Source organism: Pelecanus crispus, chromosome 14 (assembly GCF_030463565.1).
Source record: "Pelecanus crispus isolate bPelCri1 chromosome 14, bPelCri1.pri, whole genome shotgun sequence".
Taxonomy (NCBI): Eukaryota; Metazoa; Chordata; class Aves; order Pelecaniformes; family Pelecanidae; genus Pelecanus; species Pelecanus crispus.
The window spans coordinates 17,435,161-17,504,098 of record NC_134656.1 but is presented as its reverse complement, the minus strand read 5'-3'; the positions used below and the strand labels follow the sequence as shown (position 1 = coordinate 17,504,098).

General features: G+C 58.6%; 2 protein-coding genes across 2 annotated transcripts; both read right to left on the bottom strand.

Moving 5' to 3' along the window:
- Nucleotides 1-10,701: 10,701 nt before the first annotated feature.
- AAR2 (AAR2 splicing factor) lies at nucleotides 10,702-17,859 on the bottom strand. Its single transcript, XM_009493467.2, has 3 exons — nucleotides 17,091-17,859; nucleotides 15,019-15,248; nucleotides 10,702-11,925 (listed from the first exon to the last, which is right to left on the bottom strand). The coding sequence occupies exons 1-3, from the start codon at nucleotides 17,857-17,859 to the stop codon at nucleotides 11,758-11,760; spliced, it is 1,167 nt and encodes a 388-aa protein (XP_009491742.2). The 3' UTR covers nucleotides 10,702-11,757.
- A 4,241-nt stretch (nucleotides 17,860-22,100) lies between these two features.
- Nucleotides 22,101-52,550, bottom strand: EPB41L1 (erythrocyte membrane protein band 4.1 like 1). The gene is made up of 21 exons (XM_075721377.1): nucleotides 52,374-52,550; nucleotides 51,414-51,578; nucleotides 48,452-48,556; nucleotides 48,332-48,374; nucleotides 47,598-47,673; nucleotides 47,078-47,296; nucleotides 46,886-46,973; nucleotides 46,410-46,562; nucleotides 45,550-45,647; nucleotides 45,226-45,401; nucleotides 44,659-44,807; nucleotides 41,833-42,024; nucleotides 40,447-40,545; nucleotides 30,438-30,836; nucleotides 28,965-29,075; nucleotides 28,478-28,576; nucleotides 28,233-28,295; nucleotides 27,233-27,328; nucleotides 26,164-26,244; nucleotides 25,103-25,219; nucleotides 22,101-22,223 (listed from the first exon to the last, which is right to left on the bottom strand). The coding sequence occupies exons 1-21, from the start codon at nucleotides 52,548-52,550 to the stop codon at nucleotides 22,101-22,103; spliced, it is 2,829 nt and encodes a 942-aa protein (XP_075577492.1).
- Between the last annotated feature and the right edge of the window lie 16,388 nt (nucleotides 52,551-68,938).

Genomic DNA, 68,938 nt, shown 5'->3' with positions numbered 1-68,938 from the left:
CCTCCTTCCAGCTCTGCCAGGCCTCAGGGTGCTGGATGCCGCCTTGCCTGCTGCCAGCGTTCCGGGACAGATAAACACACGGACGTGTTGTGAAGGCACTTGCTGGAAAGGCTGTTGGAAGCGGTGCTCATCACAAGCTGTGCTGTCCTTTGGGAAGGGGACCAGGCTGAGGACAGCACCCAACTCACGCTGCGCCTTACACTGCACTGCGATATTAGAGCTGGCTTCGATCAGCATCACGACGAGAGTGCAGCTCTCCTCCAGTGAGCATCTTCAAGCCCTGACTGCTGCGAGAGAACAGAAAATCTGACAGATGTTGCCCAGGCAGGATCAGAAGGAAAGCAGAACTGTTCCAGGAAAGGTGACCTCAAGGAAAAGCTCCTCCTCTTGTCCTCCACACTAGCTCTCCTTGCTTGGAAGGACACAGGGAGAAGGATTATTTCCCGAAGCCTTTGTAGCACACGTCAGCTGCGTGGGGAACCGATGGGCAGAGCACGCCCGGGCACTTTGCTACCCAGCGGAAGGGCATAGGGAAGCATCCGTGCCCCCACATGCTAACAGGAGGTGCTCACCCCGTGAAGACTGCGCGCCTCAGACCCAGCACAGCCATCAGCCTGTAGGACAGACGGGGGGTTCTTGCTTTTGCACCGTCTCCTCCGCAGTATGCAGGGAGTTCAGGACAACACCGAGGTGCCCGGTGCTGCCCCTCGGGCAGGTCGCTCCTTACACACGTGTTACTCTCCAGCCAGGCAGCTCAGGAGCACACTGCAGGGGCTGGAGGAGGGATGTCCCTGCAGCTCTGCCCTAGCTCGGGGCAGGGCTGCGCACACAGCAGCACAGGTTCCCAGCCACCCCTCATCCTGCTGTCCTTCAGGGGGAAATCCTGCTACTCGAAGTCATCTTCCCACCAGCACATTTCCCACCCATGTCAAGTAGTGACTGCCAGATGCTGGCTGGGTCACTCGCCGTAGAACTGGGACCTGCTGTGAGCACCCACGCATCTGCATCCCTGCTGTGAGCTGCAGAGCCCTTCCCCTGGGTCTGGCCCCCGCTGAGGTCCCCCCAGGGACGTCCTGCTGCCGGGGCCCGGCCAGAGGCACCCGCGCTGCCAGCAGCCCCCAGCTGCCGGGGACGGTGCCCCTCGGAGGGGTCTGCTGCCATCCCGCCTGTCCTTCTCCCCCGCGAGCAGGCTGGCAGCCAAGGAGCGCTCGCAGCCCTGGGGTCAAAGTCTTCGCTGCTTGGACCCCTGGCCCAGCACGTCACAGGGAGGAAGAGCTGGTGGGGCAGGACAGAGGTTGTCTTCCTCCATCCCATCTCCCCAACCCTCCAGGTCTGTCAGATTTTGCTGTCCTTCATCATACCAGACACTGTCCCGCTTCCCCCAAATCACAGGGTTAGCTATCCATCCTACCTGCAGCACCCCACATCTTATTCAAATGTCTCCCAAAACCATGTTCCTAGTGTCCTCCTGCTGAACCCAAGCAAGTGTTCACATTTCCATCTCCTAAAACCCACTACCGACTCATCTCCTGATGACACAGGCCACCATCCACACAGGGGAAGGTCTTCAGAGCAAACCACTGCTCCCTAAATCTGCGGGGGTTCAACCAACACAGTGCTCTCGTGGAGACCCCACTGTGCGTTTTCTTGGATCCAGAAGATCCAAGATCCAGCAGATTCTTGGGCTGCTGGTGCCACACAGGGACTCCAAAGCTGGGAGGGAGCGGGATACTTCCAGCACTGTCTCAGCCCACCCATGGCCCCTCCGCTCCTCAGCCCCACACACCTCACCTGCTCAGCATCTCCACACCTTCTGCACACCTCCAGTGAGCCACGTCTTGCCAGACCTAATCGGTGCCCTCACCAGTAGTGAACCAGCTCAGGCACAGCCTCCGTTCCTGCCTTGCACCCTGCTGGGTCTTCACGGCAAAGAGCTCTTCCACCGTACACTGTGTCATTGCAGGACCAGCCCTGCCATCCTGGGCGCTTCGCTTGACGCATCCCATGCCCGGTCATACAGGACGGGTTCCTGTCGACTCCCGCGTTACAGGTCTGGACGGGCTCCATGTCGAGCGCGGCCAGCCCACAGCCAGAGGAAGGGCTGCCCTGCTGCTGGCGCAGGCAGCCGGTGGGGGGGGGGGGCAGGCGCCTCAGGCGCCCACCCACCCCCTCATCCCTGTTCTCTTTGGGAAGCAAGCAGGTTAGGGAGGCAGGAAAGGCATGCAGAGCTCTCCTCCACTGCGTTTTCCCATCGAGTCACAGTAGAATTGGGAGAGGCCAGGTGTCATGGTTCAGCCCCAGCCAGCAGCTCAGCACCACGCAGCCGCTCGCTCACTGCCCCTGCCCCGATGGCATGGGGGAGAGAATCGGAGGAGTGAGAGTGAGAAACACTCCTGGGCTGAGATAAGAACAGTTTAATAATTGAAAGAAAGTAAAATAATAATAATAACAATATAATAATAATAGTAATAATAATATCCAAAGCAAGTGATGCACAATGCAATTGCTCACCACCCGACGACCGATGCCCAGCCAGTTCCCGAGCAGCGATCGCTGCTCCCCGGCCAACCCCCCCAGTTTCTATACTGCCCATGACGCCGTATGGTATGGAATGGCCCTTGGGGCAGGTTGCATCAACTCTTCTGGCTGTGCCCCCTCCCAGCTTCTTGTGCCCCTGGCAGAGCATGGGAAGCTGAAAAGTCCTTGACTGGCATAAGCAGTACTCAGCAACAACTAAAAACATCAGCGTGTTATCAGTATTCTTCTCATCCTAAATCCAAAACACAGCACTGTGCCTGATACTGGGAAGAAACAGAACTCTATCCCAGCCGAAACCAGGACACCAGGATAAGTAGCAAAGGGGAAAACCAGTGGGGTGAGGAGGAGGAGAAACAGCTCTGAAGCATGGGGCACAAACACAAACTGTTGGTGAATAGGAGCTGTCAGGCAGCAGCTGAGCAGCAGATCCTCTTCCTCAGCTCTTCCCTCACCTCCACTAACCGCAGAACGAGCACAGATGCTGCTGGCTTAATTTCACGGACACAAGCCTTTGACAGGGGCACCAGTCAAGGCTGTACAGGTCCTGTTCCAGCAGCCCAGTTGGATGCAGCAACCCTCTGCTCACATGCCAAACCGATTGCCTTGCAACAGCGCTTTGATTACCAAGACATCCTCAGGACATCCCAGGCCTCGGTCTCACTTGCTCCTTACTCCGTGGAGCGCTTTACACCTGCTTTGCATGTTTGGCGTGCCTTCAGCGGACAGCGGGCTGGCTGCAGACTCGGAGCCCTGTCCTAGGCACGCGTCTCTTCAGCACCTCCCGTCCCGCACGGCGAGAGCGGAAACAACACGGGCTTGAGCCCCCCCATCACCCACCGAGTGACAAGAGGGAGAGAGGAAGTTTTGAGAGGCACTGGCAGAGCTGTTACTCGAGGGCTCAAGCCCACCCAGCCGCGCGATGCCCAAGCTCAGCTCCGCGGGCAGCCACGCGCCTACGACTTCACGTACGCAAGCTGGTCAGCCAGCTCTGAGGGACCCTACCTGGTGGTGCTGGTAAGGCCAGCCAAAAGATGCTTTTACAGAGTGGTGATCCGAGGGGAACATGGAAAAAAAGATTGGTTTACTGCTGGCACAAGACAACAACCGCCGTTTCCTTTCAGTACTGAAGCATGGGAAGGCTGATGGATTTAAGTCACGTTAGAATTGGACTAGGACCCCTGACACGACAAGAGAAGTTGTCTGGTCTTTTGAAGCAGCAAGAAAAGTTTTGTCACTGAAGAAGCAAAGGAAGAGGGAGAGAAAATTGTAAATCAAAGGTAACGTTTTCTTTGGGAGTTTAAAAGAATCTTTGCAGGGAACGGTGGATAATAAGGAAGGTGGAACATCTCAGTAATGCAGGAGAGCTCTTGACCTGCCTGCTTCTGCTGAGGAATGAAGTGAATGAGAGCCCCAGAAGGAACATTAGATCACACTGGTTATTGGTCTTGTTAAGAAAATAAGTCCATTAAATGAACACACTTGGGCAGTGTGAACTTCCAGCAACGATGAACACGCGCAGCCCTCCCCAGTGGACTCTTGGCTAATGAAATAAAGCCATTACCGGCCCCGAGCGACCACACCGCAGCTGGGTGATGGCTTTAACAGTCCCTGCTGGATCGCACACGGGAGGTCTCTCAGAATCGGCAGAGCGGCCGACTTCGGCTCAGGGTCCTCTCAGCACACACACGGGTTCGGGTCACCCGCCGTGTAACCTGTTTGAGCAGCTCACAGCAGCGTGAAGGGCACAAGAACCTACACAGAGAAGGAACAAGCAGCGTTGAGCGAATGCTTACTAATGTAGCTACATAAAATCCTCCAGCAAACCCTACTGAAAGAACAATTCGCCTTCCTGTTACTGGGAACAGTCGACCTCTGCTTGGAGGGAACAACCATCCCCGAAACGCAGGTTATTGCAGAACTACGCGGTGCAAAGCCTGTTTTGTTGCTCCATGGAGTAGGCAATACTGGGTGCTGGAGCAGCCAGCCCCTTTCCAGACCAACGCCGACTGCAGGGCCTCAGCACACGCGCGAAGCATCGCCGTCCCAGTCGGGACGTCCAGGATGGACTTGGGATATGTCACGAGCGCTCAGCGATGAGGCAGCGCTCCCGGGGATAACCGCCTGCTATACGCAGTTCCTTGGACTGACTGGAGTAGGACTGTCTCCAGCTAGCTGCATTAGCCAGGCATGAATATTCACTGCTGCCAAGTACTTAAAACATAAGGATGGAGCAGGAAAATAAAGTTGTTCATGTAGTACGCGTGCAGAAATTACAATATCCAATGCCAAACCTGTGCAGATGGAGCCACCCAGAGGTCCTTCTCCTTCTCTGAAAACCCCTTCTCCGCAAAGGAGCAGCCTTCCCGAGCCAAACAAATTTTAATGGCAAAGTTTGTTTTAAAACACACGATGAAGCCTGTGCTCCTGCCAGTGATGCTCTCCAGGAACCTCCACAGAAAAGGCAGAGCAAGCAGCCCCTCCCTCCCAGAACGCGAGTAAAGATAGATATTTTTTGGGGGAAGCTGTAAAAGTTCACATCATTAGCAGGACTGCTCCTAGAACGTTAACTCACAAGCTTCCCACCAGTTCAGCAAAGTTATGAGCAACTTTCACAGTAAGGGAAGAGTCCCACAGGTAACTTGTGCCACTGCTAACCTTCCAGCTACAGAATTAGCTTGGGGTACCCAACACAGGCTCCTGAAAAACAATTAATGGCAACTCCCACTGTTTAAACAAAGATAGCTTCATAAAAAAAAAAAAGAAAGAAGGAAACCCACAGGATGAAACAGGTTGGATTCTCAAGGAAATTCATGTCCCTTGGAGATCCCTTCCCAACAGACATGGCCACCTCTTTGATTGCTCAAGTGCAAGAATCATCCCAAATTCTGCCCAGTCAAACGAAACAGCTCGTTTCATGCAACATCCGATACCTCCAAAGCAAGGACAAAACCGTGCCTTACTTCAATGCCGAGCAGGAATGTCTTTTCCGAACCCAGCTTTTGCAATAACATCCTTGATGCCCCTCATTTCTGAACCCCAGCAGCCTCCTGGGAGACCACAGCTACCCCTGGGTTAAGCCTTCCTGGTTGCCTCCTGCTCTTCCTCACCCTTCCAGCTGCTCCCCAGCTCAGGGAGAAAGCAGGGATTTTTGAGTATAAAACAACAAAAATTTCCTTTTAATTTTTTTTTTTTTTTTTAGAAGTACCTTTAAACTTGAAACCCACCGTCTGTATTAGGGTTTACATTTGCTGCAATGTATAAAAATCATAGCAATTACCTTTATGCTGCCCTCTCATCCTAATGAATTTAGGCACAGCGATCAGAGCTGGGGAGGAGAAGCAACATTTGCTTTTAAAAATCGACTTCTTCCAAAATAAATCAAATGTGGCTAAACCTGCCTTTGGGGGGCGGGGGGGGAAGTGCTGAAACGTGCAGCAACAGGATAAAACGAACTCCCCTCCAGCCCAGCCCAGGGGCTTTGAGCAGCTCCAGCGGCCAGCGCAGCTGAGAGCCGCTCTCCCTCTGCTCCCTACCCGTCGCCTCACTGCCTGCATTTCTCACCACTCCTCCTTTACAAATAGCAGCCGATCTCCTGAACCATTTAATGACGACGGTGGGAAGAGACATACTTTTTACAGGCAAAGAGACAATAAGTACATGTTGTGGTTCAGCCCCAGGCAGCAGCTCAGCACCACGCAGCTGCTCACTCCCCCTGCCCCGATGGGATGGGGGAGAGAATCGGAGGAGTAAGAGTGAGAAACACTCCTGGGCTGAGATAAGAACAGTTTAATAATTGAAAGAAAGTAAAATAGTAATGATAATAGTAACAGTATAATAGTGATAATAATGATATACAAAGCAAGTGATGCCCAATGCAATTGCTCACCACCCGCCGACCGATACCCAGCCAGTTCCCAGCAGCGATCGCTGCTCCCCCGCCAACCCCCCCAGTTTCTATACTGCCCATGACGCCGTATGGTATGGAATGGCCCTTGGGGCAGTTTGGATCAACTATTCTGGCTGTGCCCTCTCCCAGTTTCTTGTGCCCCTGGCAGAGCATGGGAAGCTGAAAAGTCCTTGACTGGCATAGGCAGCACTGAGCAACAACTAAACCATCAGCGTGTTATCAGCATTCTTCTCCTACTAAATCCAAAACACAGCACTGTGCCTGCTACTAGGAAGAAAATTAACTCTATCCCAGCCGAAACCAGGACAGTACATTGCAAAGGGACACTGCAGGAGCACTGCGGGTTGCTGGCACCTTTCTCTTACCAGCTCAGCCTTGCATGGCACCTGTAAGGCAGAGACCGAGCTGCAAACTCCCTCACAGAGCGGGGAAAACTTTCAAGCGTTATGGCTTCATGGATTTGAAGTCTGGGGAACTTCTCTGCGCTCCAGCTAAGTGCCCCGTTTGATCCCGTGCAGGACGCGGGAGTTACCACCTGCCACAGCCCTCGCGGTGGCTGCGTGAGACGAGAAGCTGACCCTCTCGTCGTCTCCTTCTGCCTCTCACTTCTTGCCTGCCCAAAATTGGAACCTGGCAGGGGCTGCCTCAGCTCGCAACCATGCCGCAATGAGCACGAGCACAGCCTTTTTGTTTCACATCCGTGGAGCCCCTCACGCTGAGGCGGAGAAGTGCCGCCGGAGCACGAGCTCAGCTCTGCGGGAAGCGGGCAAGGTCCAGACCTGGCACCTCGCTGGCCATGCTGCAGCTGGGCGAGCCATCTCTGCTGCGCCCCAACCACGGCTCCTTCCTCCCAAAAACACAAAGCCCCCCCCGAGCAAGCTGCCGCACACCCGCCGGGGCAGCGAGTTGGACCAACACATCCAAAGCAGCGGCTCTGACAGTCTGTGTATATGGATTTTTCCTCCTATTGATTAACCCATTTGGAGTTTGTTTATTTGTAGTAAGGCTGCCTTGCAGCTCATTTACGCTCTCTTAATGAGGCCCCTGCAGACTCGATGCCTCCAGTGCATTAATTACAGGCGCCAGCGCAGCCCTTGCTTCACGCAGCATCCTCGCACCCACGCTCCAGCTCCGCTCTGTGTTCGTACAACGCTCGTCTCCATGGGACAGGCTCCTGCGCCGCCAAATCCCAGCCCCGGTCTGCCCAGCAGACTGCAGCCCCACCGCCCGCAGCGGGATGGGAGGTGCACGCTTTCGGAGGGGGAGCCGAAATAGCTCTGAAATAGCTGACCACATTGGGAAGGAACGACCATTCACAGCACATCCCTTTTATAGTAACGGGGCTGCAGAATAAGCCACCGCCGTAGCTTCGTTGGACAATGAACAGCAATATCAGGGGAAGATTATTTCCTTTTTCAGAGAAAGGGATCAAGATGTTCCATTTCATCTTTTCCCATATTCCAGGAGCTCAGTGCCAGCCGCTCCATCTGCAGCAGCTGGCACAGCCTATGCCCAGCTGTCAAAGCAGGCACAGAAACGAACGCTGCTCCAAACAAAGGTGGTGTACGTCCGAGAGACCCTGAAAAACCCCTCACTCCTGTTGCTCGTTAGAGGCACAAACGGCAAATGGCTATCTATCATTTGTTATTTCGGGATTAGAAAAATAAGGGTATAATACTAACACTAGAAAAGCCTAATAAAAAAAGAAAAAGGTTTGAACTGAAACAAGACGCACACAGAAAAGCTAGGGTTAGAGTAAGAAAACATGGAGTAAATGACCAAAAAAATTTCAACTTACCGTTAAGCACTAAAAGTGAAAGCACCAAGGAAGAGCTGCTGGTTCAAATAATAATTAACCCTGAGCTCCCTTCAGATTTAAAACCTAACAAGCTACACAGAGTCACTGATCGCTTTCTACACCTTCCCCACCTGCTCCCTTTCATCTTTGGTTTGCATTTAGAGGACCAGAGCTGTGGGACAAGAACACCTCTGCACATCTATGATCTGGGTAGCACCTCACGGTACAAAGTCGGTGCTGTTCAAGGTCTGCAAGCGTTGCTGTCACAGGAGTTAAAGCATTGCCGAGACAGCTGCCACACAAAACGAATTTGAGCTGCAAAACTACACTGTGGATGCTCATCAGTGACATGATGAAATCATCGGCAGCAATCCACCTGAAAAAAAAAAAAAAAAAAAGACAAAAACGGTCTGTCTGCTTTTTGGCAGCTAGGGAGGAGGTGGTGGAAAGCGCAAAGGAAGCCGCATGAACTGGCAGAGCAAGATGTGCCATTTCTCTTCCCAATAAAAAAAGGATGTGCTACCGCACTGGGATGGGACGGCAGCTTTCTACAGCCTCAGGCGGCACATTCCGCATCTTTGAATTTGCAGGGTTGATGAAACAAGAAGCAACTCTCTTCAGTGTGGTGCAGGACAAACGTGGAGGCCCCACACAGGATAAATATCACCGAGTCTCAAAACTCGGGTTCGGCTAACGTTACTGAGCCTATGGGGAAAGTGCAAAAAAAAAAAAAAAAAAAAAGGAATAGCAGTTCCTGGGGTTGAATACACTCACACTGGGCTTTGCATTGTAGATGCAGCGCATCTTTGGGGGTATCCAGTGGTCAGCTCATGCCACTGCCGATCCACAAGCCATCAGCCTCACCCAGGGCTAAGCAGGGCCCACGCCCCACCACAATTTGCAGTGACAGCACATGTCACAGGACAGGAGCGATGCCAGTTTGCCTCACTTGCGCAACTCTGGCAGCTGGACAACTCTCCACATAAGCAGGAGGCCAATGTACCTCATGCTTCAGCGCCACTTCACAACGCACCAAAAGCTGCTTGTCCTGACCCTAATTCATTGCTGAAGCAGTGTTGCAAACACATCACACATCACACTTCATTAGCTCGCAGTAATGCGTGTTTACACACACACACAATCGCTCTTTTGCTTTCAGATCAGTATATTCATCTTGGCTGGAAGGAGGGGCAGTGTTATAGCCATAGCTGGCCTAAGGCTATATAAGGGCAAGAAAATATTCCTTCTGTTACACGTTAGCACTTTCCTTTTATACCCTCCTTCCTGCTGACTTCAGCAGGAATAACAGCACTCTTTTCCCTCCCAAATTTATAACCCCCCTTGCAAACATCCAATCAACATATGTGGCTTCATATGTGCCAGCCTCCCTTTTCCCTCAATGTGTGCAATTGAGTCATAGAATGGAGTTGAATTCTGAACACCTCAACCTGCATTTAGCTGAAAGTTTGCTGCTTCTGTTTCGTACCGAACAAAGGGACTGTAGCCCCAAAGGCCTGTTTCTTCCCCACCTATTTTGTGGGTCTAGTAAGAGATATTACCTCTCCCTGTTACGACCTTGCAAAAAGAAAGGCACAATGGAAGTACAATTATATTCTCTTTTCTCGGTTGCTAAAAGTGCAGCTCATTATGGGAACCTGACTATTACACACTTTGGAAGTCAATTTGCAGTTATTGTTTTTGAGATTTAACAAAGGCACACTCAAATTGAGCTATCCATCAAAGAAGTGGGAGGATTGCCAGGACAGCCTGCAAAGCCTGGCCAGGCGGCTGTGCAGCCACAGAGCACCGCTCCTCTCTCCCTTCTGGACAGGTAGGTCCCCACGCTCCTTGCCACCTTCGCTACTTACATCAGCGATCAGCGTTCTGCTCCAAAGCCACAGAACCGGTCAACAAACCGAAGAGGATACCTTTCATCAAAGCTGGGACCATTCCTTACAAACGATTTGTCCAGCTGGCGGCTGCAAAGACAGCACTGCCTGTGGACACAAACAACGAGCAAGAAGACAAGAGGAGAGCACAGAGAAATTACGGTACAAAAGATCTCAAGGGTGTTAAGGACAAGAAAGCACGGAAAGAAAGATTTAAGAACCAAACACTTGCCAAATCAGAGTAACCTCCCCTAAGGGCCTGTGGTCAATACGGAGCGCATTTAAAACAGACAAACCAAGACACCAGAGTAATGGAGCGCAGAGCCCCTGAGGACAGGGAGGAAACGGCACCGAGCAGCAGACGAGGGCTTCTGACAGCCGATTCCTGTGGGAAGTTCCTGGTTATCTGGAAACACCTCATCACACACCTCCTTCCCAGAACACGGATGTCACAGATACCATCGTGATTTTACTTCTTGGGACGCTGGCCATCCCGATGAGAAAGAGAGGGCTGTGTCACTGTACCATAAGCTTTGGCTAAATAAAAAACTATTCGTACAGATGTTTTCTGTAGGCAAGGCTCTCAAGATTTATTTTGAACTCCAAAAGACTGACAAACAGCGTTATCTTGTTAGACATGCATACAGACAAATTCCTGAAGGAGTCTAACAGCCGAGAAAGTAACAAGTGAGTGTAGGACCAAGTCCCTGTGCAGCTCTGAACAAGCAGCACAAGTTTTCTTACAGCCTACCTGTGGGAAACAGGGAGAAAGAAGAGACTGTCACCAGTGAAAATATGTAAGATCACCAATTATAACAAAACAGAGGATCCAGTTCATGGGGAAGTCTGACCTTTTATCTCATGCTGGCTCTCTTCTTCAAGACCTGGGTGACTACTGTCCAATAACTCTATTTCTTGTTACCAAACTGTTAACCTTCTTTTACCTCAGGCTAAACAGAGTGTCAGCAGTAAATACAGAAGGCTTTAACAGAATGGGAGGAATAGGATACCTCAGTATTAGGGGTATGAAATGGGAGGAATTTTGCTGTGGCTTTGAGGAGCCTTCCACAACAGATCACTGCAATAAATCACAGTAAGCAGCATCAGCATCCAACACAGTTTTGAAACAGTTGTGGTTACATCCCCGTAACGCAAGCCTAGGAAGAGCAGAAATTCTCAGTTCACAGCCTGGGTTCAGGCTGTCAAAAGCTGCAATGACCAGTCACGTGGGCTTACACTCCTCGCTCCGGAGGCATCAAATCGGAGCAGCAAAGGCTTCAAGTGTAAGCCACAGATGCTCTCCAAACAGGGTGTCACCTCCAGCCCAGGAGGACGGCAGGGACCAGGATCCAGAGGTCAGCTGAATACAGAATGAGGAGATGCTGCAGAAGAGCTAGGGAAAAAAACCAAGGTGTCCAAAGTAGCCATGTGACAATACTCAAACTCCTCCAATAATTCTGGTCTCCTCGCAAAGTTAGGAATCCTCCTGGGTCTTCCTCACCTGCTTCTACAGCAGAAAGAGGAGTCGGCTTCAGAAACAGACTTTAGGAAGCTGGCAAGGTTGGAGAAGATGTGGAGAAAGAGTTATTTTAAAAAAGCTGTTTGTTTCTAAGCGAGCATTTTGCTTAGTCCACCTGCACGCCCTCAGGAAGTTCTACCACTACAGGAGCGCAGTCATCAGGCTCTGCCTCAAAGTCCCATTTAAATTTCTTCGTTAGGTGATCCTTGAATTTTTCAGCCTTTTTCCTTAGGGTCTCATCAACAGCAGCACTGCACGTGTAGGAAAAAAACACCTAGAAGAACAGAGTAGAGGTCAGTAAGAACTCAGCCATGGCACAAGCCGTGCAGCTCCTTCCTACAAAGACGTCATCAACAGGGCGCACGGGGAAAAATTTTGGGTTAGGCCCCTGGTAAGGGGATCTACCACCCTGGAAACCACTCCAGCTTTGGGGCTACCTAAACAAAGCCTACACTTCTCCCTCATCCCACAGCCAAGACAGACATCCTGCCTTCACTCCACTGAGTCAGTGTTAGAAATATTTGCACTAAGGTAATAACTGTGTTTCAAGCAGGATTATGTATGTAATTAAATATGTACTATGGAATCCTGAAATACGCTGAAGTGCGAGCCAAGAAAAATGTCTGAGCAGAAGCGGGGGGGAGGAAGAAGACTATCGGTTTTCATTTGCCACATAGCCAGTTTTACAGCATATATCAAAAAGGCCGACAGGTAATTATACCCATTTTTTTCATGGTTGGATAGACCAGGAGATCCCCCAAAGTATTTTTGTAATGTGGTATCACCAACACCTTGGGATACAGAGGAAACTTAACAAAATTACCTTGAAGGTAAGAGAGGAATGGGAGCTCTCTGGAAAAAGTCCAGTTATCCCCAGCACAGCCATTCCCTTGAGCACAGGGCACTGCAATCTGGACTAACCTCTAACGTTGGCTCCCCTCCATCACCCAAACACACACAAATCTATCAACTTTTCACAAATTCACAGCTTCTGTTAGCACTTTGAGCGTTAAAGCACCTGTGTATGACTAAACAGGGCATTTAGCCTCAGAGCCCATCTCATCAGCCTGCTTCTGCTCCTCTTCTGAACTCGTGATCCAGAATTCATTTCCACAGGAAGAAACTTATATTTCAAAGCCAAAGAAAACAAAATCATTGCACAACAGAAGTGAAGGGAAGGCCCTCTGGAGAAGAAGCAGGCTCTTATTTGGGAGAGGCCTACTGACAGCTGGATAAAACACTGACCACGAACAGCAAAGTTTGTTGCTTTGTTTCTGATCATTTGCCTTTTCCTTGTTCATTCTACTATGCAACTGCCTCTTTATAGCAGAACTCTTACACAGCAAGACTACTATTAAAAACAAAAAAAAGATTATACTTCCCACTTCTCCTCAATGAACTGCACATTAAATTAGTTATTTCATCAATTTTTTTTTTTCTTTAAACATTGTTAGGGCTGCATATTCAGTGGAGGTTATGCTGTACACTTCTTGCCTTAGATCAAACTCCAAAAATAAAGTTGCTGTATTCAAAGCTGAGCAAAAGCTAACGCAGATAAATGCACTCCCCCGACACAAGCCATTTTGCACTTCTTTCGATCCACCTGCCCACATCCCCTTAGGACTGTTAATTCTGACGGCTGTGTACGTAAAGTGACTGGGTAAGGCAAGTCCCAGAGGTTCCCTGGCACTGTTTCAGTGCATCAGGGAAATCCCACAGGAGCAGAGGAATGGAGAACTTTCAGCAAGGAGAGGCTCAGTTCAACCATAAGGCGAATTTCTTGTTACTTGGAACGTGGCAACCCTTGCTAGGGCTGAACAGCCATCGCTGAAGCCAGCACAGCCACCTAAAGGCATCAGCTCCTACTGCTTAAGTAAAAAACCACAGTCCGATGAAATCCCAGGGCGTACAAGACTCAGGTATCCAAAAAGAAAAGATAACCAGCAAGACAGGGTGCTTCCAAAATTCCCATCAGGTGGGAAGAATGGCTGGTTGACACGTTCTTTGTCCTGCTGTAAATTGACAGTGCAAAGCGTTGTTCTGCGAGAGTGGTGCAAGCCGAGCTAGATTTTCCAGTCCTGTAATGGGATGGAAAAAACCCACCAACAAAAATAAAATAAAAACGTAAAAAATCGAGACTTTTATGAATCCAAATTCCAAAGAAGTGAAGGAAGTCACTTGATTAAAGCAACGCTTCCCGTAACATTTTACCCAGCAAATTAAAAACAAACACCTCCCCCCTCCCCAAAGCTACAGCAAGAACTCAGAGTTACAAGCAGAGACGCAGCCACTCCCTGAGAAATAAGGCAGCACTACCAATTTGCATCAAGCACCTGCAACACAACTTACTACTGTTTCTGCTGGCATTAACTTTCGTTGCTGAGCTTCAGCAGTGTATCTGGTTTGGGCTTTTTTTTCTTTTATTTTTTTTTAAACCAAGTTTTACTTAGTCTGCTGAGCTGTTAGCATGGTTACAATCAGTGGGAGTAACTGGTTTCACTAGTGCCGAATTACAGATTTGCCCATGCCTGTCCCAGCAGAAGCAGTGTTTTCTGCATTTTGGACTAACCATAAATTCCATCTGGATAAGAACTTGATTATAGGAAATCTTCAGCTTTGCTTAAGCCTAAGAGGAATGGAAAAGTTTCTTAAATACTATCAATGTCCTAAGCTCAATAAGGTTTCACTGCAACTTCTCTGCATCCTAAGCACACCATTCAAGCTGACCAAAAATCAGCTTCATCGGTCTTTTATGTCAAAGTTGGGGTTTTTTGTTGGTGGTGTTTTTTTTTTAAAGAGAATGAATGGCATTTGGAAAAAAAAAGACACAGACATCACCTTGCACTTGCTCAGCCTCTCTCATAGCTGTTCAGCTTAATGTAGTCAAAGGCCTTAAAAATTTTTAGAAAAAGTATGCTGGTACAGTCTAGTTGAATTTGATGTGCCACTCCAGAACTCTAAAACCATGCTGATGTAGCAGGCTACTTTCAGCACTATTTGAAAGTAAAACATAATAAAAAAGACACAGTCCCCATTCTCTGTTGCAGCCATCTTCATCAGCCTTTCCCCTTGTTGCGTCGCTTGGCTGGCCTCTCCGCGTGTGGACTAACTCAATTTTATACTGCATTACTCTTCTAAGCGTAGCTTGAGCAGATCAAACTCTAAGATGACACACAAATGGCATTTCTTTGTAAGTAGCACAGGGAAAAAGTAAAAGAAAATATGCGTGTGCTTAGACAGGCTCGCTATCTCCCACACAGCTCAAGAGCAGCTTAATTCCTTTTGCAGCTTCTCCTGGAATTTGCTCTAATGTCCTGTATGCCCTCTCCTCCCACTCCCACTTTTCAAGAGATAGGTGCAAACGTACCTGTAAGGTGCTGGTTAAAAAGTTGTCCTGGGAGACAATGTCCACAAAAAAATCAGCTGGGATTTCACTGAGCTGGTGATACAGCACAGAAATGAGATTGATGTAAAGGTCTCGATACTTCCCTATGGCATTTTCAGATCGGCACAGGATGTTCAAGAGTCTTTTCCAGTGCTCAAAGGCATCGTATACATTCCCAATCAGGAAGCAGATGAAAGCAAACTGCAACTCAGCTGCACACATTCAGCAAAGGAAAACAAAACAAAACACACATAAGACTAAAAACATATCCAAGGTACGTGTCCTCTCAAAAACTCTGTAAGCGATTGCATAAAACTCTAGGTTTGCCTTTTGCACGAGCATTCTGCCCTCCCAGCGATTCTGCTAACAGCAATCAATGCTCCAAACACTATTTCCTAATGCTCTGCTCTTCAACTGGAGAAAAAGCAAAGCATAATCAGGCAGGTCCACCCATAACTGTGACTATCATCTCTGGAGAGTGACTTTACAGGCAATCAGAGTAAACAGCCACCTAAGGACTTCCACTGTCATCAGTGTTCTCAAAATGACACCCAAATAAGAAGTCAGCCATCACTGTTATTCTGCAAGCATTCACTCTGCCTGTGCCTGGGTTTCCAGAGCCACACAGGAGTGCAAATGCTTTGCCCTTGAACGGACAGGCTGTGGGAACAGTGGGAGAGGGGAGCAGTATATTAATAGATGTTTTTTTCCTCACTGAATTAAGAGTCAGGGTTTGTCTCACTGGACGCTTAGCACCAGCTATTTTGCTAGAATGATGGCATCACCATTTCCTAAGGTAATTTGTTCTTTGCATATGCTAGAGTTGTGTTTGATAATTTTAATAAAGAATAAACTGTATAACACTAATCTAGAAAAAATGGAAGAAGGGAAAAACAAAGGCTTATTCCAAACCTCAGTAGCCTCGAGGCTCCAGCTCAGCTGGGTTCCCAAGCCCTCCCTCCATCCTGCCACGAAACAAAACCATACTCCAGGACCTCCACAGATGTGGTATTTATTCATCTCACAAACTGCCAAAAAAGGCTGGCAAGTAACTGAGACCCTGCGACCAGGAGCCGCAGCCCTGGCTGTGGCCGTCTCCTGCAGCAGGGCTGGCAAGCCCCAAAGGCTGCTGCAGAGAGCTGCCGGCAGCACACGCGCAGCCAGGCAGGGGAGCGGCGGCTGCCTTGGGAATTGCCTGCTGGGCGACCTGATACCACCTCACCACCGAAACGGGAGCAAGAGTCTGAAAAGTACAGTGTTCAGCCCGTTCAAGAACTCCACAAACTTCTGTCCTGTTGAGTCTCACAGTTAAGGGAGATGCCTGAGGGCGCCAGGGAACAGGGCCCATGGAACAGGTGCAGGGTTCATCCCTGGGCTCTTGTTTTACAGCAGAATGACTTCATTCATAGAACCACAGAATGCTTTGGGTTGGAAGGGACCTTTAGAGGCCATCCAGCCCAACCCCCTGCAGTGAGCAGGGCCATCTTTAACCACATCAGGGTGCTCAGAGCCCCGTCCAACCTGGCCTAGAATGGTTCTAGAGATGGGGCCTCCACTGCCTCTCTGGGCAACCCATTCCAGTGCCTCACCACCCTCAGTGTAAAAAATTTCTTCCTTATATCCAGTCTAAATCTACCCTCTTCTAGTTTAAATTAATTCCATTACTCCTTGTCCTGTCACAACAGGCCTTGCTAAAAAGCTTGTCCCTGTCTTTCCTGCAGGCCCCCTTTCAGCGCTGCCAGGCCGCACTCAGGTCTCCCCGCAGCCTTCTCCTCTCCAGGCTGAACACCCCCAGCTCCCCCAGCCTGGCCTCGCAGCAGAGGGGCTCCGGCCCTCGGATCATTTTTGTGGCCTCCTCTGGGCCCGCTCCAACAGCTCCACGTCCCTCTTGTGCTGAGGGCCCCAGAGCTGGGCGCAGGGCTCCAGGTGAGGCCTCACCAGAGCAGAGGGGCAGAGTCCCCTCCCTCGCCCCGCTGGCCACACTGCCTGTGAGGCAGCCCAGGATAGGGTTGGCCATTCTCCCAAAGCGCCCGAGGACCCTCTGCGGCACTCACCGAGCAGATCCAGAGGCTGGCTGGCGTACCGCTGGTTGATCACCTTCTCTAGGGCGTAGCTGAGGTCCATGCTGTGCCTGGTTATCTCCTCCGGCGTAGCACCGCTGGGGAACGTCTGCTTTGGCAGCTCCGTGAACCTGATCTCGGTGCCGGCTTTCGGCTTCATCTGGGGCAGCCGCGCCAGGCCCTCGGCGTAGCTCCGGCACTCGGCGCCCAAGGCGGGCAGGCGCTGCTCCGCCCGGTCCCTGCTGTACCGCCCGGCCGCCACCGGCAGCACCTCCGAGAAGGCGCAGATCTGCCCGCTCTCCGGCTGCAGCTTCTCCATGGCCGCCTCGCTGACGAAGCTGGTGAGGGAGACCCACTTCTTCAGGGTCTCGTAGGGGTAGGGACCCAGGAAGGGCTCCAGCTCCCGCAGGTTCTCCCGCAAGGCCTCGGCCTCCCTCGCGGCCACCGGCGCCAGGCCCATCGCCTCTCTGGACGCGTCCCACCGCAGCACCCGCACGTCCCGCCGCTGCAGGCTGAGGAATAAGCCGGTGCGGGGCCCCGTCTGCCGGCCGCCGCCCGCCTGCCCCGCGCTGCAGTGCAGGAAATGGACGCCCGGCGGGATCATCTTGACGCCGCGGAACGTGGGGCCCACGGTCCAGGCGCTGTAGTCGATGCCGAACTCGGCGCCCTCGGATACGCCCAGCACCACGACGGCGGCGCCCTCGAAGAAGAGCTGCCGGGCCAGCTCTGGATCCAGCTCAGGCACCGGCCGCGGGCCCGCCATGGCCCGGGCAGGCCGCGACCACGACAACCACCCCCACCGCCCGCTCCGCGCCGAAATGTGCCCGGGCGGCACCGCGGTTCCGGGCACCGGGGTTCCGGGCACCGCGGTTCCGGGCACCGGGGTTCCGGGCACAAACCGTTCCGGGCACAAACCGTTCCGGGCACCGGGGTTCCGGGCACAGCCGTTCCGGGCTGTCGCGACTGCAGGTTTTGTGAATCCTGCCGATTATGTTAATTTCTCGTGAATGAGTGACTTGACACAGTTTGATCTAGTAGCAGTTTAGAATCTACTTGTGACGCATTGCAGGATTTGATTGTGATATTTCAATAGCAGCGCCGTCACCGGTGGTTAACAAAGTGATTAGACAAAATTGATCAAAACAGCGACTTAGGGACAGGCCCAAAGGCGGCAAGGTTCACTCTGTTACTGCATGGAAGTGCGTAAAGGGAAATTAAGTTACGCTGAGTTGGAATGATTCACAGGGATTGCATACACAGGGGGTAAGGGGGACCCTGCCGTTGAGTCACGGGGTTCAGAACGGACCCCCGTGCTTCAGAACGGACCCCCGTGCTTCAGAACGGAGCCCCGTGCTTCAGAACGGAGCCCCGTGCTTCAGAATGGACCCCCGTGCTTCAGAATGGAGCCCCGTGCTTCAGAACGGAGCCCTGTGCTTCAGAACGGACCCCCGTGCTTCAGAACAGAGCCCCGTGCTTCAGAACGGACCCCCGTGCTTCAGAACGGAGCCCCGTGCTTCAGAACGGACCCCCGTGCTTCAGAACGGAGCCCCGTGCTTCAGAATGGACCCCCGTGCTTCAGAACGGAGCCCCGTGCTTCAGAATGGAGCCCCGTGCTTCAGAACGGAGCCCCGTGCTTCAGAACGGAGCCCCGTGCTTCAGAACGGACCCCCGTGCTTCAGAACGGAGCCCCGTGCTTCAGAACGGACCCCCGTGCTTCAGAACGGAGCCCCGTGCTTCAGAACGGAGCCCTGTGCTTCAGAACGGACCCCCGTGCTTCCTAAACTTTCCAGAGAGGAGTCTGGGTGCGGCTGGGTCCCGTCTTAAACCATTGACCAAGTCTGAGACTATGCGAATAAGGATAATGCAGCTGTGTAAGACTCACTTTGTAATTAAATCATGCATCTACAGACTACTTAAATTGATTTACACACAATTACACACAGATGTATAAGGAATACCTGTTAAAAATTCCCCTCGAGTTCAGCGAAATACGCTGAACGCCTCAGCATTTCTCAGCGGGCGAGGGTTGAGCCTCCAGGAGTGAAGGGTTTCGGCCCAGGCTCCACTGTCAGTCTTCAGCGATGGGCCTCCAATTTTAGCAAACTTTAATAAGAGTTTAGGAGGGGGGGATGCAGCACCACACAGGCGGCCATGCCCACAGCCCCCAGCGGGCAGGGGTCCCCCGGCTCCCCAGCCCCCCAAGCCCAGCAGTGGCTCCCCTTGGCCCTCCATGGCTGGCAGCCGCTCCGCTCCAACCCAACGTCCCCAAAATAAGGGCTCATACCCCCCCTCCCCCTCCAGCTGGCAGCCATTCCCCCGGGCCCCCAGTCCTCCGAGCCAGACTGAGAGCCCCGCAGCGGGACAGACGGACAAGAGCTCTGCAGTGGGACAGAGGGACAAGAGCTCCACAGCAGGACAGAGGGACAAGAGCTCCACAGCAGGACAGAGGGACAAGAGCTATCCAGTAGGACAGATGGACAAGAGCTCCACAGCAGGACAGAGGGACAAGAGCCCTGCAGCAGGACAGACGGACAAGAGCTCTGCAGCAGGACAGAGGGACAAGAGCCCTGCAGCAGGACAGACGGACAAGAGCCCTGCAGCGGGACAGACAGACAAGAGCTCCGCAGCGGGACAGAGGGACAAGAGCCCTGCAGCGGGACAGATGGACAAGAGCTCCACAGAGGGACAGAGGGACAAGAACCCTGCAGCAGGACAGACGGACAAGAGCCCTGCAGCGGGACAGAGGGACAAGAGCCCTGCAGTGGGACAGATGGACAAGAGCTCCACAGCAGGACCGAGGGACAAGAGCCCTGCAGCAGGACAGATGGACAAGAGCCAGGCAGCAGGACAGATGGACAAGAGCCCTGCAGCAGGACAGACAGACCGAGAGCCCCACAGAGGGACGGACACACGGAGACCCGCGCGGTGGCCTGGACACGCAGGGACCTTCGCAGCGAGGCAGACGTAGGAGGCCCTGCGGCAGGACAGACGCCCTCCCGGCACCGCGGCAGAGCCAGGCTCCTCGGGGACGGCAGCCGCCGCCTCCTCGCGCCGCGCTCTGAGCACCCTCACAGCCGCCTCCGCCGCCCCACGCGCGCACCTGAGCCTCGGCAGCTGCCACACGAAGCCGCTCCCGGCTCCACGGCCGCGACGCCCAGCCTGGCGGCACTTTCGCTGTAGGCAGCGCAGAGCCCGGTGTTTCCACGTGCAGACCCCGGTTGCGAGGTTCCCCCCTGTCCCGGTTTCGGCTGGGGATAGAGTTAATTTTCTTCCTAGCAGCAGGCACAGTGCTCTGTTTTGGATTTAGTAGGAGAAGAATGCTGATAACACGCTGATGGTTTAGTTGTCGCTCAGTGCTGCTTATGCCAGTCAAGGGCTTTTCAGCTTCCCATGCTCTGCCAGGGGCACAAGAAGCTGGGAGGGGGCACAGCCAGAAGAGTTGATGCAAACTGCCCCAAGGGCCATTCCATACCATACGGCGTCATGCCCAGTATAGAAACTGGGGGGGGTTGGCCGGGGAGCAGCGATCGCTGCTCGGGAACTGGCTGGGCATCGGTCGGCGGGTGGTGAGCAATTGCATTGTGCATCGCTTGCTTTGTATATTATTATTACTATTATCATTATTATATTGTTATTATTATCATTACTATTTTACTTTCTTTCAATTATTAAACTGTTCTTATCTCACCCCAGGAGTGTTTCTCACCCTCACTCCTCCGATTCTCTCCCCCATCCCATCGGGGCAGGGGCAGCGATGGCTGCGTGGTGCTGAGCTGCTGCCTGGGGCTGAGCCACGACACCCCCTTCGCTTCTCCATCCCCTTGGTAGGAAAGAGTCCAGTGAGGCCCCGAGCTGGTTTAGCATCAAACACATTTATTTCACTTTTATTGAATACAAGAACAGTGAGCACACACGCATACACCACCGAGCACTGAAAATGAGTATGACCGAAGGGGGGAGAGGGAGAACAAGGGAAGAGAAAAGGAGAGTTAGTGAAGGAACAACAGAGCGTTGCAGTTGGTTGGTAAGGTGCTTCTCAAAGAAAAAAATAAATATTATTGTTATTGTTACTGTTATTATTACTCATGCAATCGCAGGCCAGGTTTGGAATGAATTTGTGGGATCAGGTAAAAACAGGCACTCGTGTCTCCCGCCCCTTTCGACAGAAAGGCCCCTGGAAGGAAACAAGCCGTGGTCAGCTATCTGAAACGGAGCCGGGCGATGGGCAGGCGATGGGAGCTGCGCCCGCGGGGGCCTCAGCTGTTGCTGAGCAGCAGAAACCCACCCCTCGCCAGGCGAACAAGCAGTGAGCTTTTTTCTTTCCTTTTTTTCTTTTTTTTTTTTCTTTTTTTTTTTTTTTTTTTTAAGGTTTTTAAACACTGTCACCCATTAAGCACTCTGCGGAAGCCACGGACTGGATCTGCTCACTCCAAACGTAACGCACCTCAGTCCAAGCGCACGTCAAGTCTAACTCTGTAAGGCCGCTAATTTCGACAGGAACCTTCGCTTTCACAGCTGCGCGCAATGTCCAGAGCAAGTACCGAGTTTCGCAGTAGCCTCTGGCGGGTTGTAAGGGTGCCAAAGCGAGACGGGCTCCTCCGCCACCCCCCTCTCCTTCTGCAAGCGCCACTGCTGATTACAGCTGGTTGGGGCGCATCGGAAAAGGAAAAGCAAGCAAAGCAGCCTCTTTGCAACTGCCTTAACGCTTTTTTTGGTTGGGGGGGGGGTCTGCTCTCTAAAGCTGAAGGCGAGTGGATGGCAGCTGGGGAGACCCTCACGACCTGGCAGCGCCGGCGCCGGCCAGCAGCGCTGCCCGCTTCCCAAGCAGCCTGTGCTCGCGCCTCTTGCGTGCAGGAGAAAGCTCTCCGGCAGAAGGAGAACAGGCTTCGCCGGGACGTGCTGGCAAGCAACCGGGAGCCGCGGCTGCCAGCGAGCAGGCTCTCCCCCAGGACAGCGAAGGCGCTGAGCGGAGCCTGCCCGTGGCGCGGGCTCTCCTGCTCGCCGTCATCCTCCCAGCCGCTGCAGGACCTGGCGAAACGCGCCTATCTCTGGGCACAGTCTGCGCGAGGGGTGGGAGACTAAAGGCAAAATGGTGCAGAATCGTGGGCCCTCCTGTTTCCGCAGGAGCTAGAGACAATTCCAAGAAGGAAACCCATTTATTTCCTTTCCGATTTTGGTTCCGAGTCTACCCTAACTGCCCGGTTCACAGTGTACGAGGCCCTGCGCTTGGCCCACGATCCCCTTTCAAAGGCAGCCGTAGAGGAAGCCTGTGGCTAAAAGGCCGAGCTGGGATGAGCCGGGGGAAGGCAGCTCCACCGACACCTCCTCGACGCCGACATCTCCTGCGCCTCGGTGCCCTCGGCCAGCCTGGGCTGCTGGGGATGCTCTGCGGCGACGGAGACGGCACGGTCCCTCCGCTGCCCGTCCCCAGGCAGGCTGGGCAAGGCGGGGCAGAAACAACCCCTCTGCCTTCGACCCTACTAGAAAGCTCGAGTAACTTCATCACTGGGATCCGGAAACAAAGCAAAACCACCCCAACCACCGGCACGGCTCAGCGGGCTGGAGAGGAGCGGTGAAGGCAGTCCTGCGGCTGCCACCTTGCTCCCAGCTGACTCCCTGGGTGGGGGCCGGGGAGATGATCCTGCCTACAGCTGCCGCAGCCTCCACCTCCTTCCCTGCCCCTCCGAGTCACCACTGACCCTCCAAATCCAACCGCCGAACGCCGCACATCAGCCGGCGGCACATCTCCCGTCTCTTGCCCTCTCCCCTTCCCCCCGAAAACAGCAGCCGCTGAAACCCTCCCCATTCTCTTCTTGCAGGACTGAGAGTCCCGCGCGTGATCCAAGAGTCTCAAAATACACCAACCACAGTCGATCAAAGAGATAATAATTTAAAAATGTTGTCGTCATATTTACCAGCACTGTTGAATTATTTCAGTATTGTTCCCTCCCTCCCCCCTCGTTATATATAATAATATACATAACTTAAATGCACATCCATATGAAACCCCTACAGGCTGCTTTTTTATAAATGAGAAACCATATACATATCATTTGTTTTGTTTGAAATGAAATCCATTCTTAAATACCTTCAGAGAACAAGAGGTTGGACAAGTGCACAGAGAAGAAGGTAAGGAACGGAAGGGGAAGAGTTAACAGAACCCCAAAAGATGCAAAAGAACCGGCATGGAATGAGGAGAAGGGTGAAACCACACTTGCAAATCGGAAAAATAACTCTAAGGTCATAAAGTCAATGTTTTTCTCTCTTCTTTCCAGAGGTGGGGAATGGTTTTGCTCCTGCTTGTGGTTTTTTATTTAAGTTTGCTTATTTCTTGCTTTGTTGCAAAGCAGTTTTCTTTTCCATTCAGTGTACCACAAATGAACTCATGATTGTGTATCCTTTAATGTAACATGCAAGATGGTGGCTTATTGTATCGTTAACAATATTATTGTTATTATTATGATTTTTTAAATCCTATTTTACCACCAATCCAGTAAATTCTTCAATTTATCTGCAAAGAGGGTTGGCTTTGTTTGGTGGTGGTGGTGTTTGCTATTCACTTCCAGCATATAGCAGCAGTGCAAGGATGCATTTTGTTTCCTGTTTTTATATATATATATATATATATGTATGTATGTATATATATATATAACATATTTGCTATTCCTTTTTTAAAAATTTTTGTCTCTCGCCATGAACATTGCAGCCAGGATGTCTATGTCTTGCTGACAAATCCAGCATGAATGCTCCTTCTCCGCTGTTCTCCAGGTTTGGATACAGATGCCGACTTCCACGGACATGTTGGTCAAGATTCCTGTACAAGGCAGATGGAAATGACCGGTCACGGGGTGCCGATTTCTTCGACTATAAAAGGGCTCCTCTTTGTAAGAGGGCACCGGACAGTGAAGTTGCAAACACTTGGGGCAACGGTTTGCACTTAATTACCAGGATCTCTGGTAATTAGCAGGAACTCTTAATTCACTGGGCTGGTGTTGGTCTAGGGGGAGCTAACGGTGAGTCACTGCACCCTTACTTTAAGCCATTCGATTAAAATTGGGTGGCTCCCTAAGTGATGCAGAAGTGCCTGGGCTTGCATGTTTGTACCGTGCAATAGGAGCCAAGATTAGGCAGGTGCAAGAGCCTCTTCTGACTTTCCAAGCTGCGTCGGAGCTGGCCGCTTTTCCAAGCTTAAAAGCTGCCAATCAAAATCTTCATATGACAAAGAAACACGAAGTCACTTTTCCAAAGAGGCCTCTGGAAACGCCCCTGCAGCCTGGCTGGCGGCAGAGCTCCTCATACATTTTTCCGCAGTGAAGCTGCCTCCAAAAGCTCCCCCTCTCCTTTCCCCCACGCTCCGCTGCCCCTCCGCTGCTCCGGCGCAGAGGTCTGTCGGGCTGTGCCACCACCCAAGAGCTGCAGCAACCCGGCTGACGGGGAGCAGCGGGGCCAGAGGAGGGGTTTCGAGTGGGGCAGGACTCCCCAGGCCAGCTTTGCCCTGAAGAAAAATGGGGCTGTGACCGCTTTGGGGCATCTGCGGGGAGGTGCAACCCTCCTGTGCTGCTGCCTGCACCTGCATGTGCATAAAAAGACAGCCGGGGGATCTGAATGGGACTAAAGAAAGCTCTTTTTTTTTTGCGAACGTCAGCCTGATACTCCTGGACTGCAGCCAAGTTTCTCAGCCCATCCACAAAACTGGTATCGCCTCTTTCCCTCCCCGCCCCAGGGGGACGAGCAGATCCTTTCTTCTTTTCGTGCAAACGACTCTGACCCCTCTGCTGAGCAGGACAGCAAGGTGACATCTCCAGAATTGCTTTTGGTGGTGTGGCACCGGCTTTCTAACCGCAACCAGGTGGCCGTGCCCGGAGGCACCATCACACCGGAACCGCTGGCCGAGAGCCGCCGCTCTCAGTGCCAAGGAGCAGCAGCACCCACCAGCACCCGCAGCCCAGTGACGTCCACCCCTCCCGCAGCAGGCAGAAATCATACCTGGGAACCTCTCCACCTACCTGAGGTTTCTTGTCCCTTTCCTCCGGAGAAGGTTCTGTTTCTCTGTATACCACAGCTTTGGTTACCAGCATGTCGGGATGCTGTAGTTTTGCCTCTTTGATTGCTAAAGCCAGAGCCTGGAAACCAGAAGGATGAAAGCACTGATCGGCTCTGCCCTGAAACCTGGCACACTTCTCTCAGACAGACAGCACCAGCGGACAGAAAGCAGCTGGAGCTGAGCGGGATTCCAAGAGGACAGGGATGCAGAGGTTCAAAGCCGAACCCCCAGCAGCCTAGCAGAAGAGGCTGGAGCCCGCCACTCCTCAGGGATGCGTACGCCCTTGGGATGCCTCATTCCCTGCCTTTCTCTTGCTGCTTTTTTCTGTGGAGATGCGCCATGTCCCAGGCTCCCTACTGAAACCCAAACAAAGGAACAGCAGCAGTTTCCTATGCAGCAAGACCCTAGAAAAATCTACAAGAATAAGCTAATTGAATTTATTATTACAATTTAAAAAAATCTAAAAATTATTTTAGAGCCTGTTAAATACTTTAGCTCTTTAATTTTTTCTTTTTAAGCAACAAATCCCAAAGAGTTAGGCCACAGGAAAATGACCCTGCAGCCCTGGAGATTTGTGTCAGTCTCTGTTATTTCACCGTAAACGTTTGTCACTTTTTGTTCCTCTGTCACAGAGGCAGATGGAAAACACCATCGCTTGGAGCGAGTCAGACCGTAGTGAAACTGTGCAGGGAAGAGAGGAAGAACCTGGGTCGCTGGAGTATTTCAACAGAGAAAGGGCAACTGGAAACGTGTTTTAAGCCAATAAAAAGGGGATCCCATCACTGGGCTCTGTGCTGGGACGTAACCTTTACCGCCGCTTCATTGCTGCAGTGGGCGCTGATGGGAGCTGGGCTTCATGTGGGTGCCACTGCACCCCGTGGGGACCTGCACCGCCAGACAGAGCCGGTCAAGGGGTTGTTTTTTGGAAAGAAGGAGTAAACAGGTACGAGCCAGAACCAGAAGCATGCGGCGCTGCCGCCGGGACAGCCAGAGCCAGGCAAAGCCAGGGCGTCCTGCTCCTACCTGGTCCTGGTCCACATCTTCGTCTCCTGTGATAATGATGCGCTTCTCTATTCGGGTCTCTGAAAACCCTCCTTTCACAGTCTGCACAACGAGAAGGGAAGCACTCACCCACAGCCGTCCGACAAGCCAGCTCCCGGCAGTCGTAGCTCTGCCCACAGGATGAGGGACAACACCAGCACCACCCTAGGAGCTCCCCCTGTAATTTAGCATATCTCCCGCTCCCCTCGACTTGGTGCATGCTTAGAACCGGCAAGACACGGCTGGCCACGGGTGGGGAGGAAAGGAAAAGGGCTGGGTGGCAAGTACCAAGCACCCCTCCTTCCTGCTCAGGTCCCTCACCGAGCTTCTGCTTTCATTTACGTGCACTTAATTTGGGAATGAAATGGCCATGGGTGAGGTCCTCTGAATGCAGCCTCGTCTCCTTCGTTTCCTAACATCGCTCCCCCTTGCCTGCGCCGCTCCAGCCCTAATAAACCCAAGACACCCCAGGCAGCTCCCATAGCTGACGCAAGGCCAGAAGCTCCAGCACGGCCGCTGCGGGCTTCTCGGGCCAGGGGGGCCTGGGGCCCGGCTCTAGGAGCCTTTGGGAACGCTCCCCCCAGTCGCACGGGCAGGGGCTCGCACGCACGCTGCTGGCACCCTAATTCCGAGTCCATTCCGCCCCTGCAGCTGGCTTCAGGAAGTCAGCGACACTGCACTCTGCTCTTCCTTCTCACCCCGCCGCCTCCCAGTCCAGCACCGAGCAGAGGCGGGCGCAGCACGCGTTCCCAGTCCCTGGGGGTGGCACGCAGGTGACGATGCCCGGCTGTCCCTGCCTGCCGTCCCCCGCGCTCAGGCCTGGCAGGCTGGGACGGGCAGCGCTGCAGGGCTGAGCCGGGCACGGGGCGCTCAGAGCCAGGCCACTGTGCCAGCTTGCCATCCCCCACGGGACAGCATACGCTTTTTTGGCTTGTAAGCAGCAGAGCGGCATTTTCTGCGGTACCAACCAGAGCATAAATCCACCCATCCTCAAATTCCAGTGGTTTGCATCCAGAATCCCCCCAGCTGCCCCTTTTGGAGCTGCTCTTACCTTGGTAACGTGGGTAGTGGTGGAAGTGGAGAGGGTTTCCGCAGTGGCACTGAATATGCTGGTGAGCGCTTCCTTCCCAGCGGAGCCGCTGGTGATCTGCGGGACAGAGAGCAGCGGCGTCAGCGGGGCTGCTCAGTGCTGGCTCCCGAAGAGCTGGGACCTTCCCAGCGGGATGCACCCGCTCAGCCACGCACGGGAGGGGAGAGCGCGGCAAGGGAAGAAAAGACGCTGCACCGTGCTTCCAACTGCACCTAGGTTTTTTGGGGGGGGCCAGGGAGAGGTTTCCACAGCTACCCCAAGCCCAGAGCTGCAGGAAAGGCCCTCTGCAGCGGGGAGATGATTTCACGGCTGTGTTCCGCTCTTCCCCATCCATCCTCGGGGCCACCCTAAGCGCAGAGCTCTCAGGCTACCTCTAGCTTTGTGCGTCCCGCTTTGCGTGGCGAGGGCTGGGAGGGCTGCCCTGGTTGCTCCAGCCACGCAGCGCCGGGCGCCTTGTCCCTGCTGCACAAAGCGACGAGCCTGGGGCAGCACGAGGCGTTTGGCCGGGCTTGGCTCCATCGAAATGAGGCACTCGAGTAGGAAAACGCTTTACACAGGAAAGCCGGCTGCCGGGCAGGGCTGTTGATGGCCGTCACCTCCGTGGGGAGTCAGGAGACTTTGAGTGTGGCCTTGGTGGCCAGGCAGGACACCCGGGGCTAAAGATATCTCAGCCTGCTGTGAGACTTCACCAGGCACTGGGCTATTTTTTAGGAATTACCCTCCTCCAGCAGATGCGCAAGGTGCATCTGGCACAGGAGAAAGGCCACGGGCGGGGGGTCCCCTGCCACCTTGCTGCCCAACCTTCCGAGCATCCTCCTGCTCTTCCCAGTACCAACACACGGGGCCAACAGTGCTGGGAACACGGGAGGGGGCCCTGTGGGACCAACCCCAGCCCCGCAGGGCTGCCTCCCCCCTTCCCCACCACGTGTCCTGGCTGGCGGTGCCATGTTCCCCCCCTCACCGGTGAGAGGGAGCGAAGGTCTGTCGTGGGAACGGCCCCTTTCCCAGCCTTGGTGCTGTGTTCCTGAAAGGAGAGCAGATGGGCACGTTGGCTTGGATGCAACACGGGGGGCAAACGCGGCAGGTCGCCCTCCGCAGACATCCCTGGTGGGGCAGGGTCCCCCCACGGCACAGCTGGCTCCGGTCGCCCTCCCCGGAGCGGAGGGACCGCGGCCCCCCACCTCTCGAGGGGCCACCCCCGCTTACTGAGGTCGCCGGTGCTGTCTCTGCGGTGCCAGTGTGAGCAGCAGCTGCGGCGTCCCTGCTGCCCGGGGTGTCCCTGCTGCCCGCGGTGCCTCCTTCCACCTGCCGACAAAGGAAACCTGGTGAGCCTGGGGCTGCCAGGGAGGGGGTGACACTTGCAGGGACACCATCCTTGCTGCCAGAGGAAGCTGGGGAGGACCACGAGGCCACGGACATGCACGGTGCAGCATGTAGGGTGGCCGTCACCCTCTGCAGATGTCCCATGCGCCAGCGCTGCCCAGCAGCACGGCAGAGGGGGCCAGGGATGCACACAGAATATCTCTGGCTGGGCTTCGGTTTGGTGTTTTGGGGTCTCCAGCAAGACAAGGGTGAGCAGAGGCCCCTGACCGCCCCACTCGGCCACCTGCCCTCCCAGCGCTGCTGCCTGGGAACAGGTTTTGCTGGACTGAGGCTCAGCAGAGCCATCGGGGAGCAGGAGCCACCACGTCACCTGGGCTGCATCCGTGGTCCCGAGCCGGTGGGGAGCGGAGCCATCTGCTTCAGGCTTCTTCATGACCGGCCGCAGGCCGACGGTCACAGCATCTGTTTTCAGGGCTGACGGCTGCAGAAGAAACACAGCAAGTCAGGCAGGGCTGTTGGCATCACACCCTGAGTGCTCCTTGCGCACCAGCCCCCACGAGCAGAGCGTCCCTGCCAGTGCCACACATGTACGACGTCCTGCAAGTGTCACGCCGAGCCCTACCCGGGCAAAGAGCAGAGGGCAGGCTGCTGCCCCGGGCAGACGGCCACCACGCAAAGTGCCCTGTGTGACTGGCATACCCATACCAAACCTGATGCTCTGTCCCTGGGGTTTTCAGGGATTTTATAGACACCATGGGTTAGGTCAAACCGGTCTTCAAAAGGTGGGTGAGACCCACCAAATCCATTTCGCTCGTGCCCCGCAGCAGGTTTATGATCTGCACCAGCTCCCGGTGGCTGTGGTTACACCCGGGGTGTCAGAACCTCAGGGAATGGAGGCAGATTTCCAGCACTCCCCCGCTACAGGGAACTGGAGCTGCCAAGGGGACGCTTAGCCAGCGCTCAGCATTCCCAAGCCATGGGGCACTGCGGAGCTCATCACCCACACCCACGGCCCCGCTGTGACGCTGGAGCCCATGGCGTCAGATGCTCCACGCAAGGGTTTCCAGGCTGGCTCAGAGAAAGCCCGCTCCAATTCTGCAGCTTTTTCCTGGCTCCAGGTACGGACTCACCCTGGCAGCTCCAGGCAGCGTCAGGGACTTACCTGCCCGGGCTGGAGGGAGGGCTGCCACGGCGCTGACCGGGCAGGAGATAGCCCTGGCCTGGTGCAGAGGCAAGGCTACTTTTCATCCGAGCCGGGGCTGGCTCTACTGTCCTCTCCCTGTGGCGTACGCTCAACTTCCACACACATGCCGCATGCATTTTTCTTAGCCCCGTTATAATCACTCCTGGCATAGGAGTGACCCTCCACGAGCTTTGGAGCAGCTCCTACAAGCCACTCTGTAAATCCCTCCCAGCCCCGGCACGACCAGAGAGGTTAGTTGGCAGCATATTTCTCTTCACTACACAAACTCGTCTCTGACTTCATGCAAAACACACGGACAGAGCCGCTGGTTAGTGACACGTGCCCTTCCCAGCTCCTGACATGCGGTAGTGCTGTGAGGGACGGGGTAGGCAGCCAAACGCAGGGGATTAAGAGATGACGATGACTTCTCCTGGTTAGCAGAGGCACAAAACACACGACAGAGCCATGCAACAAAGACGACAGCGTGCATCGGGGGAAACAGCTACACCAGACAGGAACCCGGGGATGTTTGAAAGCTAGCATGCTCTTCCAAACCAATGTGGGAGTGCACACCAGCGAGGCAATACTGGGCCCCGGGACAAGGCACATGGAGGTGTGACGGCACTGAGACAGTCTTGGTGGAATGGCGTCCCTGTGTACCTCTAGCTGGGAGACATCTGGGCTGGGCAGGGAGACCTTCTCCCCGCCTTTGACATCCTCTTCCAGTCCAGGAACTACTTTGTCAGTGTGCTGGAAGGAAACCAGGCCCTCATCTTCCGTTTCACTCTTGTCCTTGTCCAGCTCGGGCAAGCTCCGGGAGATGTCCTCAAAGGCTGTGCCGTGGAAGTCCCCGATCACCGTGAAGTCCACCTCTGCTTCCAGGCTGGAGGTTGAACTGACTGTGATGCTGGAGCATTTGCGCTCGATGGCCAGGTGGTTGTCCTTCAGAAAGACCGAGTCCTTCTCCTGGTCCTGCTCCTCGTCGCCGGTGTCACTCTCGGGAGCCCTGTGCCGAGGCGGCTTAGCTTTCTCCTCGGCGCCCTCCCTCAAGCCTGCTCTCTGAATGAGACACAATGGCGGAGAGAGACGGAGACAGTGAGCACCGCACGGCACGGCAGCACTGGCAGTGCCGATGGGGGAGAGGGGAGGAGGAAGAGGAGGAGAAAGAAGGCTGCAGCAAACATCACAGAGTAGAGTCAAACACAACTCAAGCATGGAGACTGAAACCTTTCTGACAGCAGCGACTTTGCAGGGGTGGGGTGGGGGGAGAAGGGTTATTCGATCTGATTTTGCCAAAAGTCTATTGGTAATTAATCATCTCCAAAAAGGGTCAGTCACACAGAAAAGCTCGGCCAGCTTGGAGGCACGTCAGCGCACCCGGTGGAAGCAGATGTGTGCAAAACAACAGGTCTGTTAAGACACATTCAGAAACAGCTCAGACACCAGTGCTATCGTTTGTCAGTAAGGTTGGGCACTCAAAAAAAAAAAAAAAAAACCAAAACAAAGGAAGGGAAAGAAAGAGAGAAGAGTTTGAAAGGAAAGGGCCCCATCAGCCACGCACGGTGAAGGAGAAGCAAAGGAGTGTGCCAATTCCACTGAGCATCCGCGTGGGCCCTGCGGAGCATCGCCCCGGGAGGAGGAGGACCAGCCCCGCCGGGGCTGCCCACCAGCCCGGCACGCCGGGGCAGCTGCCTGCGCCGGGGGGAGAATCTGCCCCACCGACACAACGCTCCCCCTCCAGCGGCCTCACGTGGCCGGGGTGAGCCTTAGGGATGAGCTGGTTGAGTGTTTGGTCAGTGTAATTGACAGCACGGTCAGAGCCAAAGGATGACCTCCCTCCGTTAGCTCTTCTCCAGACATGGACATACCTCTCAACTCTGCCATCAGAGGGTACATTTCCCCTCTCCACTTTGCCATGAAACCATGGGAAATCTAGACCCATGCTGGACTTTGGGAAATCTAGACCCATGCTGGACTTTGCATCTCGCTCTAGGCAGCTCTCCCTTAGGAACAGCTCTAAGCCCTCTGATGCCAGAGGAATCCCACCTCCTGGACTCTGGTCCAAGCGTTTGCAGCCAGAGCCATCCCCTCAATGGGCCAGGCTGTGCTGGCACAACCTTCCCTTGGCACTGCTGGGAGGTTGAGAGGTATGAGAAACAGGGTGCCAAACAAACTCAAGAGGAACACACCTGCGTACGTGTTTTCGTGTGTGTGTGTATGTATAAATCTATACATAACAGCTCTGCAATGGGGAGAGGAGCTGGAAGCACACAGTCCTCAGCTGGTTAAGGTGAGCTTTCGTACTACGGTAAGAAGCAGTTAGTAAAACAGCACTGAGACCTGGAAGACCACTGGAACAGCAGTCTTTAAATTCTCTTCTTTCAGGCTGGATTTTACTGACGGGTCAGATAAATCCTTTTCTTCCCCACTTGGTTCCTGAGATTTGCTCTGGATTAGAGAAAATGGTTAGTTGTAAGGAAATGAACTCTACAGGAGCTGATCTAGCGCTTACAAGAGCGAAGGAAGCTATTTCATCATCCAGCCACCAGCTTGCCGAAGACAGGGGAGGGTGGGTGAGGCCGGCGAGCTAAGCAAGAAGGGATATCAACGTAAGAAATGCGAGGGTGAAGCTGGAAGCGTGGGCACGCTGCTGCTAGGTGTGTGTGCGTGTCCGTGAGAGTCGCAGCTCCTTCAGCCACCCCCCATCTCCCTTTCTTGCTCCTGGACATGAAGCTCGGGCGCCCGCTCTCGGGTTTAGCGAGCGGCATTCTCCAGGGAGCCAAAATGTCGGGGGGAGTCACACAACAAAAGCTGATGAACCAACTGGCCAGCGGGTCTGCATTCAGCAAATAAGCCTGACCACACACACATACATAAAAGGACAGGGGATGCAAAGCGACTGCTGTCAGTCAATGGATGTGTGAGGAGCCACTGAACATGATAATAAAGAGCCACACAACATGCGCATGAACTTTCCGTCCGGACAGTTCATTGGAAGAGTTACCACGGCTTCTGCCAGTGTGAGTTCGCAGCCAGAGTCGGGGGAGGCCAGGTCAGCACTGTCTTCTCCTTCATGCTCCAGGTCAACAGAAACATCTTCCTTCAGAGAGAGAGGCTGGGAGGTGTCTCCTGAACCGGCCCCTTGCCCGAGGGCCAAGGAGCCCACACCGCACGCAGGTCCCACTGGCGTGACCGGCACCGCCGGCAGTGAGGCGAGGCCGGTGTTCAAAACCACGTCCTGCGCCAGACCCGTCTTCCCCTTTGCTTTTGCTGATGTCTCAGCTTCAGGCACACGCTCTTGCCCCTCCTGGGCTGCCCTTCGCTCTGCTTCGCTTTGCTCGAACATCTTAATCTTAGAGGCCACTGAGGTTTTCCTGTAGCTCTCGCTGTCCTGCCAGCTACCTGGGGCCACAGTGACATCTCCATGCTCCTGGGACACAGCTCCTGTCCTCTCAGCCACGCACATCGACGACCCAGGCTCTATTTGATGTGTCCCACTGCTCGCTTGCAGCTCTCCCCTGCCTTCACAGATCAAGGTGAAGAGCTGGTACGTCTTGCTTCCTTGACACAATCCTGCTACGGGGGAGTGGGAGTGTGGGACATCAGCAGCTTCTTTGGGAGGAGACTTGTCCTGTGGCGGCTGCTCCGGAGCAAGTTCACTGTCCCTGACGGTTTCTCCTCCTGTAGGGCTCCTGCCCTGCAGATCTTGTCCCGCATGAAACTCCAAGTCCCAGGGTGGCTCTTGCGCTTTGGGATCTGCAGTGTGGAGCTGCCCTCCAGCCACGGGACCCTCTTGGGGCAGGTCTCTTATTATGGCCTCAGTCGGTTGTTCTGGTTCTTCTGCTCTGGGAGGCAGCTCTTCCATGCAAGGGCTTTTGTCATGGGACAATTCTTCCATCCTACAGACTTCATCTCTGGTCACCTTCTCTGATGTGGGTCCTGTGTCCTGGAAGAGCTCTTTTATCATGGGCTTCTCCTCCTGGAGCAGCTCTTCTGTGGCAGGGACTTTGCTCCGGGTTGCCCTCGCTGTGACAGGGTCCATGTCCTGGGCCACCTCCCCTGTGGCCAGGTCTCCAACCTGGATCGGCTCTGCTGCAGCGTCTGTGTTTTGGGGTGGTCCTCCTGCAACAGGACTGGCACCTTGGTGTGGTTTCCATGTAGCAAAGCCCACGTCTTGGGGTTGTTCTTCAGGCTCAGGCTCGGCGCTCCTGCGTATTTCCACCTCTGCTACAGAGCTCATGTCCTTGGGCGCTCCTTTGCCTACCACAGGGCTTGCCTCCTCGCGTGCCACCTCCGCCGAGGCGTTGGCATCCTTGGGTATGCCCTCACCGCTTACAGGGCTGGTCCCCTGGGACGGGTCTCTGCCCTCAGGCTCAGCGCCCGGGGCTGGCTCTGCAGGGACGGGGCTGGATTGCTGGGGAAAGGGCGTAGGGGCAGGAGTGCTGGGTTTATCCCCCTCTGACCCCGCGGTGGTGTGAGGGTGGCCCTGCCGAGGCACAGCTGACGGAGGCGACTTGGTCTCTATCTCTTCCATCTGAAGAACCACTCTGGCACTTTCCTCCTTGTCGCTGTCTGCTCCAGTCCTTCCCGAGAGCCCCTCCACTGCTGTGCAGATGTCCGGGCTCTGTACTGGGCTCCCTCTGTGCTCCTCAGCCCCGCGGCCGTCCCCTGCCAGGCCACATGGCTTCAAGCCTCCCACTGGGCTTTGCAGATCCGTCTCCTCTGGTCCCACCTCTCGGGAACGCGGTAGAGCTTCACCTCCCTTGGGTGCTTCGCAGCCTGTCAGCCCAGCAGATGTTTTCTCTTGCTGCAGGGGCAGCCCTTCCTCCCACCCCGAGGTGGGACGTCCCGCCAGGCTGGTCCCATCACGGCCTGTCCCAGGCTGCTCCGGTGCTTCAGCAGGTTTTCCAGATACTGCCCTGTGTTGCTGACTTTCTGGGGAAGGGGGTTGGAACCCCTCTGCTGCAGGTGCCGTGTGCCCGGATCCCTCCCTGGACGTGTTCACAGTGGCTTCTGGTCTCTCCTCCAAGCCAAGCCATCCGCCACTCTCCGAGAGCAGGTGTGTTTTACTGTCCTTCGCCTCTACCTCTGGATCTCCTAAGTAGATGATCCGCTGGGTTGCAGAAGTCTCCGAGCTGTCGTCACTAGCCTTCACTTTAATTTTAATGAGCTCTGTGGCTGCGGCCGGCACTCTGGCCTCCTGCTTCCTGGAGGCTGCAGAAGCACGCTCCTTGGAGACCACCTCGCTTTCTCCCTGGGGAGGCTCTGGCCCCAAAATCTTGCCCCTTTGCGTCTCTTCAGGCTGCTGACATGGCTTGGGCAGACCTGGCTCGCTGGTGGTTGCTTCCTCACCCTGCTCCTGGGGCTCCTCCTCCATGCTCTCAGCTGGCCGGCGCTCTGCCTCCTGGCTGGGCTCCCCCCTGGTTTCCTTCTCATAGATCTCATCCTCCCAGACAGACTCAAAATCCTCTGGACTAGCGATCATTTTTGCTCTCGTCCGGGTATCCAGGGCTGCATCTGCTGGCTCTTCCTGGCCTGCCACTTCCTTGGCTTTCCCTACTGCCATCTCCACTTTTGGTACACTCGCGCTCATTTTCACCTCTGAGGTACCTGCATGTGCTTCTTCTTTCTTGACTCCCAGAGCTTTCTTTAGAGCTACCGCTTCCAGCCTAGGAGTTTCTCTCTCTATAAATACCCAATGCTCCGAGCCCTGCATTGCAATTGGAGCAAGAAGAGTTAGCATCAAACATACTTTACCTAACTGCTGATGACTGCTGTCATGAGTAACAGAAAGCTCATCTGCCTCGGACAGGGCTGACTAAATTATTATTATTATTCATGCAAGAGTAGAGGCAGGGTCTATACAAAGAGCCTGGCAACTTGCTGATGGAGAGAAGGGACTGAAAATAAGGGGGCTGATGCCGGGACGGGGACTGAGCCCCTCTATCCTCTCCAGGGACTGTGTTTTGCTCTGGGCGGTGGCTCACTGACATACCTGCAATATCTGCAGCTTTGTTGGAAGTATGGAAGCGGGAGCAATGCTCCCAGCAGACACATTAACAGCCATCGGGGCATCTCTCATGAGGCAGGGGAACACAGCTGGTTAAACCCAACTGGGACTCCCCATCTGACTCCTGTTTTCAGCTGGCTCTAGCAATCTCCATGTGCAAAGGGTGAGATTTCACTGTCGGCAACGCTCTGTGTTTTGAGTAGCTTCACTCTCAGCTTCATCCACGTGCCCTAAGACTACGTCAGACTGCCAGGAGCGTGAGCAAGAAAAGAAACCACCTTTAGGCATCAGAAAGGCCCTTTCCCCTTCTTACCAAATGCTGCAGCTCAGATTCACTCCCAAGTCCATCGTTCCTTTCCAGCTCTCCAGGGAAATCTCATCAGAAGCAATTATTTAGCAGAGGTTTCTAGCAATGCTGAAACCAAGCGGTTCAGAAAATGTAACCTGTAAAAGGTTACCCGTGAAACGTAAAAGAAGACCACGGGCTTGGCAGCTGAGACAGCTACGGGTACTGCAGCAAGGACCAAGCAAAGGTTGTGGAGCATCCTGCAGCAAGGACACAGCGGGTATGCGATCGACCACGCAGTGCGTCTGTGCTGCTGTGCAGGGGAGGGTGCTAGATTACTGTTACTACGTACACTTTGTACATTCACGTGCTTGTCCTGCAAGACAGCTAAAGACTTCATAAATGCCGAGAACAAAGCGCTGCTAAAATCCAACCACTTCTGGAACGGAAGGTAGAAAATAACCCACGAGAAGACAGGAAAACATTTGCACCGAGGAGGAAGCCCAGCAGCCTCCCCAGCCATCCTACTGCAGGCAGCACAGGCGTGAAGGGCAATGCTGTGGGCAGGGTCCTGCGGAGCCCACCACGGGGCTGGCTCTGCCCGTGACACAGGCTGCCGGGGCACCAGCCCGCGGGCAGAGCCAGCGTCCCTTCTGCAGGCTGGGCGAGACCCTCTGCGGCACCGGGGTGCTCTCCAGCCCCGGGGAGCAGGGGGCCGGCTGCCCGCTCCCCGCTCAAACTAGGAAAAATAATCCATGAAAACGTGAGCCGTGCCCCGCGCAGGGGTGTCAGGGTGGACGTTTGGACCAGTTGCACCTGAACTGGAAACCTAACAACTGATATCGAATAAGGGGAAACAGGGGGGCAGAGGGAAGCAGAGTGAGAGGGAAGGGAAAAGAAGATGAGGTTAGAGGAGAGAGAGAGAAAGGAGGAAACCCAATTGCTAGGGGAAGGGCTTCCACAAGGAGGGGCATCAGAAACTGCTGAAAGCCCCCAGCAGAAAAACGCCACCTCCCAGCTCCTGCCTTCCTTACCAGGTGCCAAAGCAAGCAAAGCTCCCCAGGCACAGTGCCCCAGGCCTTGCCCTGGCAGCAGCCGGGCAAGCAGCAGACGTCGCGCCTGCCCCCCTGCCCCGGGCTCTGGCAAGAGCGTGGCTGCCCCCTGAAAATCCCCCGCGAGTGCCACCGCGGGGGCTGCGCGCGGGTACGGCCTGCCGCTGGCCGTCTGCGAGGACGCCAAGCCGCCCAAGGGCAGAGGCGGGTGCAGGCTCTTCGCCCTGCCAGGATGGCACCCGTGCACTGCAAGCCATGCCACACGCGTGGCAGTAAGGGCCCCCTCCTCCACAGATGGAAGACGGATCCTTGCCAGGGACTCTGCCGTGGCACCTGCACCCTGCCGCAGCCAGGCAGCCCCGCGCACCCGTGCTGGAGGAGCCAGCTCTTTAGGGGACGTGTCCCACGCCGGCTCCCTACAGCATCGCTCGCACAAGCCTCTCCGATACCCCTTTACCCTGCGCTCCCAAGCACCGTCTGCTCTCCAGGTCCCTTCCTCCACACCTGCTTCCAATGCAGGTTTTATTTCTTCCTAGTCTGTAAAAATTGCAACAGGGGCAGCTGGAGACTGCCAGGAGCACCAGGTTGCGCCTAGGTCTTTCACAGTTGGGTCTGACCCATGAAAGCAACGTTATCACTAACTCAGCGGCTGCGCTGGGCCTGCCGGGAAGCCCAGGTTGGTCTCTGGCATCCCCTCAACACCAGTCATCCCGTTCAGTAGCGATGCTTGTGGGCGATTCGGCCTGAAGACCGCTTACTTTCCTGAGGGTACAACAGCTTCTCTTCCGCTCCTGCAAGGCGGTGTCATTGCTGAAGCCTTTCTGCAGCCAAGGCAAGGATGGACGGGTTGTGAGCACAGGTACAAATCTCTTCGGTGAAGACCTGTTGTCCCCCTTCTCTGGCTGCAAACCAGAGTCCTTTGGAGGAGACCTTCCCTGGACAAAGCTGATGAGTTTCTTCAGGCTCCTTCTCTGAGTTAAGGCTGAGATATATGTTGTTGATCAAAAAGCCTTAAGACAAGTCTTCTGAAGCCTGGAACAATGTGTTCATCCATGGCAGCACCTCTTAACCAGTAAGGAAACCCCAAAAGCTCCAGATTTATTTCCAAACCAGTTTCCTTCTCCTCAAACTTTGTTGGGATGAGCACAGCCCACTCCAAGGGAACAGCCAACTACTCTGTGGTGTGATCTGAACCCTGCTCCGGAGGGCTCAATGCCAGCTCCGGCCACAGCTCTGGTTCCACAGCTCATGGCAGCCCTTGCGTCTCCAGAGCTTGAGGACTCTTGGGGATGTTCGGAGCAAATATCTGAATACTTTCTCTCCAGGAAAGAAGAGAACTTCTGGAGCTATGGAGTTCAGTAGGCTGGCGGGACAGTGTGCCAAGGCAGAGGCCGAGTCTAAGAAGTGATGATGCTGGGAAGGGTCTGTCCGTAGAGCAACCTTGACTTCCCAAGGGATCATTTACTTTCACACTTCCCCCCGCCCCCCCAGCGCATCTGCTCTAGGAGCAGGAGCATTTGGGGACATCCTCACTGTGACCTACACACCACAAGAGAGAGCAAGATTGTAGAAAGGAAAGAAATCACGGCGTGGAGCAGAGGCAGCTTTCTGCCCCTGCCAACAAGGCCCATAGCCTCGGCAGAGCTCAGGGCAGGCAGGAGGCTTCTCCCTTTGGCATCCTTCAATGCCCCTGCCGTCTTTCTTTGCTCCTCAGGGAGACCCTCCTGAGAGGAAAGCACAAGCCTCACGACAAGGAGGGGAGAATGAGGGAATCTGAGATGTTGAGACAACACACTGGGTTGCTTTGTCACCCAAAGCTGAAGAGAGACTCCCGGCACCTCCCAGCCCAGCATTCTGGTCCTCCAGCAGGAGTGAGGACTGAGGGATAGAGGGGAGGGAGGAGACGCATGTAGCTTGGGGGGACAGATAACCCAGCCTCAGCAGGCCTGAAGCCCACAGGCACCAAGAGACTTTCTGGCTGAGCGTGATGAGACCTCCAAGCTCTGTAGATGTGCTGTCCTCATGTCATCACCCTCTTGGGGCCATGAATTCCGCACAGTGACCACAGGCCAGGAGAGGACAAGTTCCCACATATCAACTGCTGAGTCTCAGCCACGAATGCCTGGAGAGAAATCACTGGTGAGGCCACCTTGGCACCTGCACCCCCAGCACAGCCCTGGCACCCCGAAGGTCTCCGCAGGGCGGAGGGGAAGACTCTCTGAATCAAGAGATGCGCGCGCACCTCACTTCTGCTGTTTCTGTCCACCAGCTCCTAAACACTGGCACGTAGAGGGTCCTAACGGGGACCAGGAGATGCTGCTGCTGAGCCCAAGCTTTGCTGAAGGCGCCTGTGTCCTCGCTGAAGCCCGAGGCTGTGCCCAAGCCCTCACTCACACCCACGTGTGCTCCAGCCGGCGCGGGCTCCGGCTCCAGCTGTGCTGGTAGGGCACAGCCTGCCGACGCTGGCAACATCTGCACTGGCTAAGGGAGATGACAGGGAGCGAGAGTGGGGCCAGCCTTGCCCCTGCCTCGTCTGTGCCCCTGCCCGACGCTGCTCCCACTCCGCTGTCTTCCCGGGGGGCACGCAGGCAGGACGTGCACCCCAGCACCGCTGGGCACCACGCTGCGGCGTGGCGGGGTCCAACCACGCCAGAACCAAGTCCCAAAGACCTGTTTTCTTCTGCTCAGTGGTATCTTCTCTTGGCTGTCCTGGGAAACGACCGCCATCACGTGAGATAAACCCTGTGCGCAAGCAGCGCCGAGAGCCCGCATTCCTCACCCGGGCGCACGGCGCGAGGACATCGAAGGGAGCACGACCCTGCTTTGCACAGGCTTAAGTCCAACATTTCTGATGCCTCCAGAGATGCCCTATTTCAGGGTGCCTGGCCCTGGGGAACTGCAGCTGTAGCCAAAGTGGAGGAAAGCACAAGGGATTGGTAAAGACAGCTTGTAGCTGCCTGCTTGCACCCGGAGCGGAGACCCGCAGCGTGCCCGTGCCGTAGGGTCAGCACTGCCTCGGGACCCCCAGCACCGGCCTCCAGCACGGCCCCCGCACCCACACAGCCAGCCCTGGGGGTGCACAGCAGGGCTCCACGGGAAGGTCCCTCCCAGGACCCTGTCTCGCGGCCCAGAAGAAACACTCAGGGGAGCAGATTTCACCAACAGCCCTGTCCTGGCAAGGGATCCTGCCCCATCGCTGGAGAGAAGACCCACCCAGGGGGACCAGCAAAGGGCTCAAGCTCTGCTCAGGGGGCAGGAGGGCCCCACGGGGGGACGAGCGGTGAGAGTTAGGGGTGGGGAGAGGAGGAGGGTGGTGACAACCTCAGGAGAGGAGACAAGGCTTTTCTGCGTGAAAGACTCCATGCTTAGGGAAGCTCCGTGCTCAGATGCAAAATCGTCTAGGGTGTCCTCTTCCATCGTCTGTGCCAGCACGGCAACCCCAGCACCCACGGGGAAAGAGAGAGAGACAGACAGAGAGACAGAGAGAGAGAGAGAGAGCATGAGAAGGAATGAAGGAACAAATGGTGGGTAGGTGGGAGGATGGATGGATGGGTGCGTGGATGGATGAACAGAGGTCACAGCTATGCCAGCTCCAGATGCTCCATTTACATCTCTGCACTTTGTCTATTTGCTTGTAAAAGAGATGTGGGGGGAAGTCCCTCTTCCTCTTCCCAGCTCAGTGCTTTGAAGAGGGGCTGTGAGCGCACCTCCTCCTCGGTCACCCTGCAGCCCCGGGTCTCCGGTCAGTGCTGGGGACCGGCAGGCGCACGTGCACGTCATGAATCCCCCGCAGAGAGCCCCTGGCCCAGCCGCCCCGCGGCGCCCCGCACCCTCCTTGCAGCCCAGCCCCACGTCCTCGCTTGCTCTGCAACCATCCCGGGAGGGAGCCAGAGCAAAGCGTGCCCCGCCTGGGGCCATGCCCGCTGGCGCGGGCACAGGACCGGCTCCAGAGCCCCCGTGGGGGAGAGCACGCCGCGGAGGGGAGAGCAAGCAGTGAGGGCACCCAGCCTGGCAGCGGGGATGTCCTTGCCACACGCCGCCTGCACCGAGCCAACCAGGAGCCCAGCGCCACAGAGCACCCAGCTGCACCACACCCGCGCCCCTCACGCAGCACCGGGGGCTCCGCATGTCCCGGCACCCCCAATTCCAGCTCCCCGGGCGCCGTCCTTTCACACTCGCGGTCTCGCCGCAAAGCCAGCAGGCAAAATGCCAGGAGGGGAGGATGTGCGGTGCAGGACGCCGGTGCGGCACCGCTCACCCCTGCGCTTACTCCCACCACCCAGGTCCCGGCTGGAGGGAGCACCATGGGGCACCCGGTCCTGTTCTGCTGAGGACACCCCTCGAGCAAGAGCTGCACCAGGCACTGCCAGGCAGCAGCCCAGCTGGTACCAGGGGGGAGGAAAGCCTCATCTCACGGGCCAACGAAGCCACAGCCCAACTCTCAGGTACCCCCAAAACACAGCCCTCCGGAGGCGGGTGAGAAGTTCAACCCCATGCAGTGCCTGGGCACACACGGGGAGATCACTACCAGCAGCGTGAAAATGGTCAGCTCGCTACAAAACTTAGAGACAACGTCCAAAGGCCCCCGTGATTTCCCCCATGCTCCCCCAGGGCAGCAGAGGAGGCAGAGACCCAGAGCCCAACCGCTGAGGAACACCTCCCCGCGAACAACCTCACCCCCTCCATAAGAGAAGCAGCGGAACAAACCTCACTGGCCTTTTCTGGGGTTCCCTTTGGTGTTTCATCCTCGTGCTTGGGTGAGGAAGAGGCTGGTGAAGAAGGCAGCCTCCTGTCCCGGTCCCTGTGAACCAGCTTGCTGTTGGGCTCCTTCAGTGTCCGTTTCAGCTCATTGATGCTGGCCTGATGCTTCAGCAAAACATCTTCTGGCTTGTCTAAAAACTTGGGGAAGGAGAGAGGAGGAGAACTATGATTAGTTAACCAGCCAAGGCAAAAGAGATGAGCTGGGGCACTGGGAGGGTTTGCTTCACGCTGGGCTTGAATTTAGGGTCTCAAGAGCCAAATGAACAGCGTGGCAGAGCACCCTGGTCCGCAGTTCTCACTAAGAGTGTTGCAGGGAGCAGCAAAAAGGCAGCACGTAGCCGAACGCGCGTGGCAGGCTTCCCTCCGTGAAGGGCACAGCACGCCCCTTCGGCATCTCCAGCACGGCCTGCCGAGGGCAAGCTAAGCCACTTGGACGAAGAGGGTGGGCTCTCCCTCGGGATCAGCAAGGGATCGGGCCCTGATGGAAATACCAGCAGCCTCCTCTGCTGCTCGCTCGTGCCAGGCACAAAGGGAGCCCGAGCCTCTGTCGCAGCAGGGCAGGAAGCCGGCATTTCCAGCGGAGCTCCTTCGACGTGGGCGTCTGCCAAAGGGCAGGTGGCCAAGGGCCAACACGGATCCAAGCCTGGATCACCATGGACCAGCCGGGGCCCAGCGGCAGCCTGGGGTGGGGTGGGGGCTGGCCTGCTGTGGAGAGAGGACAGCTCAGAGCGCTCAAGTGCGAGGTGGGGTTTCGGCGTTAGAGCATCGTTTTAAGTGCGAGGTGGGGTTTAGGCGTTAGAGCGTCGTTTTGTGACGGTACAGGCACCAGGGTGGCTCCCCTCGTCCTGCCGCAGAGGTGGGCAAACTGGCTCAGAGCAAGAACCAGCAAGAGCAAGAACCCTGGCTTCTGCTTCAAACTCAAACTCAAACCTCTTTTGAGGTTCGAAAGGAGTCACCTAAAACACCTCCCTGGTATTTCTCCTCAGCAGCAGCCCAGAGACCCAAGAGAGTGCCACGAAAAACACGACCAAATTTTCCAGATCCTGAAGGTTTCAGTGCAACTCATGAAAAAACTCCCCCCGTGGACCCGCACGTCTGAGCCGTGGAGAAGCGCTTCGTGGTTTGCCCACCTCTGGGCTCGGGGCGCGCCGGGGGCCGGGGGAGCAGCACATGCACATGCAGCGGGGTAAGCGATGAGGAGGGCAGGGGAGGGACCGGGACAGTGCCCACCGCCCCGGCGGGGTCTGCCCTGCGGTGCCGAGCGGGACGGCGAGGGCCGTGCGGTGCCAGCGCGGCAAACCCCATCGCCTGGCCGCCTTTGCCCCCCGTCGACAGCTCCAGCGAGGATCTACGTCCCGCTGTGAGCGGAGGGGAAACCCCCGGGGGAGCAGCCGTGGATTTTAGGCTGGGATGAATTGTTCCTGATGGGGGGCCAGCGCGGACACAAGAGTTCGTGCAGGGGAGGGCACAGCCTCCCTCCTCGCTGCGACAGCCCGCTCTCGGACGCAGGCAGCTGCCCTCTGTCTGGCACAGGGGGGTGGGTGCCAGGGCCTGCCCCCGCGGGCAGCGGCGCGGGCGCTGAGGGCAGCTCAGAGGCTCGTTTGCCGCCGGCGGGGCAGGATGGCAGCCGCAGCGCTGCCAGGAGCTCCAGCCCGGCTCTCCGCCGAGGGGAGCCACGCCGCGGGAGCGGGGGCTGCAGGAGAGCAGAGCCGCCGGGCAGGGCGGGCGGCGGAGGCAGCTCGGGTCAGGCAGAAGCAGAGCGCGGGTCGGGACGCCAGCGGGAGCGATGGGACCCAGCCTCCGCAGGAGAGCTAGGGCCGCGGGGCCGGACGGAGAGGAGACACGAGGCGAGGACATGGCGGAGTCAGTAACACGAGCAGAAGCCAGGTCTTCCCAACGGGCCAAGGACTCGGCGCGGGGGCCCGGCCGTTGCGCCTTGGGAGGGCTCTTGCTCACACGTACGATCAGGACTACCTTACTTAGTGGGATAGAAGATGCCGTGTGCGCGCTGGGGCAGATCCCCAGCTGTCTGCTCATCGGGCTTCTCTAAGCATCCAACCCCCGCCCCGGTGCATCTTGTATTCCAGTAAATAGGGTGACACACAGTGTTGCTTTGGAAAGGATGGACAGTATGATGCACCGATGAGGACTAAGATACTCCAGAGAGAGAATACCTCCTGCTTGTGCCTGGGGGTTGTTTCGTGCTCCGGCTGGCAGCAGAGAGAGGGTTAAAAGTAACCAGCAGGGTCAGTCGAGGGAACTTGTCACAAACATCACAGTTAAGCTGATGGGCTGGTAGGGCGCAGAAGGACCGGACCCCCCTCCCCTCGGGGCTGAAACGGGCTGGGGTGTCCCCGGGCCAGCCCGGGGGCCAGGGCAGGGAGTGGGTGGGCCGTGCCGTGCCCAGGCAGTGGCGGGCAGGAGCGGGCACCGGCGTGCCTGGCCTGTCCCCATCCCCATCCCTGTCCTGGAGCGGGGCTGCTCCCAGGTCCAGCCCCGCCTGGGGACGAGGCGAGACCAGCTGGAGGGCGCTGGGGAAGCAGAGTCGAGCCGAGCCCCTGTGACAGCCCCGTTTCCACCGCTGAGGCCAAGAGCCACGTCCCAAGGGTCCCACCAGCCTGGGGCTCCGCTGGCGGAGAAAGGGCTGCAGGGGACCGTGCCCCGAGGTGACCCTGCCTGCCTGCAGCCCAGCCCTGCTGCCTGCGCCCGCTGCCCTGCCTGCCCGCTCCGGGTGCGAGCCAGGCCGCCCTCCTCTGCCCGCCTCGGCTGTACCTTCAGCTCCTTGATTTTCGTCGGGGTGGTCACCTCCTCGTCCTCCGTCTCGGACCGTCTCCTGCTGCCAAACTCACCGTCCTCATCCCGCTTCTCGCCCTCCGCCCCGGCGTCGTGGTTCTCGCTGACGGAGGCCGGGCGCGAGAACTCTGCCCGTGGGGGAGAGCCCGGGTCACCCCAGCCCTGCCGCCCCCAGCCCCCACCCCAGCCCCTGCCCCTCACCTCCCAGCCACCTCAGACCTGGGGGCCGAGGATCCCCGAACGCCCTGCAGCAGGGATGGCCGGTCCTGGGGGCCCCAGGGCACAGGGAGCCGGGGGGAGCCCCGTCCCCGAGCTGCCCGACCCCAGCCCTGCCACGTCCCCCTGCTCACGCGCAGTCTGAGCTATCGCTTGGGGTGGGGACAGACCCTCTGCCACGGGGGTGCAGTTGGGGACAGCCTCCAGAAGGAAGCCTGATGGCTGCTGTAACCAAATGAGCCGAATGGCTCGTAGAGACGAGCCGAACAGCATCCCCCTCGCTCCCGCCAGCGGACCAATCTCCCTCCCCCTCCCCAATTTGGGGCATACCTCCGTCAAGGCTGCGAGACATGGTGTACCGTTTGCTGGAGGAGCGCTCGAAGAAGGGAGCCGGGCGGTCGATGAGGGCGCTGGCCTGCCGTGTCTGCGCCTGCGTCCGCCCGCTGTAGCGAAACTTGGAGCCCATCACCAGGAAGCCCTTGGGGGGTGGCTCCGGGGACACCAGCCTAGGGGTGAGAGAGGGGGAATGCCGTCAGCGAGCCCCAGCCGTGCCCCCCGGCGCTGCCCCCCACGTGCACCCGCCGCGGCAGAGGCAGGAGCATGTCTGCCCCCGAGAAGGGAGGCTTGGAGAAGGTCTGGAGAAGGTCTCCTCACCTGAAGAAGGTGTGATGCTCTATGCAGACCTTCCAGAGACGCTTGGCAGAGCGGTGGTTGGGCAGCTTGAAGCCAATGGTGCTCTCAAACTGTTCGTACTTGGGGGAGACAGAGACACGCCGTTACAGGCAGCTCCTCTCCTAGGGGACACGATGGGATGGGACCTGCCTTGCCAAAGCCCTCAGGTTCCCCTGGCAGGAGCCATGACCATGCAAAAAAATAAAAGTCTTCTGCAAAGCAGTGCTGGAAAGGTCCATGCAAAGCCCCACTGGGTGGTGGAATCACACCCCAACACTTTCGGCCTAAGCACTTTCCTCAACTGCAAATGGCTTTTCAGTGCTAGATAAATGCCCTCAAGAAACAAAAAACTTTTACAGCTCGTTTTGGCGAGAGGGCATCACTCTCCATGTTAGATGCACTGTCCTTGCCCTCCTGCCTGCTGGAAAACGTGGGTGGAAATGCATTCTCCCATCAGCGCACACAAAAGTGAAAAGAGTGAAAATGAAGTTGTAAAACGAACGAGAATGTTTGTGAAACATGGAAGGCGTATCAAAAGTGGCCCCTCAACCCTCCTTCCTGGGGGACCTCCCTACACCAGCGGGGTCACAGCGTCTGGCTGGTGGGGAAAGGAGCCTGGGGTGCCCTCAGCCTGCTGAGGTGACTTTGGCAGTGAGAAAACGAGAGCACGAACAAGGAAGCACTTGCTGAAAGCCTCCATGCGCTACAGGAGCTGTGCTCCCTTGGCCAGCGTGGTCATTAACGTGGGGCCCTTGGGCTGGAGCCAGGGGAGGCTCTCCCCGGCCGGCAGCCCCAGTCCAGTCCTGCCGTGCCCCGGGGCCGCGCTGGCGCACGGCACCCACCTCACCCGGGCGGATCTTGATGTAGAAGTTGCTCCTCTTGTAGGAAATTTTGAGGATCTTGGGCCAGGCGAAGCGGTTGATCCTCAGCCGGTCCCTGTAGATGAGGAGGCCGTTGGCGCAGACACCCAGCATGATGTCGATGCCCTCCGAGTCCTGGAGGAGGCAAGGGGGACAGGAGGGGCTGCTCAGCTGCCCAGTAAGAACCAGTCCGGCCAGCAGTGCCGTGCTCCCTCCTGCTCAGTGTTCTGCTACAGGGGACCGGCTGACAGAGAGGTCACCGAATCACAGCCTGGTTGAGGTTGGATCTCTGGAGGCCCTCCGGTCCAACGCAGGCCACCCAGAGCCGGTAGCCCAGGACCACGTCCTTGTTGAACCTTCACTGTGGGAGGAAGGGGCTGGGCAGGGAGGGGCGTGCAGGCAGCAGGGCAGGATGGAGTGGCACCGGGCACCGCTCTGGCAGCCCCATGGCCCCGTACCTTGGCGTGGTGCAGGTCCACCCCGTACATGGAGAGCTTCTTGGCGTTCTCCAAGAAGTGGATCTCCGCTTCCCCGGGGGTCATTCCCCTGCACAAGACAGAGAGGGACACGCATGGCCGGGTGCCCCACCGGGCACGGGCCAGCCGTCTGGTGCCTTCCTCACCACCAGCCCGTCCTCCCCCGGGGCTCACCGGTAGGTCTTGTGCAACTCCATGATGCGCTCCTCCAGCTCCCGCGTCTGGTTGGGGGCGAAGCGGAGCTCGCTGACGTAGTTGCCCACATGTTCCTCGGCATCGTAGTCGCCCAGCTCGGCCTGCACGGCGTAGGAGCCCAGCAGGGCGTGCGTGACAAAGGAGCAGGGCAGGCGCCCCGTGATGATGTCCGCACGGAGCTGCAGGCACAGGTAGTATCTGCGGGAGGGGGCAGAGGGTGAGAGCGGGGCAGAGGTGCGTGCCCTCCGGAGCAGGCTGGGGCTCCCCAGGAAGCTGCAGCGTGCACCCCACCTTGCACTGCTCTCCGTGAGGAATGCCACCTCCCACGGCCACCTCCCGGGCCCTGCTCTGCATGATTTAGACGTGCCACATGCAGCGGGAAGGCAGCAGACATCCCCCAGCTGCCCACCTCCCGCCTGAGCCCTGCCCCTCCACACACTCCCAGCCGGTCCCCTGGCAGCTGCCCCAGCAGCCGTGCCCATGGAGGGGTGGTCCTCACCTTGTGATGTCCTCCGTGAGCTGGGCAGGGTCTGGAGGGTAAAACTTGACGGTGAAGGCGAAGTTCCAGGGCCCGCCTAGGGAGGGGAGAGAGCAGTAAGGGCAGCACCCACGCTGGCTGCACGCGCAGGAGCATCCGGGCATCCACTAAGGGTCCCACGACTCCCCCGAACCCGGCACAGGACAGGGACAAGGGGGGTCCAGAAGCTGCTGGGAGAACAGCCACTGGGACACCAGCACAACTTGGTTAATCCTCCCCAAACAGCTGGGGAGAGAAAAGCATCACAACGTCAGCAGCTGTCCGCTCAGCGTGACTACCAATGTCACAGCAAAAGCCTCACATGTCCTGGAAGGTGACACCTTGAACAACAGCCCTTCTGCCACCCCAGCGAGGCATCATCATGGGCAAAGGCACCCCGGGACCTGTCCCAGCAAGCCCCTCATTCTTCCACCCATCCCTGTCCTCCTTCCTCCTCCCCTGTCCCCCTCAGGGCAGGTGGGGATGGCGCCCAGAGAGAGACCAGGTCTCAGCCAGCTTGCCGGTGGCAGAGACGGGGTCCTTAGCCCCCCACGCCTGTCACGAGTAAGAGGAGAGGTGGGTAAGAGGCGGCATCCCTGTCCCCAGGCCAGCTGCCAAAGGTCCCCCTCGGGGCAGGTGGGGAGGGGACCCGCCACAGGACAGCCACAGCCAAGCCATCCAGGGCCGGGGAGGACAGACCGTCCCCGGGCACTTACTGCGGATCTGCTTCTTGATCTCCTTGGAGGGGTCCAACCAGTTCTGCAACGAGGAGACAGCAGGTCAGGGGGGCCCCCCGCCGCAGCGGGGGCGGCCGCAGAGGGACCCCCCGTGCTCACCTTCTGGCTGTCCGAGTCGCAGAAGGTGAGGCCGAAGTAGTCCTTCTCCAGGAGGTTGAGGTGCTCGCACACCATGTCGAAGAGGACCTGGCCTCGGGCGTGCTTCTGTCGGAGACATGGAGAGGCTGATGGTGAGCCGGCTCCCCTGCGCTCCTGGAGACCCAGCAGGCGCAGGCAGCACCCGCTGGGTGCAGGCAAGGAGCACCGGGGAGGGTCAGGGCAGCCCTGGCCCTCCAGGCCACCACCAAAAGGTGCTGGGCTGCCTTTGAGAGCAGCCCTCTCACCTGGCAGCACCGCTCTGGGGACACCCAGGCGGTCCCGGGGCCGTGGGGACAGGGCACGGTGGAGCCCAGCGCTCGCGGTGCAGGCAGCAGGTCCCACGGGCCAGCGGCGCCCGGTGCCCACCCGGCTCATCCCCCATCACACCAGGATGCCAAACCAGAGAGGGGGCCGGCCAGCCCAGGCACCTCCGCTCTGGACCAGCAAGCCGGGACAAATGCTCCGCAGCGCTCGCGGCGGCCAGTGCTGCCCGTGGGACGAGCTCCCTCCCAGCACCCTCCCCGCCGGTGGTGGGGGCAGCTGGGTCCCGACGGTGGCATGACAAACGAGAGCCACGAAGAGCCTGGGCCACGCGCAGGGACGGAGGGCACCCTCGCTACCTGGCCCTTCGAGTTCCCCTGAATTTCTCTTCATTACCGGTGGCAGCGAGGCGCAGGCTCGCTCATGGGGATGGAAGGACAACCCCTCCCACGTGCGTTTCTCCCCTGTTTACACCCTTCCAGCCTGACCGCTCCCATCTCCCCTCTCCAAGGCATCCATTCACCGGAGCACCTCTGCCGTGTGCCCCAGGGACGGCAGCCCCGGCAGCTCGCTGCCGCTCCTGCTGCCCCGCGAAGCTTTTCCAGCAGCTGCAGGCACCCTGCCTGGCTCTCCTCCCTCCTGCTGACCCGGGTTTTGAAGGCAGGGGCTCACCCGTGGCATGTGCATTGAACGGTTTGACTCCCCTTTTTTGATTTTTACTGAATTAAGCCTTACTTAAGCAAGGCGCAACTACTCCCATAGGGCCTGCGAGAAAGAAAGAAGAAACGCAGCACCAGCCTTTCTGCCTCAAACCCTCTCCCCTATGCCCCAGGTGCCTTTTTTAGAGAGCAGCAGCTCTCTACAAGCCGACCCTATCCTCTGCACCGCAACAGCAGGGACCTCGTCCTTACCCACGCCCGGCGAGGGGCATTGCTCTCACGAAGCTTCCAGCCAGCCTGCAACCCAGGTTTCTGCTTGCATGCCATTTTGCTTGGCCAGTGCCACAGGGAGAGCCAGGGGACGGACAACCCCTCTGGGGCTCGTGCAAGCCACTCCCGTGCTCCGTGAGCCCCCCGCAGTCCCTGGGGCACTCCGCTCCTTTTCTTCTTCGGGAGGGCTTTCATCTTCCTGACAACCCATCTTTCCGCAGCTTCATGACAAATTTTACCGCTGAAGCGACAGTCAGGGCTGCCGGGGTGTGGAGATCAAAGGCCCTGCCGCCTGTGCCACGGGCAGGGGGCCGGCCCCCCACCGCCGGCTGCCTCGGGGTGCTCACCCGTCCCAGGCAGCCACAGCGCGCAGGCAGCCACGCTCCTTACGTTCATCCATCCTGCGCAGCCGAGACCCGGGGGAGGCAGGACCCGCATACAGATGCGGGTCCGCTCTGCGCAGCCAGCTCCGAGCTGCTGCAAACAAAAACCTGTCTGCCCGCTCGCCAGCAGCAAGTGCAGAGGTCTCCCTGGCAAAGGCTCCAGGATTTCTGCTCCTCAACAACCTCAGCTTTTGCGTTTTTAAGCGAAGTTGCCAGTCCTTAAAAACGTCCCTCCCTCAGGGCGATGCCGCAGGTCAGAGCGGCGCTGCCCTCCCCAACCTGCAGGCAGGAGATGGCAGGGAGCGTGGGGGACAGAGACGGGCACTCCCGGCAAGGACTTCTCCTCCCAGCTGCCTTTGCCCCTGCGGCAGGGCCACAGCACCCTTCCACGAACACCAGCCTCAACTCCTGGTTTAGTCCTGGATGTCCTCCAGCCTGTCCTAGAAGGGAGAGGTCCCGGCGCGGACAGGGGCTGAAGCAGCCCTGCAGCATCTCCCAGTGCCAAGGCAGCCACTGGCAGGCACCAGTCCCCTCTGTCCCTCGCTGCAGCGACAGCCACCACCAGGGAAACGCGCTCCCCGGCGCACACCCGCGTGCGCTCGTGCACGCCCACACCACACGCTTGCGACGCCGCACAAATAGCGGGTGGCCTGCCCACCCAGAGCAGGGTGCTGGACCGCCCGCCCGGGCACGCCGCCCTGCCCGCACGCACGAGGACGCAGCTACCAGGACGTGCGGGCGCATCGCCCTACGCACGCGTGCACGCACACACGCACGACGCTGCCAGGCTCTGACGCACCTCCCCATGCAGTCCCCGGCCTGCCAGCTTTATGGGGAGGGACGGCAAGGGATGGGAAGATGAAAACAGAGAGGATGGACGCCAGCCCGCCTGGGGCGGCCGTGAGGGTCCACGCGTGTCAGCCTCTTCGCACCAACACGTGCACACGCGTCCTTGGCCTCAGCACACGGGACAGCCAACGCGCTGCGCTCTTGAGGTGCTGGCAGACGGGCTGGCGTAGGGGTGTGTGTCGTGCACATATTGCCAGGCAGAGCTCTGTCCCCCATCTATTAATTGCTTTTCAGACGCTGTTTTCTATTGTGAGTAGCTGCCAAATTTGGATTCACTGGGCTGAAATTCCCTGCTAGGGTCTGTCTTTCCAGATTTTTTCCTTGTTTTGAAATGTCAATTTAAACAGCTATTTCTGTGGATCCTTTTCCCTAGGAGAGAGGTACCACAAAGCTGTCCTTGGAAGAGCCCTGACACTGGGGACTCGCTGGGCTGGGCAGGGTCCCCAGGCTGAGACGCGTGCCCTCCTTGGTGCCAGCGCGGCCCCGTGAGCTGGGACTCACCTCCACCTCGCATTCGTACTCGGAGGCATCGAGCAGGGTCACTCTGCAGAGGGCACTCTTCACTTTCTTGGTGGTTTTCTGGGGTGACTTCTGGGTCTTGCTGGGGGTGGTTTTGTCAGAGAGCCCGTCCGTCTCGCTGTAGTCCTTCTCCTCCATCTCTGTGCCCTGGAGCAGGGAGATGCACAGGGTTACCCGGCACCGCTGCCAGGATGGACGGACAGACAGACGGGGAAAGCCTTCCAACAGCATGCAGAAGAGGGCAGCTGATGACCTCTTGGGAGTCCACAGCCAAGCCCAGTTGCCCCACCCCGCGCCACCGGCACAACCAGCATCTCTGGAAAATGGACGCCCACGAGCCCAGGGTCAGTTCAGCACCCGAAACCTCCCGGCCCAGCTCCCTGGTGCAGCAGGCAGGGCCAGGGCAGCACCGCGCCTGCTGGCGCTGGCAGCAGCGCAGCTCCCCGGCGGCTCCAATGCTGACACGGGGGTGCAGCCGCTGCTCCCAGCCCTGCCAGGGGCAGCTCAGCCCCGGGGCACGGGGCCACCTGCTTCCTCCCGCGCCCTGGCTGGCGGCCGCGGCAGTGCCAGTTCCCACACAGGCAGTGCTTCGGGCTGCTGTACTGCTCCTTCTGCCTGCGCACTGCTCCTTCTGCCTGCGCACTGCTCCTTCTGCCTGCGCACTGCTCCTTCTGCCTGTCCTGCCTGCAAGGAGCCGTGCAGGCAGCTGGGATGCAGCCGGCAGAGCCCCTCCACTGCCCTGGCTGCAGGGACAGCATCCCTCCGGGATGCTTCCCTGGGGCCGGCAGCACACGGGAGATGCCCACCTCACCCGGCTCCCTGCAGCCCCCGCGCTGCAGCAAGGCCACGGCGATGGGCAGCAGAGAGCGGCGGCACGTCCCCTTCCTCTGCTGCGCCTTCCCCTCCGCTGCATCTCACCGCACCCGGCCGTCGCCCACTCACCGGCTCCGTATTTCGGGCATCGGACTGCGCCCCGGGCTTCTCATTGGCCTCGGCGTCCCGGCCGGCAGGGTTGGCGGCTGCAGCGGTGGGGCCGTGGGCGGCCGCCTCCAGCTGCTGCTGCGGAGCCTCCTCCTGCGCGTTCTTCACCTCCGAACCGGGGCCCGTCTCCGTCGTCATGGCCGCTCGTCACCCTGCTCTGCCGCCGCCACCCGCAAGGAGAGACAGGAGGCGTCACCCAGGCGCACGGGGATGGAGGACGCCGGCCGGGCAGCCCGCGATGCCCTGGCCGCACGGGCAGGCGTAGGACCTGCCCATCTCCGCCCCGCTGCCCGCCACCCCCGCTCCCTGTCCGCGCCAGGGGGGCTTTGCAAAGGGCTGGTGGCAGCAGCACGGGATGGTGGGGGTGTCACGGTTTCACACAGGGTGTGTGTTTTGACACCGGGTTTCACGCTCAGTTGAGCCGGAGAAGAGCCAGCGGCATGGGGAGGGACACGGGTGGCAGGGACCCACTGTGGTCCGGGCGCGGGGCTCGCGCCCCATCCCCGCACCCACAGCAGGGAGCCCGGCTGGCCATAACCCCCTGCTCCCCCCAGCCCTGGGGCATCCGGTACCTTCAGCAGTATTTTTTACGAGTGGAAGGGTTTAGTCTGGGAGGAAAAACCAGGCTGTGAGTCAGGTTAAAGGCTGCACTGACACAGCAAATTGCAAACGTGGACAACTCCACATATTGCATCCGGGATGGCTGTTTTTTTCCCCTCTGGGCTTCCCAGCAGCAGCAGCACGCTGGGTTCCCACGGCCAGCGTGGCCGGACCCTGCGTGGCGGCGGGGCAAAACCTGCCTCCAGCTCCAGCTGCCTGCCCCATGCAAGATGCAAAAACAAACCCGGGGCCAGGAACAGGGGCGGGGAAGGCACTTTCCGCGCCGGGGTGCTCAGTACCATGTTTTTGCAACCTTTATGTTTCCGCAGCCTTTATGCGGACGCAGCGTGGGATGGTCCACGCACGCACCGGTCATCGAGCACCCTTTGTGACCGTCACCCACCCGCCACCCGGGCTGCTCAGGCCCCACCAGCTCCCCATTGCTGGGCTCCCCAGGCCGTGTCCGGCCACGCAGGACCAGCCGGGATCGCCGCCACCGGAGTGCCTGAGGGCTGCAGCTGCGGCCAGACGAGCTGGCTCGATCGGCCGCATCTGCCCACGGTTGCATCACCCACCTTGCCCACAGAGCAGCCACACGAGCAGCTCTGAGTAATGCCAGCAACACCAGAAAAAAATGCACTTTTTTGGAGTGTGGCAGCCCATACGGGATATTTCTGATCCCTGCTTCTGGAATGACAGCCCACGTGGCATGGGCAGGGAGCCGGCTTCTTGCTGAGCTGCCAAACCCCAGGCTTTGCCCCAGCCCCGTCAGCAGTAACGCAGGGATGAGGTCCCAGCGCGGCTCCAGGCCACGGAGCCGGCCGCCCTGGGGCTGGAGGAGTTGCTTGGTGACGTGACACCCCGCCACCGTCACCTCCTGTAAGCGCCAACTACCTAACCACTGTTCTAGCAGGTACAGGAGAGCAAGAGCCTGGTCAGGACCACAACCTAAGGCAGGTAGGGAAAGACCACGTTTAGAATCACTGAATTGGAAGGGACCTTCAGAGACCACCCAGTCCCACCCCCTGCCCTGGGCAGGGACACCTTCCACCGGACCAGGTTGCTCAAAGCCCCGTCCAACCTGGCCTCGAACACTTGCAATGATGGAGCATCCACAGCTTCTCTGGGCAACCTGGTGCAGTGTCTCACCACCCTCATCGTCAAACATCTCTTCCTTATGTCCAACCTAACCCCACCCTCCTTCAGTTTAAAACCACTGCCCCTTGTCCTGTCACTACAAGCCTTGCGAAAAAGCCTCTCACAAAGTCTTTCCTACAGGCCCCCTTTCAGCACCGATGGCCCCATGAGGTCTCCCCGGAGCCTTCTCCAGGCTGAACCACCCCAGCCCCCAGCCTCTCTCCGTAGCAGGGGTGCTCCAGCCCTCGGGCCGTTTCCGTGGGCTCCTCCAGACCCGCTCCAACAGGTCCAGGGGTCTGTCCTGTGCTGGGACCCCCGAGCTGGGCGCAGGGCTCCGGGGGGGGTCTCGCCAGAGCGGAACAGAGGGGCAGAACCCCCCCCCTCGCCCCGCTGGCCACGCTGCCTGTGATGCCGCCCAGGATACGCTCGGCTTTCCGGGCTGCAGGCGCACGTTGCCGGCTCGTGTCCAATTTGTCACCCTCCAGTGTCCCCAGGTCCTTCTCCGCAGGGCTGCTCTCAACCCATCCATCCCCCGGTGCTGGTGCTGGGCATTGCCCAGGTGCAGGACCTTGCACTTGCCCTTGATGCACTTTGTGAGGTTCACATGAGCCCACTCCTCCAGGCTGCCAAGGTCCCTCTGGACGGCATCCGTCCCTCTGGACGGCATCCATCCCTCTGGACGGCATCCATCCCTCTGGACGGCATCCATCCCTCTGGGGAATCAACTGCACCACTCAGCTTGGCATCACCCGCAAACGTGCTGACTTTCTTTGACAAAGAAAACACATCTCACACCACAGCTCGTGTCCCACCTCTGCCTTTCAGATGTCCTCAGCACAATGGGGAGATGCGAAACCTTACCCAGAAAAACTGCTAGAACTGGCTTCCGAGGGTGGGAAGGGACGGGCAGAGAAGACGGAGCGAGCCAGCCCTCGCCTCCCGCAGCCGGGCGCAGCCTGCCCGGGAGCAGCCCTCTCCCGCGGCCCGGCAGCGGCAAGCACCGTGCAGTCACCGCCGAGGGACTTGGCTCACACCGAGAGAGCCGGGATTCCAGCCCCCTGCCCCAGGGCCACGCTCTCCTGGCCATGCCAGGCAGGACAACCTGCCACCGGCCCCGGAGAAGCATCAGCTCAGCTCTTCCTAACAGACCCCAGCGCTCGGCCGAGGGCACGAGAAGATTTCAAAGGTCACCCGCGGTTTATTTTTTCCACAGAGGAAACAGGGCTGCTGTTTTCCCACTGCACATTCAAGCAGTTGCACGCTCCCAGCTCCAATCCCTGCGTGGAACATTCCCAACCGCTTCCGCTTGGATCGCAGCGTGTGAATTTTTTAATCAATGTGAAATCTCTAAAACGACACCCACCGCTTTGGGCCAAAAACACACTGAATTTTTCACTTGAAGTTTCTAAACTTTCTTCCAAACTATTTTTTCCCCGCACCGGGACGCACCGACCCCTGAGGATGGGGGTTGTTTAAGGGTGGCAGGCTGGGAATTCATCCCACCTCTCCCAGCCAGCCCTACTTTTGCATGTTAAGCTCCGGTTCAAACCTTCCGACGATGGGCAAGGAGCCTGATCCAGGGACCCTACCCTTCAGCTGAAGCAGGTGAGAGCAGGACACGGCAGTGCCGGCGTGGCGCAGCCGCGGCAAAGGGGTCTAGCAAGCCCCCAGGGACCATCTCCCTGCTCCCGTCGTGGCCTGGCTTCTCCTGCCACCCTGCTTTGGGATCCTGGCCACCGCCCCCTTCCCCTGGTCCCAGCATGACCCAGCCCTGCCGCACGCCCTCCCTCCTGCCCCACGCGCCGCGGGTGCCCCGGCACCCCCCGTCCCCGTGCCTTGGCAGGGAGACGAGGCTCAGCGCGGGCGCAAAGGAAACCCCAGCACCCATGGGACCCGTCCCAGCAAGGGCCCGCTGAGCCCATCCCTGTGGCGTTGCTCCTGCCCCGGCAGCGTGGACCGTGGAGGAGGGAGGAACGAGCTCCTCCGTGCTCTCATGAGGGTGGGCTCGTGGAGGAGCAAAAAGCCCCTCGGTCTCTTGGCTTGCAGCGGTGCTGGGAAACCTCCAGTGCCCCGCATGGGGCTGCAAACTCGTTGCCAGGGTCAACGGGTCCGGGAGATGCCCCGAGGGAGACGGGGCTGGCAGGGAAGCCAGCGAGGCCGGGGGCCCAGCACCGCTGCAGCTGAGCCCTGCAGCTGCACGCAGCCCTGGTGCAGGCGGGGGGGCTGCGCTGGCACCGCCACGCTCCCGGCGCAGCCACAACGGCTGCATTCAGGAGCCGGTGGGGCGATGGTGCCATGTGGATGCGGGCAGCGCTGCTGCCTGGGGTTCCCTGCTCACCCTCCTGCCCACGGCGGAGCTGAGCAGAGTGGCCGGCAGCACGGAGCCCGGGGCTGCCTGCGGCACCGCCACTCGCCCCAACGCCGCTCACGGCAGCGCGGGCGGCGGGGCGGGGGGGCTCCGGGCTGGCTGGGCACCAAGGGTCAGCCTCAGCCTGGCAGCACCGAGTGCCCGGGGACGGCGGCACCCAGCCCCGGGGCTCGGGCCAGCGGCGGGACGCTGCCAGCCTCCACCGCAGCCTGGCCTCCTGCACCCAGGGCTGCTGCGAGCCCAGGCGTGGGAGAAAGCCACCGAGGCTGGCGTGACTGCCAGCACCCCGACCGTGCCCTGCGCCGGGCTGCGGGTGCTCAGCACCCTGGGGGCACCTGCAGAATTCCGTAGTGACCTGAGCAGCGCTCACGGTGAGGCAGCCGGTGCGACCTGTCCCAGACCCTTCTCCCCCGCGGCGAGCTAGGCTTCTTCCCATGGACATTCCTACAGCACTCAAGAGCTTCAAAAGCAGAAGATGGTTATTACGGGAGCATCTCTGTCCCTTAAGCAGGAACTACCCCTGATTTAAAGGCGGAAAGCATGCTTGCAGACAGCAAACAGCCGGTCATGCAGAGCGCTTCCATCACACAGCACTTTCTGGATGCAAAACTCAGCTCCTGCTGCCCCACCTCACACGACAGCCCCCCAGGAGACCCCGATGTGGGGGGCCGTGGGTCAAGAAGGGACACGGGTCCCAGCATGCTGCAAAAGGCACAATTTAACTGACATATTTGCCATCACAAACCTTTAGAAGAGGTTTAGACCCACGGTCCCCGGAGCCACGTGCCAAGCACAACTCCGGTTTTCAGCAAGGACTGGTTCGCTTCTGCTGCAGCTGGACCCAAAATGGGCTGGGGGCTATTCTCCTGAGGGCAAACATCAGGTGAGCTGGCTGGAGCTGGCTGGAGCTACCAAAACAGGCACGTGGGAAGGGTGACTGCAAAGAAAGCCTTTGCAGGAGCAGAGGTAGACCTGCTTGTCATGCCTATAATCTCCTCCCATCATCTCCTCGCCTGCTCATCCTTCCCTTGGGTGTTTTCCTCTCCCCCCGCTTCAAGCTGGAGTGTGGATTCACGGCTTTCCCAGACGCTCTGCCCCCGCACTTCCCCAGCATATCCTGGCTCCAGCCTCCGCAGCACTCCCCTCCCAGAGCCGATCCTTCCCCCCCACCTCCGAACGCGTTTCGCCTGAGCCTGCTCTCCCCTTCCCCCTGCCCATTCACTCCCTGCTGCTGGGCTGGTTTTCAAGGCTGAGCATTCCCCTTTGCTCCCGGGCTCTGCTTTCCCCCCTCGCTCCCTGCCCAGGACGCTGCCCTTCCATGATGCTTCACTTCTGAAGCATCGCGGACACGGGCAGGCGCGAGTCTCTGTGCAAAGCCCCATGCTGAGCGCCCAAACAGATTTCCACAGAGCTGGGCGACCATTTGCGCAGAGCTGGGCGACCACCAAGCGCCCTCCTCCCTTGCCGCTGCGTTCGGGAGCTGCCGAGGGCCCCGTGGGGCTGATCCTGGCAGCAAAGCCCACCGCCACGCTGCGGGACAGACGGCTGCCGCGGGACGGATGGCTGCCGCGGAGACAGCCGGAGATGGGCTGGGCACAGGGAGCACCCGGAGGGGGTGGCAGTGGCTGCGTGACACCGGGCAGGGGGTGCAGGCGCTTGCCAGCCCCCAAGAACAACGGAGGAGCTCACCAGGGCTGCGGCACCCAGCACCCCGGCCATGGGGCAGGGGCTGTGCTGGCAGGGGACGGGCAGGATGAGAGCACAGGCAGCGCCTTGCAGCCATCCTGGAAACACGAGAGGAGCCCCGGCACGGAGTCCTGGTACCCTCCAGGGATGCATAAAAAGCAAACAAGGAAAGCAGTCCCCAAAGCCCCAGCAACACGTGGCACCCCTGAGCCCCGCTGTCACCCAGCCCTCACCCCCCGGTGCTGGGGGACGTGCAAAGCCCCAAATCACCCTGCAGTGCAGCGGGCAGCCCCGAGAGCCCTCCTGCGCTGCTCTGCAGCAAAGCCAAAAAATCACATGAGCTGCCCTGTTTATGGTGAAGCGGAGCGGGGGGGGCGATCAGAAACGCAGGATGTTCCCAGCTCCTGGAGACTGCACCCCGCTCCTCCTCATGCAGGACTGGCAGGGGCAGAATCTGCACCGTCCCGAACCGTTCTCCAGCTGGAAAAGTGCCCCGTCCCCCCGACCTGGGCTCCAGGACCCGCACCCCACCCCGGCTGGTGCTCCCCATGCTGGGCACCCGCTGCCGGCTGAAGCCCAGAGCGTCCCGCGGGCAGCTAGCAGCACCACAGAGCATCCCGCGTAGCTGCCCTCTCCATGGCGGGGCCAGCCCTACCTTGGTACCAGCTCCCCATGCCTCCGGCACAGCTTGTCGCTGCCAGGCTGCCGCCGCGTCCAAAGCGGCGCTTTCTGCAGAGCCGCCTCTTCCCCGAGCCCAACACCCCCGCGCAGTGATTGATGTGTACCGCAGCCGCAGCCGAGCTGGGAACTGGGCTGCCTTCCCATCCCACCGCTGGGCTCCCCGCTCTGTGCCCGCACCGCAGCCCCGTGGCGTGGCGGGAGGGTCCCACGTGGATGCTGGCGCCAGCCCCATCCACCCCCCTTGCCTGCAAACACCTGACTCATCCCGGGCCAGGCACCAGAGAGCCGGCACAGGCTGCGATCCTGCCAGGATCCTTCCCCACACGCACACCGGCAGGGAAGGAGAGCTCAGCTCCTGCACTGGCTGCTCAGCAAAGAGCTGGACCCACTACACATCGTCATCCCAAATTAATCTGGCACTGTCCTGCAGCACCCCCACGCCTCTCACACGGGTCCTAGGGCAGCAAACACCGCACCGCCTCCAAAACACGTACCCGAGCACCCCACTTGCGCTAGTCAGCTGGGAGATGTACCAGCAGCGAGAGCTGAACAGAAGCTCTTTCATCGCCCCTGTCCCCAGTGAAGCGCAGAGCGTGACACCCAGCACATCCCTGCCTGCAGGGCACGCGGCTCCTTGTCGTCCCCCACCCCGCCGCGTCCCTCGCACCCCTGTAACACAACGGCACGAAGCGCCCGCAAAGCACAGGGCTGCCGCCGCCGCACCGTGCTCAGGTAGCGCCCACCGGTTTGCACGCACGCTGATGAGAACTCCAGAGCACGCCAAGCCATCAGGAGCCCCAGGGGAAGAAGCAGAAGCCAGGCAAAGCCCGGCGACTTGCCGGCAGGCTCCTGCTATCGGGGTGCAGGCACCCACCCGCGTGGTCCGGCCACGCAGAGCCTGACTGCGCTGGATGCAGAGGGAGAAAACCCCGCTCAGCCCTAGCTGCCCAGTCGCTCACCAGTATGAGTTCTCCAAATGGTACCCGCGGGATGGGATGCTCACAGACCGTTCCCCCACCCACGAACATCAGCCGCGGGGGAAGCGGCAGGGCAGGGACCACGCCGCGGCCCTGGCACCCCTCCCCACGAGCCCCGGCGGAGCTGGGCACCGCTCAGCCAGGCTGCTGCATGCCGTGCTGGCGGGCGGCGAGCTCAGCCTTGCACAGGGACTCCCGAGCCATTGGAGCGGGACAGCCCGGGGCGGGGGTCTCGCTGGAGCGGGACAGCCCGGGGCGGGGGTCTCGCTGGAGCGAAACGCCGGCTGGCAAGGGAGGACCAGTCATCCCACGCTTCCCAGCAAGCCCCACTCATTTGAAACCCTCGCCCGGCCCGTTTGCACCCTAACCCAACACCCCGACCTTGGCACTGCAACCCCCAGTGCGGCTGGGGACCAGTCGGGCTCACGGTGGGGCCGCAGCGCAGGCGCGGGCCCCCGCAGCTCCCACGGGAGCAGCCCCACGCGCGAGGGGGGTCTCAGCCTGGGCAGCCTCGGCATCCTCAGCGGCGTTTCCAGCCCCAAACCCCTCCTCGCCTTCACCCCGGGGGGCTGCACCCACCACCGGTTTGTGGCTGCTCTGCACCCCTCCCACTGCGGCCAGGGCTGGCGTCACCGATCTCCAAGCACCCACAGCTGTAAAAACTCCTTGTCCAGAGCGGCCGCGTGAACAAGGAGGAGGAGACAGAAAGCGGCGGGAAGAGTCAGCCCAGAGCTGAGAGGAGACAGAGCACAAACAGGAAAAGGAGGGGGAAAGGGAGAGACGGCAGCAGACAAAGACCCCGACACCCAAGCCATGCCGCAGATCGGACCTGACACGTGATGGGAAAAACCCAATTTATCGCGCCGTGTACGGCCCGCCCGGCTCGGCCAAGCTCGCCAGCGCGGCCCGAAGCAGGAGGGAGGCAGCAGGAGCTGCTGCTGTCCTGCGCCTGCTTGCCCCGGGGGAGCGAGCAAGCCAGCCGGGGGGTCAGGCAACGACCGTGGGACGTCCCCCCCGCTCCGATCAGCGCTGAACCCCACGAAACACCCCCGTGCTGGCTCCAAAAGGGAGGGGAAACGAGCAGAAAGGATCTTCCCTGCATCCCTGGCATGACGCAACGATGCGCCCAGCCGGAGGTGCTCAGGCCCCAGGGTGCGGGGCGGGGAGGGACCCACTGCGCCCGCTACCCACCGACAGGGATGGAGGTGCCTGCGGAAACGCTCTTCTGGCTCCAAAATCTGCCACTGGCGACACCCACGGGGTCCACAAGGCATTGGGGAGACCTGAACAGCAACGGGTTTCAAACGGGGTCCTGCTGGCACCTTTCCTCCCTGTGCTGTGACCCCCAGGGCTGCCCCGCCGCGGGGTCCGTCCCCCCCGCCCCGAGCCCGCGCACGGGGAGCAGGGCGACGTGGCACCCATCCCCGGCCCAGGGCCTGCCGCCCCGCCGAGAGCGCAGGCAGGGGTAGGCGTAGGAGAAAACACGACATTAACCCTCAGAGTGCTTTAAATCCAAGCGAGGGCTAATTATTATTTGTAACCTCCAGCCATCAGGGGCACCCGCAGGCACCCCGCATGGGGACACCGTGCCCGCCCCTGCTGCCCTCCACAGCCTGAGCAGGAGGGAGGATTTGGGAGGCCAGGGGCCATGGCACGGCACCCCTGGCCCATGCCCGAAACACCCCACTTGTCCCTGTCACCGTCTGTTCAGCTCTGCCCGCAGCAAAAAAAGAGTTCGGCACCTACCGCGGAGGTTCGCGCAAGCTGAAGCAAGGGCTGGAGGGGCTGTTAGTAGAATATTTGTGGGTTTTAACCCAATTCCCCCGCTTTCGGGATGCCTGGCTCATGCTTTCTGCATGCCTGAAGACACCAGCGCGGGTTTCACTCCGGTTTCTCCCCATCCGACCCACTCCCAACCACGAGGAACGTACGCCCGGGAGCGGGGAGCGACGGCGCCCTTGGAACTGCGCAGCCATGAACCACATCCCCACCGGCGACAAGGGATTGAAGCAGGGTCAGGACCCTAAGAAACGCCAGAACGTCACTGAATAAGACTAAATAACAAGAGCACATGTGGCACGGCCCCCCTGCCCATCTCGGGGTTCAACATCCCGCTAACGAGCCGGGTCGGGGGCACCGGCAGCGAGGCCGGCTCCGCCGGGGCAGGGGCAAACCATGAGCAGCGTGTCCGCTGGTGCAGACCCGCAGCTCCAACGAGGAGCGGGAGGGCAGAAGAGGAGGACCCCTCTCCCATGCATGGAAATATCCCCCCCCCGGTCCCCCCCGGTGCAGCGGTTCCCAGGCTGCTGCAGAGGACACGCATCCTCTGCGGGTGCCAGGCACAGGAGAAAAGAGCTTTTTAGCTTTTTTGAAGGCAAGGACAGCTCTGAGGCCTGGGAGATGTTCAAGCCTTGCAGGCAATTATCAAAGATAAGAGACAAACGTTTTAAAGGCCAGAAGGGACGGAAGAGGGATAACAGAGGGTGGGGAGAAGAAAAAGCAAGTTGGCTCGGAGCCGCAGTGGGGTGGGGAGCAGCACACGGGCTTCCTTCATCGGCTCCGACCTTCCCCGGAGAGGACACCACGGGACACGGTGGGATACAGCAGGGACTCAGGCCACGGGGGCAGAGATGGGGCTACTGCGGAGAAGAGGAGAAGGCACCTCGGTCCTGCCCCTGGACTGCAATGGCACCGCGGGGTGCACCCCAACCCGACCCAGACCCCCCCGTAGCGCTGCCCACGCCGGGGTCCTGCCGCCCCCCACCACCCCCGAGGGCAGGACACGCCGCGCCGTGGGTCCCGCGGGACGGCGCGGTGCCCCCCTCGTCGGGGAAGCCTCCGGGGGCTTCCCACACTGGCCAGGCTCGCTCCCACCTGTCCTCACATTTTCCAGTTTGTCTGGGACAGTGCCCCAGTGCCCGGGGTCCCCAAAACCCACCCTGGGCACCCTCGGACCTGATGCAAAGCTCGCCAGGAGATGTGCCGGCCAGATCCGGGGCCCTGGCAGGCACCCATTGAGGGGAGCACCCCAATTCACAAGACCGGGGCTCGGTTGCATAGGGTAAGCCCCGAGGGCAAGGAGGAAAGGGACCCCCAGCCCTCCCCACCCGCCACGGAGGGGACAGGGAGGGGACAAGCCATGCCACCAAGCCTGGAGGAGCAGGAGCGGAGCTGCCCCAGCCCCTGCGCCGCCGCATGCCCGCCTTCCTGAGCCCCACGTGCTCCCCGCCCCGTCTCCTCTCCGATCGGCTCCCCACCGGGTCGCATCCCCCAGGAGCCGGGACGCCATCCCTCCCCAGCCCTGCCCCAGCTTCGCCGCGGGACAACGTTGAGAAGTGCCCGCGCACCAGCCAGCCGGTTCTTGGGAAGGGATTTACTCCAGTTCCCTCCTGCTTCACACCCTTTATCTGTCCCCGGTTTGTCTTTCAGCAGCAATTAGCTCTGCCAGGGCTGCTCTCCCTGCCTGTTTTATATTCAGGATGTACATATAATGCATGTATACATTAACGCAGCGACATCACCGCGCAGTGATGCACCATCACTTCAGAAAGTCCGAGTCCCAACGCCACCGCGACGCCGGTCCCCAGGCGCGCCCGCAGCGACCGGCACTGCAGTGCCCGCTCCTACACCCGCGTCCTAAAATATACGTGCGGCATAGCTGGATTCCAGCTGCTGCGGGGAAAACTGTAACTTGGAAATTTCCATGCTCTGAAGCATTTCACAGATACGCGAAAGGACCAACGAGGTGTCAAAGGAGCTTCAACAAGTCACAGGGCCGAGCAGGAGCCAGAAATAGCAACCAGGAGCCTGGGTTACTAGCACTGGGAAGGGCCAGGCACCCCCCATCAGGCTGCCCCATAGCAGAAAGCAACCTTCAAATGGTCGCCTCACTGGAGAGGGATGGCAAGAGGTTCACAGCCTTGAACAACCTTTCTTACCTGCCTCCGATTCTACTTTGCTAAGAAAATACTTCACTACTCTCGCCTCAGTACATATTTGCAAGCAACAGCGTTTGTTTCCCTGCAGAGCTGGGGAGAATCCGTCCTTTGGCATCCGAGTGCCCGGACACCCAAACCGGGGACGAACGGAAAACTCCTCCATGACTTGCAAAATGCAACCAAAAAAACCACCACCATCAGGCTTCGGCTTGCTGCAGGGCACCTGGTCTGCAAAAATCCTGCAGCAGGAAACCAGAGGCTGGAAAGCACCGACCTGGACGCGTGTGCTGAGGACGCCGTACTTCAGCCTCCAGCCCAGCTCTGAGCTACAGCGTCAAGGACGGGGCCGAGCCTCCCGAGGATTGCCCCTGCGGGCAGTTCTGACAATTTACCTCTCAGGCTGAGCGTATCTGAGCCCAGGAAGGACACAGAAAGATGCCCAAATAATATTTTTGAAGCGTAACAGTGGTACTTGCCCGTCATCCTCGAGCTGGTTTGGAATAGCTCAACGGATTTACAGCTGTGCCAGATGTGCTGGGGGTCGCCTGCCTCCCACCAGGAAAAGGAAGGCTGGTGACCCCCGCTTTTAATCCAAATTACAGAACCACCCGCTCAGCAAGGAGCCCCGCAGCGCGCTTTGCAGGGACCAGAGACGCCTCCCCACGCGCGCCCGGGCAGGAGGGAGGGCATCTCATCCTCCCCGCCGGGTCGCGGGAGGGCAGGGGTTGCCTGCGACCGAAGCAGCGTGCCAGGAGGCCCAGCCAGGCAGGGGGCTGGGCGCTGGGGTTAGGACAACGACGGCTGGATGCAGCCACCAGCTCGCCACGGTGCCGGGGCACCAAACCCTGCGCCAGCTGCCAGGGAGGGTGCCGAAAGGCGGAGCTCCCTTTGCAGGCAGAGCACGTCTGTCTCCAGCTCGGTGCTGGTGTACCTCGCAGCCAGGCTTGGGAAACGCTGATAAGATGAGGGAAAACATCTCCTCTCCCTCCTCTCGCGCTGCCCTCCTTGCAGACAATTAATTCCAGCCCTGCACCAGCCCGTGGCTGTCTTGCAGCGCCGCTGTGAATCATCGGCAGCGAAACGCTGACTCACAGAGGTGAGGCTCCGGATGCGGCTGACGCGGGAGCGCTGCTCCCCGCAGCCTCCTGCGAGCTGGCTCCCCACAGCCCCCCTTCAGCTCCCCACGCCGCCTCCGCGAGCCCCCCGCTGCAGCAGGGAGACGATGCTTCGAGAGGTTGTTTAATCCCACTCAGCTCAACACAGGGAGCAGCTCCATCCATACCAGCCCGACAAGCCTTTAATAGTCTCCTGCGGTGGAAATTCCTCCCCCCGCCGCACCGCCGCCTGCGCCAGGGCTTTATCCTCATCACATCAGAGCGGCATTCTCCGGCATCTCACCAAACCTTCCCTGCAGTGTTGGGCTGTGCTTGTCCCTGTCCCGAGGAGCCAGGGCAGAGCTCCATCTGCCTGTCCATTATTTCAAGCTCTGCAGCTCCCCACCGTCCCCACGCCGCCGTGACCCCTCCACGGCAGCAGCCCCGCGGAGAGCCGGTGCCGGCTCCGTGCCTCCTGCGCGGAGGAGAAGGCAACACCGGCGGTGGCTCGCTCAGCCCGGGGACGGCAACCCGCTGCGGCCACCATTCAACCAGCAGGACCTGCGCCCGCCCCGAGGGGAAAATGCCTTCTCAGGTCCATCAGGCTCCAGCCTTGGCCCTCGCCGGAGGCAATGCGGGCGGCCTCAGCGAGCAGCAGGGCTGCAGAGCCGCCGAACCAAGGCAAAGACGGCTGCCCGGGGGGGTCCCCGCAGGACCAGCCGCAGGGGCTCCTCTGCTCGAGCCTGAAAGAGCAGAAAACAGCTGGCAGAGGTGTGGGCAGCCGGGCACCGAGCGGGGCTGGGTCCAAACCGAAAGCATTCGGTTCCTCCTCCTGCCGACAGGGTCTCGGCTGTGCCGTGAGGGTCTAGCCCACGTGCCCTTGCTGGCTGTAGCTGGATGTACCTTGGGGCTCACCTCTCGTCTCCGCCTGGCTCCTGCAGATCCCTGTTAGCCGGGACGGCAAGGCTCTGCGATCACCGAGCTTTGCCGTCTGGTGCGTAACCACAGCTTTCTAAGCCCCCTCATGCCCGCACGCTTGTCTCAAGCCCCCTCTCTACGTTCCCTCCTCATGTCCTGCTGTTTTCTCTCTGTTCCTCAGATCAGACACACAGATGTTTTAGCGTCCAAGTCTTTTTCCAGACAATCACAATCTCTTCTGATGTTCTCCACTTACAGTAAAGCACTTCCCCCTTCGCCTCACACCAAAGGCATCCTCCAATTCCCGATGGCCTGGCTCCTCTGCCCAGCAAGCACTTAAACGCGCACACAAGAGGCAGGACTAAAGCACAAGGGCACGGGCACCGCATCCCATGGGCACCCGGCGCGGCGGGACTCAATTACGGCAGAAGCAGCCGGGCACTGGGATGCTGGGAGAAGCTTTATTGCTCACCCATCCCCTGCCACCGCCATCCACCTCATCCAGTCCTCCCCGCAACCGCGAGCTGCTTGCGAGCATCGTCCCTCCATCCACCCGCGAGCCTTGCGGGGACACGTCAGCTCCTGTCGCTCCGGCGGGGACAACGGCTCTGGCTCAGAGCCTGCCCGGGGAGGGAGGGCAGGAAGGTCTCATCAAGGCATCTGGACCGGTCCCTTCCTGAAGACAGGCCCAAGCCTGCCCCATCAACGATGGCCACTACACACACCTTTGTCAGGAGAGGCGGCTGCTTTCCAGCCCCAAGCGAGCCTGGCAAGCTTGGGCTGTGGAGCTGGCGTGCTCCGCAACCACTGACCTGACCTGGAGCTCCTGAGGGATGCTGAGCTGGGGACAAGGAGTCCAACCCAGGGCTGAAGCAGCCGCCGAGCACCACGATGAGAAGAGGATCGACAGGGTGCACGACGAGCAGGCTGGAGCTGCCAAGCAACGAATTGGGTCAAGTGGGGAAAAATACGAGAGTAAAGGCAGCAGGGATAAGATGCTCCTGCGGCAAGACACTCATGCGAGGACGTGATGCTGTGTAACACCTCCACACGCTTTGGGATCCACCACGGGGAAGAAGCCCGTGGCGTGGGGCTCCCCCACCTCTCTGAACGGGGCTGGCAAAGCTGCTCTCCTGCAGTAAGCTCAGCCTTAATTGACACGTGTTGAATCTGCGTTTGGGCAATTATGTATTTACATTATGTCAGCAGTTGCCAAGAGCCCGGACATCTGCTCGCTCATCATGTGCGAGCCAGGCAGCGCGGAGACATTTGACCCCAGAGCAGGATGCCGGGCTTTTGCAAAACACAGCTGACGGGCAGAAAAGTGCCTCCCCCGCCACAAACCGCACCGTCCTCCACTGGCATCGCCTTCGGGAGATGGGACCTGCTGCCCACGGTGGCATTCCCCCGCTCCAGGGTTAATAGAGCAGCCTGAACTTATTTCATCAAACTACGCTCTGGAAGCCAGGCTCAGCTGCCCTGCGGCTCCAAAGGCATCGTGCCATGGGTCAAAAATGAATCATGAGAAAGCTAGGGGAGGGGAAAAAAAAAAAAAAAAAGCAAAGTTAAGAAGGCACCAAGTACACAGGGGGAGGGCAGGGCTGTCCCCTAAGTCAGCCTTGGTTAGGCAGCGATGGCAACTCACCGCCTCCCCGGCTCAGCTGCCCGCGGCAAGAGCAGCCGGGGCAGAGTCCGTCCCGAGGGACCAAACCCTCCTTCCAGCCTGCTCCCTCTGTGCTTTGGCCCCAGCCCTTTTGGCACCCGGGAAAACCAGGCAAGAGGAGCGTGGCCTCTGCTGCGTCCCCGGCGGGGGGGGGGCCGGGGCTGAGGCGCCTCCTCCTCCTCGCCTGCCAGGATGCAAAAGCAGCACGTCCTCCTCCCCGCTGCCCTGCTCCCGCCACGCTCGGCGGCACGCGGTCGTTTTGCAAGACCTGGGCAATTTTGGGCCATTTTAAACACGGTTTCACTCCTACCCTCCTGGTGATACCTCCCAGCTGAAGAAATAACTTCAGGAATAAATTGCTGTGACCCCTGGCAGCAGACGGCTCGGGAAGCCAAGAAACACCTTCCACACAACATCATTAACGTGCAAACGAAGATCTCTCAACCGGTGGGTCAGGAGAGCGGTGATTCAGCCCTTGCAAAAACACCCTGCGCTTCTCCAGATGAAAGCGCAGCCCAGACGGCACCCGTCAGTGAGATGAAAGAGCCGGCGCAGACTGCAGCCCCCAGCCACCCTCGGCCCCCGGTTTGCTCTCCCTGCTCCCGGACGCCCACATGAGCACGTGGGACGGGACGGGCAGCACCAGCCATGGCACGCCACGTGCCATCGCTGAGCCCAGATGCCGCAGCGTCGTCTTCTTGGCCAACCACGACTCGCCTGCTTAGCGTTCTGGGGATTTCTTTGCTTTCTTCGCGCTCATGGGTCCCTCCAGTCTCACCCGTTTTCCCCCTCCAAAAGCCAAGTCCAATCGATGCCCTCGGCCATGCCAGGGCCCTGCCTGCACCTGCCCAGCCCAGCCTTTGGAGGTGCCAAAGGGTCGATGCTATTCCAGGGTTGCGGTTTCAGCCCGACTCCCTCAACTTCAGCTCCCCCGCCGATGCCGGCCGCTCGGTAGCACCGGCAGAAATGCCTACCTGCCACCAGCCGGCTGGAAACCATCCCCTGCTCCAGGCAGAGCCACTGCCGCTGCTCCCCGAGAGCCATCCCTGCTGCCCGCCGGCCGCCCACCCCAAAGCATCTCCGCAGCAGCTCAGCAGGCAGATGCAGGCAGGTGGCAATGGCCGCCTCACTGCCTCCTCGGGAAGAGAGCCGGGCGGCACCGTCGCCGGCTCTCGGGGACCGGGGCACGTCTCGGCAGGGAACGGCTCGCCAGTCCCCTCGCTGACCAGGGACGGCCACGCCGCCATGCAGCACACCTTTGTGCCGGCACAGCCGCCCCAGCCCGCAGGCTACGGGGACCCCGAAGCTCAGCCCCGGCCCAGAGCACGGGCTCCCACCGGCAGCGGGCGGCTCAGCCGCTCGGGAGCAAAGGGCACGGCGAGGAGAGATCCTCGCACCGGGATCCAGCAGCGAACCGGGCAGCCCCCGTGCCAGAAACCGTGCAGCCACCAGCAAGCCCACCCC

Excerpts from the sequence above, each read along its gene's own strand:
- EPB41L1 (XM_075721377.1), bottom strand. The coding sequence starts at position 52,550 with ATGACGACGGAGACGGGCCCCGGTTCGGAGGTGAAGAACGCGCAGGAG. Across the intron at positions 46,974-47,077 it reads GAGTTGCACAAGACCTACCG|GGGAATGACCCCCGGGGAAG; the intron begins GTGAGCCCCGGG and ends TGTCTTGTGCAG. Across the intron at positions 25,220-26,163 it reads AAGATGTGGACCAGGACCAG|GCTCTGGCTTTAGCAATCAA; the intron begins GTAGGAGCAGGA and ends TCTGGTTTCCAG.
- AAR2 (XM_009493467.2), bottom strand. The coding sequence starts at position 17,859 with ATGGCGGGCCCGCGGCCGGTGCCTGAGCTGGATCCAGAGCTGGCCCGG. Across the intron at positions 15,249-17,090 it reads CCAGCCTCTGGATCTGCTCG|CTGAGTTGCAGTTTGCTTTC; the intron begins GTGAGTGCCGCA and ends GAATGTGTGCAG. Across the intron at positions 11,926-15,018 it reads TTTTAACCAGCACCTTACAG|GTGTTTTTTTCCTACACGTG; the intron begins GTACGTTTGCAC and ends CTGTTCTTCTAG.